This window comes from Thamnophis elegans, chromosome Z (assembly GCF_009769535.1).
Source record: "Thamnophis elegans isolate rThaEle1 chromosome Z, rThaEle1.pri, whole genome shotgun sequence".
NCBI lineage: Eukaryota > Metazoa > Chordata > Lepidosauria > Squamata > Colubridae > Thamnophis > Thamnophis elegans.
The window spans coordinates 46,583,168-46,655,256 of record NC_045558.1 but is presented as its reverse complement, the minus strand read 5'-3'; positions in this window follow the sequence as shown (position 1 = coordinate 46,655,256).

The window sequence follows — 72,089 nt, the reverse complement described above, 5'->3', positions numbered from 1 at the left end:
AAGAACTCTCAAGAGTTTGATGGTTCTGCAATGCATCTTAGCTGTTCCTAGCACTCTGCTCTTCTGGACAGAGAGCTCTGATGTTGTTCCTGGGATCTATTGGAGCCACTTTCTCAGCTTAGAATTACAACCCTGATAGTCCTACCACTACTGGGACCACTTTAATCTTTCACATCCTCTCCAGTTTGTCCTTCAGGGCCTAATGCTTCTCCAGTTTTCTTTTTCTTCCAGATATTTCTATCACTTTGGCACCACTACATCTATCAACATGCTTCTGTCTTTATTTACAACTGCAATGTCTGGTTGATTGCCCAGTATTTGCCTGTCTTCTGGATCTAGAAATCTCACAGGATTTCCCACAGCTCTCTTATTTCCCTCCAACTTTCTGTGGCATGTTCCATCTAGACATAGGAGGATCTAGCCCATATTTTGTAACAGATGTTCCTGTACACAATGCCAGCTAATTGGTTGTACTATTCAGTGTATGTCATTCCTCCCTACCACTATGTGATGGAATGTCTCTGAAGTCTCTCTGCATACTCTGAATCTTGGATCCTGTCTAGCGTGATAGAACCCTCTTTCTATGGAGCTGGTGCACAGTGCCTTTTTTGTGTTGCTATAGTCAGAGCTTTGGCATTATCTTTTAGTCTAGTTTTTTTCCAGCTTCTAGTAGGATTTCTGCCACTTCACCTATCTGTAATCGGTGCATGCAGGATCTTTTCTTCGCATGGTGCTTCCTCTGCTTGATATTTTTTCCACATCTGCTACTGCTTCAGGTATTCTGTCAATAGTTGATCTTTGGATGCCATTTACTGGTGCACTCCTGGATGCCCTGAGTTTTATCCATGACAGTCACTGGACTTCAACCATGGTCTATCTGTCTGGGTGGAAACCTCCATACATTGTGAAGAACTTCCAGGTTTTCACAAGGCAGCTTCTAAGTTTGTCTTTGGCCAGTTTACCATATCAGGATATCTGATAGTTAGCAGAGCATACATGTGGATGATATGGATCTTGTTCTTTCCATTGAGTTGGTACCTCAAGAATTGATTTCTGATGGAAGTTGGATGTTGCTGTCTTCCTTGCCTCCTCCTCATGGTTCTCATTTGATTGTGGGATGCCAAGTTATTTGTAACTAGTCTGTATGTCTGCTTTGTGGTCTGCTCATAGTCCCAGCCCTTCAGTTTTTTCTTTCTCTCTCTTGAGAGAAAGTGCATCCAGCTGCACTTCTCTAGTCTGAATAACATCTCAGAGACCTCACTGTAGATCCATGTCACTTGGATCAACAAGTTGATATCTCATTTATTCTTTGCTGTCATCCATATAGAGGAAGTGATTGATGGGAATTCCATTCTTAAATTTGTATCCATATCCAGTCTTTGTGATTATTTGGCTGAGGGGGTTCAAGCTTATGCAAAACAACAGCAAAGACAGTGCATCATCTTGGTACATGCTATACCTGATGACCACTTGTGTGATCTGTCTTGAGTTGACTTCTAGTGCTGCCTTCCACATTCTTATTGAGTTCTTGAGGAAGGTTCTCAATGTGTGTGGCATTGTGTCATAAACTTTCCTGTAGGCAATCCAGGCTGTGTTTATATTGGTCTGTCTATAACTCAAGTTTTGAGTGACTGCTATATCTATGAGCAACTGATGTTTTGAGTCTCTAGAATATATTTTCTTTTTTAGTTAAGTTAACATATATTGGGTGAATGCGATATCAAATCATAAGTGTCAGTCCAAGATGATCCCAAAATAAATGGCAAGAGTAAAGAAACTTGTGATTTTTATCATCTTTTCAGTGCCCACTTGACCATTTCAGTCATTTAAAGCCTTGAAGTGACATTTCTGTAGCCCATTAAATGTTTTATTGACTATCATAAATATCAACCCTTTAGCAATACCAACTCATATGGAATTTGTCAAAATCAAATTTTAGATAAAATTATTCATTTTAAGCTTCCACTTCTTAATACATCTATTAGTCTGGGTTTTATAGCTTTCCCCCCATGTACATTTTATCACATTTTTATTTGTTTCTGGAAAGTCTGCATGACCTTTCTAAAGACCAGATGTCACACAGATGTTAAAAAGTTATATACAATCTTGGCAATGCATGCCATCAATTTACAAACAGTAATAATATTCAAATTGATAGCTTTCACATTGATAACCCACTAACATAAGAAAAAAATTTTTGATCCGTCTTCAAAAGAAAACTGTTATGGAACCAGGATGCCCACATATATATGTCTTCAAGGAAAGATTTCATAAGGGTTCTGAAATGAAGTGGAATTCCCAGCAAAGTTCCATAGGGAAGATTCATGGAAGCTCTAAATTGCCCAGGTCAAAATCCAGTATGTCAAAATAAATTAATAATAATAACAACAGTTTTTAGTTCTATTATTTTAATCCACTGGACAGAAGGCTCATTAATTTCTTCTATCTTTCTAGGATGACTATATATCAGTAATGGTGAACCTTTTTCTTATAGCGTGCCAAAATTTCATGTGCGCATACTATTGTGCATGCATGCATGCCAACTTAATTCTCCCTTCCCACATGTACATGCACATGCGACCTCTGCATTTGCGAGGATGATCCCTCCCCAGGCTCCAAAGGCTTTCTGAAGACTGGGGAAGGCAAAAACGGCCTCCCCTGTCCCCCTCCAGAGGCCCTCCGGAAGCCGGGGATGGATCATTTCCAAACTTCTGGTTGGGCCGTTGGGGGCATTTTTTGCCCTCCCCAGCCTCTGGAGGCTTTCCTGAAGCCTGTGGATGATGAAAACAGCCTACACTGGCCTTCCAAAAGGGCAAAAAGTGAGCTGCCTGACATGCACATGCGCCCCAGAGCTGATGGCTGGTGTGCCACCAAATATGGTTCCCTGTGTGGTTCCAACCATCATTATCTAACTATAGATGATGGTTGTAATCAAACTCTGAGAAAAATTTTCATGCACAGAACAATATTTGTTCTGGAAAAGCTTACAAAATAATGCTTAGAGTGACTGGAAGATGTTAAAGAGGAAGAGTGGCAGGAGGTTGGGAAAAACAGAATCTCCTTCTCAGGCATTTAGATGAAAGCAATGCATGTAAGCAATAACCCTCTTTTATTCTTATTTCCCAACTGGAAGCCAGAAGGTTGTTATTTCTCTTACAATGTGCCTAATTACTAATAGCTCATCTTCTCTAATTATTTTTTCTAATTCCTTCTTAATCTTAAATTTGAAGGACAGTCATTAATGCAAATTGAGAGCATGGGAATATTATTTCTATTGTAATCACAGAGAAAATGGCCTCAACCACTTGAAAACTTTCTTCCTTGAATATATTGATAAATTGCCTTGTTGATTATGGATAGTCTAGACATAAATCAACTTCCATCTTTCAAATCCTGATCATCCATTAAGCACTGCATCTTCTTGAGATGCACATTCTGGATACAATACAGCTATGAATTTTCATTAACCTACTTCATGTGCAACTAGGTGATGTAATTCCTTAATAAAATTGGATTGGTATACCTAGGCCTATGGGCAATAGCCGAGGTGGCGCAGTGGTTAGAGTGCAGTACTGCAGCCACTTCAGCTGACTGTTAGCTGCAGTTCAGTGGTTCAAATCTCACCGGCTCAGGGTTGACTCAGCCTTCCATCCTTCCGAGGTGGGTAAAATGAGGACCCGGATTGTTGTTGGGGGCAATATGCTGACTCTGTAAACCATTTAGAGAGGACTGAAAGCCCTATGAAACGGTATATAAGTCTAACTGCTATTGCTAACTGCTAATAGTTTTGAATGGTATCAATTGAGTGTGCTATGCTGGAAATTTAATCTGCTGTCTTCTTGATCTTTGTGATCTGTAGTACCCATTGCTCTTTCCTAAGCCAGTGCAAATATCAGTTTCAGATCAGATAAAAATGGTTTTTTTAATGCTTCTTCATAAACTCACCTAAACAAAACAATCACTCGATGTCTTTTCTAAAACAAATTCCCAAAATGGAATGCTGAGACAAACTATTTTGTCTATTGGGCTGTTTATCATGTTTGCTTCAAGATAAAAAGAAAGCCTTTCTGTCAGGAAGCTGGCTGACAAACTCTTCAGCTTGTCCAAGAGCAGATCTTTTTTTAATGTGTACTAGCCAGAATCTGCTTAGGATTTCAATTAGAGATTGCTTACCAAAATATTAAAATGCCAAAATGCCTGTATGCTGGTTTCCAACTCCAGCATGCCATTATTATCAACAAATGCTGTGTTTTAGTAAAAACTTTTAAAGAATCCCGCTTATGCCATAGATTGCTAACATTGCATCATCACAAATCAATTGAAAAAGAATATTGACAAAACTCCACCTAATAATGCAGTTCTTTCAAACTCCATGTGATAGACTGGTGCAAAATATCAATAACATAAACAATTCCCTAGCATACATAATAAATCCCCTAGTATAACTGTAGTCTGAATGCAAAAGAATGTTGTTTTCTTGTCAAAAATCTCCCTATAGTCAGCTTTATTAATTGCATTGGAATGTAGTATTATGAAAGGTCAATGTTTTTAAAAATAGGTTTTTATTATGTCTTTCTCTCAGCCAGTTTTTGTCCAAACTATGTCAAAACATTTCTTAAATTAATTATCTTGATCTCTCAATCTTTGCTATTCTTTTTCCAGGGATACAGTAGCCAATGTGGAGTGTAGAAACCAAAATATTATTTTGCAATCCTGCCATGAATTTGCACAGCATCATGAAATTTCAAATTGTTATATTGTCATTATTTTGTAGTGATTCTGATTATATGTATAATACAATGTATTAATAATACATTCTATCTCCAGAGCATCTGGAAACTCCTATAGAAGAAGTAGTGGCACAAACAGGAAGAGTTAAAAGAGGAATCAACCTAGAGTCTCTACAAAACCATAAATGGACTGTCCAACCCTTCTTGAATTCCATTGACCCTTACCTAACACCAAGATAGTGCTAACCATTAGTTGAGTAGATTCCTATGCATAGGCATGTTCAGTAACAAATCAGTTACATTGGAACTTCACATGTCGTCCTGATCTTTCATATTGAACAACTTCAGAACATTTTTAAAAAATCCATGTTAAACCAATTGGTCTGGAGATGACTCAAGAGTTTTCCAAAGTAAATGTACAAAACAAGAATTGTTCATTGTGTTTTGGTTGTGGTCCAGGTTCAAAATAGACAGGAAAATGGAACATTCTGAAATTCCAATAAAAGTTCCATTCCAAAGACAATATTTTGCATAGACCCAATGCCTAATATTGCCAGTTTTGTGCAAAATATGGCAGTTTAAAGGCTTTACTTTGCTAAAATTATCCAGTTAGCTTTGTATTTAAACAGAGATCCAAATGCTAGTTATTCATATCCAAACTCAACATTTTATTTGAATTGAAGTGTGTAGTGCTGTTACTGCAATTATACTGACACATGTTATCAACTGTTGAAGGAAGAAGGAACAACCTTGGAGGAACTCAAGAGAGTCTGAGTCTAGGCCAAGAAAGTAATTTGAGAAAAAAAGTCTCAGACAAGACCCCTCCTACCTCACATAGAGATAAAGAGCAGAGATAAAGATAAATCTTATTGCATTCTTTGACAAAGTGACAAAATTAGTAGACTAGAGGAATGTTGTTGATATAGTTTACTTGGACTTCAGTAAGGCATTTGATAAGGTAGACCATAATCTACTATTAGATAAAGTAGAAGAATGTGGATTAGACAGCATCACCACGAAAGATGGATTCGTAACTGGCTGACCAATCGCACTCAACATGTAGTCCTCAATGGAACTGCATCTACATGGAGGGAAGTATGCAGTGGAGTACCCTCAGGCTCTATTTTAGGCCCAGTACTCTTTAACATCTTCATCAATGTTTTGGATGAGGGAATAAATGGGGAACTCATCAAATTTGCAGATGACACCAAGCTGGCAGAAATAGCCAACACTCCATTAGATAGACTTAAGATACAGAAGGATCTTGAACATTGGGCACTATCTAATAAAATGAAATTCAGTGGTGAAAAGAGTAAGGTTCCACATTTAGGCAACAAAAACAAAATGCACAGGTACAGTATAGGTGGTACCTTGCTCAATAGTAGTAACTATTAGAGGGATCTTGGAGTCCTAATTCACAACCATTTAAATATGAGCCAGCAGTTATGCAGCAGCTGCCAAAAAAAGTCAACACAGTTCTAGGCTATATAAACAGACATAAACACTGGAAGTCTTTAAAAAGATGTTGGATAGCCATTTGTCAGAAATGGTATAGGGTTTCCTGCCTAGGCAGGGGGTTGGACTAGAAGACCTCCAAGGTCCCTTCCAACTCTGCTATTGTATTGTATTGTATTATTGTAAGTGCACATTCTGACTTGTGACATTTTGTTATAATAAAGATAGCATTGATCTAAGGGCATTGGTTTCTAAGTGTGGTCTTCTTTGTATGGCTGATATCAGCAGATAAATTAAATGAAAACTCCCGCAGTATCCCCCAATACAGCTTTGCAAAATATTCCCCATTCAATGGCCATAAGATTATTTGATAGAATCATATTCTATTTATTTTTTATTATTTTCTTGCTTTTCTTGTTCTCGTATTATTATATTTTCAAACTCTTTTCCATCTCATTTGGTGAATGACCATAAAAGAAAGATATTATATAATAACATATAATGGTTTATAATACTATTAATAAAATTGCCAAGGAAAACTAACAGCTGATAATTGTGATGTTTTGTTATTTCTGGGGAATGTATTTTTGGAATTGTGCAATTCTAGACAAATGGAAGCTAAGCTTGGACTAAACCTTTGAAAATAATATTAAAATATAATATAATATTATCAAGCACAAAGTTATATGGGACAAATGCTTCCAGATGACTGACAAAGAACAAATTTCAAATTCACTATGGCAGTGGTGGGTTCTGGATCCCGTTGCAACCAGAATGGTGCAATGGAGTCAGGCATCCACCACATGCACACACGCAGCACGCGTGCAGCACGTGCATGTGTACTTACCGCCTGTGATGATCCAGCTGCTTCCTTCATGTAAGACCTGATCGGCTCAAATACAGGTAAGGAGGGCAGGCGAGCAGGTGGGCTCGCCAGAGCACCATACCGGAACGGTACCTGGTGCTCTCAGCAGGCACCGGTACGCCTGTATCGGGGCATACTGGTCGTATCCCACCACTGCACTACAGTCACCATTTTAGAGAGCTGCCAACTGTTTTTGTATCTATATTTCTGATTTCACAATCAGTCTTGAGGCACAATTAGCATCTCATAACTGGGGCCTGACTGAATGCAAGTAGGAGCCTTTATTAGGATTTACATTATGGCTATAAGCAAATGTTGTTTTATTGTAATTGCAATAGGCACATAGCAGACTGGTTTAGGTTGGCCAGTGCCCTACCAAGGAAGCCTTTACTGCAATGTTTCTTCAAGTTTCTCAGCAACTTTAACATGTGAGCTTCCAGCATTCCCCAGCCAGGTTCTTTGGAAGCAACTGCAGCATATTTAAGCTACGTTATCTGGGAAGTGTTTGATCCTGTTACTCCTGAGGAAGTGAACTTTCAGGTTGGTGAGCTGGGCTCCTACTGATTGGTTAAAGCCTCTCAGGAGATGACAAATTGTTGGATCCAACAGTGCTTAATGCCTGTAAGAATTTGGATGGAAAGGAACTGACTCTGACTCAATCTTGATAAGGTTAACATGCTCCAGGTCCCTTCTATTAAATATGGACATCTAGTATGGCCTGGGGGCTGCTCTATGGAATGCCTTTCTACAGAGATCTGCCTGGCCTTCACTTATCTCTCTTTCCAGAGACTTTGTAAGGCTGGCTCTTTCTACAAGCATTGGGGCAGGTTGAGTCTAGTAGAAGGCATAATATAAAAGTGTTATACTTTGTAAATTAATGGACAAGATTTGAACATATTTCAAGTCGTGATATACAAATATTTCTGTTCTATTTACTACTTCCCTTTTATTTGGCATTGTGATTTAATAGAAATTCCAAAGTCAGTGTATTTCAAAATAAACAAACTGAATAAGTGCATATATCTATCATATACATTGTTTTGGGAATGTCGCATTTTTAATTTTTTTCAGTACAACTTAGATAAACAATGGTAAGAAATCAAATAAATTGACATACCCCATAGGAAATTTATAGCAAAGCTGGACTTTAATGTTTCTATTTTTCTGTATTAACTACAGAATTATTGTTTCATATTAAAGTAGCTGCAAAGACAAACTATCTCAGATGTCTTTTAATAGTACTTAGTTTCATTCATTTCATGGATGCTCATGGTTACTTGAATGGCTCCAATTTAATGATGATTAAATGATATGTTTGACTAAGCATGTCCTTTTTTGAAATTATACAGCCCATAGTGATTAACCAAGAAAGTCTTTAAAAATTAAACTTGTGAGTCATTTATGAATTATGTCTTATATCAACCCCCCCCCAAATAATAACTTTTTTAAAATGAGCAGGATTGTGATTCTTATTTTGAAATATATATTTGAGAACATCTCCAGATGTTCACTAGCTTGCAGCTGTTTAGTCTTTTGTAGAATATTCCATTTCTCTATTTGGGGCGAAGAGGTCAACCTAAATTAAAAATCCTGCTTTGAGGTTCAGATTCAGTATATAAAGAAGACTATAAAACCAGTAGATTTTCCGTAAACATTTTGGAGGGGCATATGTGCATACTGACTCTTTGATAAATGCACTAGTACAGAATATATCAATAACTAACATATGCATCCATTCTATATATATTGCATAAAATTTTCAATTAACATTTCATTAAAACAAAAATCTTAATATTTATGAAACTAGATTATATAGCATGTGTACTTGAGTCTCAACCATTAAATCTCTTCAGCATCTAATGCCAAGTTGGACATTAACAAAGATGAAGTTTTCTTAAAATGTGTCCTCTGAATTATAAAACTGTTACAATACCGCTTACATTCTTATTGTTCTCCCATTCATATTTATATTATGGTTTATTGTATTTTTCTTACTTCACCATCTGCATATGTTTAGACTTTCCAATGACTTCTAGCCTCAAATATAAAGGGCTTGGTAAGTTCTAACCAGAGAAAAATGAATATTTTAAAATCTATTTTAGGGAGGAAGGAAGATAAATTATTAGTTTATCTTCTTGTATTTATTCTCCCATAGATCTGCTGGGAGTGAAATATCTAAATTAGCAGACCTCAAAGAATCCATAATAATATCCTTTACATTTCTACCAAGAAGACATGTTTAGGTTCATCATATGTGACAATATATTTGAAATATATATTAGATATTTTCAATATTTATGTATTTATTTTTAATGAACGTTAATCTTTAAAAAAAAATGTGTAGGAGGAAAATTATCCTTATATCATCTTAAAAAGTAAAAAAAATCAATATTAGTTTTTGTGGTCTAAAAAATAGATTATAACATTTATTATTACTTGCATTATCTAGGCCATGTTGGATAGCCAGACCTGGTATCTTTAAAGAATTTTAATGCACTTTAATGCATTTTAATTTTAATTTGGTAGACAAATGGAACCCATTGTTTTTATTGTGTTCATTGCTTTTATTGTCCTTTTTGTAATGGTTTAAGATAAAGATTTGTGATAACATTTTAAGTCATCAAGTTCAAATCAAATCATTAAGTCTTCCTTTTTAAATATTTTTACAAAGGCCTGTTGCATTGTATAATTTGTTGGAACTCTATAACTTGCAAAATTTGTACAAAATACTGCATCCTCTGAATAATGCATCTTATCAATAGTCTCTAGGCTAAATTGGAGGGCTTGCGATCAAATGTATTTCCATCTCAGCTGTCAATTCTTAATTAATTAACCCATTTTGATTGGAATGTTTTGGGGAAATCAGAAGCGTTATACAAAAACGTTTCAGAATTATTTCTGTCTAGTTCTATCATTCAACTTTTCAGGGAATCGATAATGCAGCATCAATTCTTGTTAGCTATCAGATGTACTTATTGCAAAATACTAAGACACATCTTTCTATGAACTAATAATATTAAAAAGTGTGATTTTCATCACATTTGATCTCCATTATTTAGATTTTTTAGGCAACAAAGGAATTTATAACACATTATCCTCAATGTGTGTGTGTGTGTGTGTGTGTGTGTATACCAGAACTATTGCCACGGCTGAACATTTTAACAACAGAATAATCAGAGAAGCCATCGAGATAGTAAAACGCCCACACAGCATGAACTGGCGGGACGATACCTCCCACCTGCCAGCCATTTGGAAGCCTGTCCTTATTGATAAACGAGTCCCTAACATGAGGAATGACTATCCTTACATGAAACACAAACCTCCAACCAATCAGAACACACCTCCACCCAATCAGAACACAGCCAAGCTCCCACCCAATCAGCTCAAACCCCCACTGGCAGTTAAAAGGAAGAAACAGCCGAGATCTCACATTGCTCCTGGAAGCACAAAGCCTGAAGATGACGAATGAGACTTCATCGAAACGTCACCAAGACACTTTCAATTTTAATGGGAGAAAACCCGAATAACCAAAGACCTACATACTAAGACCCGCGAAAACCTCAGAAAACAAATACACACACACACACACACACACACACACACACACACCTTTCTGAATAAAGATAAAGGTTCCCCCCACATGTGTGCTAGTTGTTTCCAGCTCTAGAGGAGGTGCTCATCTCCATTTCTAAGCTGAAGAGCCAGCGCTGTCAGAAGATGTCTCAGTGATCATGTGGCCAGCATGACTCAACATTGAAGGGGCAGGGAGTACTGTTACCTTCCCACCAAAGTGATCCCTATTTTTCTATTTGCATTTTTACATGCTTTTGAACTGCTAGGTTGGCAGAAGCTGGGGCAAATAATAGGAGCTCACCATAACGCAGCGCTAGGGATTTGAACCTCTGAACTGCCAACCTTCTGATTGACAAACTCAGTGTCTTAGCCACTGAAATACCATGTTCCGTCACCTTTCTGAATAGATATATTTGAACAGGGAAAAGCTTACAATGAGATTTCTAAACACAAAAACAACAAAGTGTACTTTGTGAGGAAGAAACAAATACAAAGAAATCTTGATTAACAGAAAACAAAATAACTCGGCTCCAGAATTGCTTTTCTCTATTCTAGGGAAATCCAGTTCTCAGACTGCTGTGTCATATTCTGAGATATGAGGTGACTGACAAATTGGCCATAAGAAAAAAGGTATTCCATTTTTAGTCAGTTTAAAAACAAGATAACTGATCAGCAATTTGAGGGGATGAAAAAAGACCCAGTTAATCCTACATTCCCATTCTATTTTTGCCAACATATCCACTGCCAAGATATTAGACTGGCACTTAATTCAAGCAATAAAACCAAGCTTTTCCGCACCCAAGGAGGAATATTTAGATTGTGCTACAGACGTCTGTAGCAGAAGAACAGACGTCTGCAGCTTATTTTCCATTATTGGATTTTAATAGAATTTGCATGAGATCTTATTTACATTTAACAGATCAAATTGGAGACTTCAGACTCAGAAGAGTTGTCTATCTGGATACATGTTGGAGTGTGGGGGGAATATAAAAAGTCCAGAAAAAAATATGTTCTTCAGCTGTACTATCAGTGGAATAGTATTAACAATAAGAAAATAGACTGTCATTTCCTACTAACAAAATATTATTTCCAGTTTGATTTACTGCTTTGAAGAAAATGTCTTCTGTATCATTTACTATTAGCCTTTATTTCATTCAGTGACACAATTCAGTTCCAAAGAAGAATATAATGTTGGAGAAATTTTCATGGATGGAGAAACTGGCACTATAATTTATTTATTTAACATATGGTGCACAATGTCAGGCAAATCTACAAATGCTAGAGACAATGCAGTCATGACAGCCTAGATTGCTAGTTCATTCCTATCCTTAATGTACCGAGGGAAGTGAAGCAGTGGTGGGATTCAATTTTTTTTTTACTATTGCTTCTGTGGGCAAGGCTTTGTGGGCATGACTTTGTGGGCATGGTAGGGGAAAGGATACAACACAATCCCCATTTCCTCCCCACTCCTGGGGGAAGGTTACTGCAAAATCCCTATTCTCTCCCCACCCCACTAACCTGCATTCCAGCTCCGTTCTCCTGTTCAGGGCAACAAAAGAAGATCAGCTGGGAGGCTGGGAGGGCAGCAGGGGGTGGAGCCAGCCTTTTTGCCGGTTCTCCAAACTACTCAAAAGTTCTGCTACCCATTCTCCAGAACCTGTCAGAACTGGCTGAATACCACTTCTGAAATGAGGTAGCTTTACCACCAGTTACCGTATATACTCGAGTATAGGCCGACCCGAATATAAGCCGAGGCACCTAATTTTACCACAAAAAACTGGAAAAGTTATTGACTCGAGTATAAGCCTAGGGTGGGAAATGCAGCAGCTACCGGTAAATTTCAAAAATAAAAATAGATACCAATAATGTTTTTGAATATTTATTTCAAAGAAAAACAGTAAACTAGCGGTGTATTCAATGAAATACTTCACTCACCTCATGATGCTGATGTCCCGCTGTGATGATGATGTCCTGTGCAGCCGCGGGAGCGATGTCCCGCCTCCTATGACACACGGCACAGTGATTCCTATCATTGGATCACTGTACCAGAGGAGGTGGGACATCGCTATGTGGCTGCTTGCCATAACAAGGAGGAGGTGGGACATTGTTGCAGAGCGGCAGGAGGGGGAGGAAGGGGAATCGTAAGACAGCCCTGCATTACATTAGAACGTGAGGAGGGGGGATGGTGCGGTGCGCGCTGCGCGGCAAACTGACACAGAGGGAGGGGAAACTCACAGGGGCACTGGGCCATTCACGAGTGTCACCCAGCGGCATGGCCCCGCCCCTTTTTCTCCTCCATTTCGGGCAAATTTTTCACTGACTCGAGTATAAGCCGAGGCGGCTTTTTTCAGCCCAAAAAGTGGGCTGAAAAACTAGGCTTATACTCGAGTATATACAGTAAGTAACAGTTGCCTTTGCTTGCTCTTCCAGGGTCCTTCACTGATCTCACCTTACCTTTTTCATCTAGGGGGAGAAATCAATAGCTCATTTTTAACAGTTTTAGATGTGTGCCGCTTATTTCTTTAATTATTGTGTTACCTTCTATGTGTGACATGCCTGTATTTATCTTCCTCCAAGAGTTATTAGATCATTATTTCCTTTGATTTGGGTATAGCTTTCCTGCTTAGGTTGGAGTTTAGCTAGAGTTGTCTCTAGAGTCTAGATCCTTTACTTTTTCTTCTAGTAATTCATATAGTTTGTATTTAATACATATATAATTAGGGTGTTCTTTGGACATTAGCATATACATGGAACATATATTGCACAATAATATCAGTAACTTGTTCCATGAGTTTTTTTCTTTTTACTGGTTCTTTTAAGGATAACAAAAGTTATGTAAAAGTAGGAGATTTTATCTCAATATATGTTATTTTATCTCAATATATATTCTATCACTTATGCTATCCAAGGTGGTCTTTATAATTGTCCCACAAGCAAGATATTGGCTGTAATTGAAAAGATTTCTGTTTTGCCAAGAGCTCAGTCATCCTGAATATTCTTAATTTTGCTTATACTCAATACTAGTTTGATTATAAGAATTTTAGTGTGTTTGCAGGAACTGCTATTATTAGTCAGCAATTAAATTAGGCCTTTTTTTACATGGATAAACACATTTAGAAGCATCTTTATATGGTACTTCCAGGATACCCTGAAAAGAATTCCAGGGGAAATACAATGTACTGTTTCGGTCTATGAATACACCTACAGTCGTCTCCCCAAAGTGTCTATGATCACAGCAGCACATTTTCAGGAAATAAAGCACAATCAAGGCATGCCTGGCAACCGTTATGCTGTATCATGCTGATAAATGAATGCTTTGTTCTCCCCTTCAGTGTACATGCATTTAATCTAAAAAGATAATGTTTAAGCATGAAGGTTACCTGATACCACAGTTTCATTAACTTTATTATTTAGATGTATTATTTATGTATCTAGTCTAGGAAAATCACGGCATGTTATTCCAAAAGGAAGAGAAATTACAACTAAAGTCTTTTTCATGCAGACTTTTTCTATTGCTGAAGATGAAGAACATAATTAAATAGCACTATAATTCGATGTCTAGGAACTGAAATATAGAATGCATGGATAATGTAAGCTGAGTTGATAAATAAAATCCAGGAAAAATTATGAAAAATAAAACAAAAATGAACTGTAACAATATATATGTACCAGGGATATGCAAGGCATTAATTAGGTTTTGGAATATACAATTATTTCAGTAGAATAGCTATGTTATATATTATATAGTCCTCTCTGTACCATTAAGTAAAGGCATCTGAATCAAATAACACTTAGTCACAGGAATGTCTGTTTAAAAATGTAGTTTTTTCATATCAAAATTTATTAATATTGCTCTTACCTTTCAATCCAGCCTTAATTTGTACTTCATGAATAGCTTTTGACAATATTTGAAAATAATTATATAATTATATAAAAAAATTAGAGAGAAGCATATCAAATAATAAAGTATAAAGAATTAAATTATTCTTTTTCATATTTCTTGTTCACTCATATTTTGGACCAAAATTTCCAAAATCTGAAACTAAATAATTCAAAATTTATTTAATAAAAGAATATTCTCCATACACAACTCTTAGATCCAACAGGTTTTTATATTTTTTCATGTATTCTTACAATAGAAATAATATGATTAAGGAAGAAGGCGGGGCTTAGCAGTGAGAAGACAGATTTTCAGGCTATTCCTGAAATTCCTCTATTCCGAAGGAAATTGGACGGTCCTTTTCGGACCCAAGCTGTCCCGGAGAGACAGTGAAAGGTTGGAGGAGATCCAGTGACCCCAGAGACGTTCGCAAAGTCTCTGGGGGGGCTTGGAATTTAACCTCCTTTGCCAGTGACTTCTGGATTAGCTGTAAGCTAACCAAAACTGCAGGTTGCTCCTAAGAATGGCGTGTTTCCAACTGGTAAGGTGATTTTATTACTCAGAGAGACACGGTCCGCATAAAAATTTAAGCTAATTGAAACCAAAGAACAGAAGAATCTAGCGGCGAATTGGATTTTTTTTATGGGTTTATGGCCGGTGATTACCCTATTTCTTAAATGTTTAAATGCTATTTACATGGACAAAGGAAAGATTACTTCAACATCTCCTCTGACTCCCTGTAAGTGGGCTGTAAACCAATTTACTATAATTTGGCTCCCTACAATTTGACACTTTTATTGCTTGGCTGTGTTGGTCTAAGATCAGATAAGATTGCACAGTTCCCAGCTTGCTTTTACTTGCAAATACCTTAAAGCCTCTAAAGGGAAAAATACCAACTGCATCACAAATATGGCATCTATGCAAGTTTCAAATGATTCATTTCAAATGATTTTTTCCGCGTTACAAAAGTTTTCTGACACGTATGATAGATTTGAAAACAAACTGGACTATTTGCTGTTTTTAACATCAAAATATGAAGAAAAAAGTGAGAATGTTGAATGTTTGAATGTTCCTGAAATACAAATGAAGGATGTCAGAAATGAAGATTCTCAATTTGCTGACATTCCAGGCATCTGGTTTAAAGATTCTCAACTTGCTGACACTCCGGGCATCTGGTTTACTTCGGAGGGAGAAAGAGATGCAACGTTTGAAGGGGAGGCAGTCATACAGAAGATTTATTTCAAAAGACAGAGCACAGGAGGAATGAGAAACATTAAAGAATTTATACTTTATGAAACATCATTTGCAAAATTTTCGATACCACCACTGAGAATTAAAGACAAGCTGAAAAGTGCAACAAGCATAGGACAACGCGTAGGACATTATATGAGAGGCATCTTAAGCAAAAAGGTGCGAAGATATTCCTGTTTGGACTTGTTTATAAAGACGTTTGTAGAACTTGATCCACGAATGGTAATAGGATTAAGGAGGTTTTGTTATTGGAGAGACACAGGCTGATAGATGGAAAAATACAATTCAAAATTAGCTAAACCTAATTATCCTTATTTGTAATAGACATAGTTGAATAATAATTGATAATGATAGTAATGTATATAATGTGGAGTTGATATTATAAATAATAATTGGATATGAGAAGGGAAGGTTGGAAATATTTTTGGACCATATATAAAGGTTATTAATCACAATAATTGTCACTATTAAAAAATAAAATAAAACTATATACAGTTAAATGTTAACTAATATGGGGAAATGTTACGATATACGATATAATTACATAAAGAAAGGAGAATGATAATAAACTATATACATGGAAGATGGAATTTTTGGTATTAAATATTATGGATGTTTAGCTAAAACAGGATATGAGGATTTGATGTTAATAGAGGATTTTACAAACAAGTAAATGAAATGCAAGCATGTGGTTATGGATTAAATCTTTGGCATAGTTAAGGATGAAAGATGTTTAAATAACTGTAGTCAACTAAAAGTGGAGGTATAATGATGTCAATATGGTAAACATTTGAGTTAAGATATTTGAATTAATATGAATTAATGGAAGAGATGCACCAAAACATGTTGTAACCAGCTGATATACTTTTTTATAATATATACCTGTGTTGGTTTTTTTTCTCTTTTGTCTTTCCTTTTTTTTCCCTGCCTTGTTTTTTGTTTTTCTTTTCCCACTGGTGTGGGCATGTGTTGTTTATGTAACAAAAAAAAATTAATAATAAAAAAAGAAATAATATGATTAAATGTTTTCTTTAAACTTACATTTCTTGGTTTATAATAGAACTAATTTTTTTCAAGAAAAATGCTATGAAATAGTTGGTTGAATAAGGGCTAGAGCAGTTCTGTAAGGAGAGTATCAAATAATTATTTCTGCAAGGAAATATACTTGGTACCTCAATTTATAAAATTGAGAAAGGAGGGCTGCAGAGAGGTGGAGACAATAAGGAAGGCTTGTCAGATTCTTTTCTTTCTTTCTTTCCTTCTTTCTTTCTTTTTTTCTCCATCTTGTCCCAATTCTAGGCACCAAGTAGAAAATAATCTGAAATAAATTTAATACTGTTAGCCTCCCAAAACAAGAAAGACATGATGCTAAGGTTCTTCTAACCATTTCCCTTTATTGTTCCTCAAAATAAAGCAAACTACTTATAGCATTAAAGATATATTCTGAGAATCCCTAAGGAGGATTGTTCTTTTTTTTTTTTTTAGTTATAAATTTTTATTTTAAACACAGAAGCATATCAACAAAAACAAACACCTAACTTAAAAACAACATAGGAACAATAAGTTCCATCGTATATCATACCGCAGTTCCGAATCGGTTTCTTTACAGTTAGTGTTTTCCCTACTATACATTTCTATCTTGCATTCATAATCTCCTTATTCGTTATCCATTTTTATGTACATTTTTTTATTTATTTAAACTTAGCTACTTATGACCAAATATTATTTACCTATATTATGTTTCATATTTTTACTGTCATTTATTCTCTTACATACAGTTACAGATATACATTCACATAATATAATTTTGCTGTCATTTATTCTCTTACATACAGTTATAGATATACATTCACATAATTATTATTTTTCTTTGCCATTCTTATATTATTATACAATTGTATCACAGCGGCCAGTTGTTTCGCCGGATTTGGCATTGGTTACTAGTCGGGCCCCACCCAGGGGCCTAGGACGTCGTAACATATTTTTGTAATATGCGTGCAGATCCAAGCAGTGCGGCTTTTTGCATTTGACTGATGGTGATTTTGTCAATTTTTAACTGTTTTAAATGTAATTCCAGTGCTTTTGGAATAGCACCCAGTGTGCCAATTACCACTGGAATTACCACTGCTGGTTTGTGCCATAGTCGTTGAATTTCGATTTTTAAGTCCTGGTATCTTGCGATTTTTTCATGTTCCTTCTCGGCGACCCTGCTATCACCTGGTATTGCGATGTCTATGATTGTGACCTTATTTTTCTCAACCAGTGTGATGTCTGGTGTATTATGCGCCAGTATTTTGTCGGTTTGTATACGGAAATCCCACAAGATCTTGACCATCTGATTTTCGGTGACTTTTTCAGGCTGATGTTCCCACCAGTTTGTTGCTGTTTTAATATTATAATTTTTGCACAAATTCCAATGGATCATTTGTGCTACTGAATTGTGCCACAATTTATAATCAGTCTGCGTGATTTTTTTACAGCAGCTGAGAATGTGATCAACAGTTTCGTCAGCTTCTTTGCAAAGTCTGCATTTGGCATCATCAGAGGATTTTTCGATTTTGGCCTTAATGGCATTTGTGCGGATAGCTTGTTCTTGCGCAGCCAGGATTAGTGACTCTGTTTCTTTCTTTAATGTACCTGTTTTTAACCATAACCAAGTTTGTTCCATGTCCACTTTATCTTTTATTTTTTCCAGAAATTGACCATGCAGTGCTTTGTTCTGCCAACTCTCCATTCTTGATTTTATCACATCTTTTCTGTATTCTTGTTTTGTCTGTTGGGCCTTCAGTAGATTTTTGTTCTTTACTTCGATTAATAGATGTTCTCGACTTTCTTTTAAATAATCAGCCAGTGCATGTTTTTCTTCTTCAACTGTTTGCTTCACTTGTAATAATCCTCTGCCACCTGATTTTCGGGGCAGATATAGTCTATCAGTATCACCACGTGGATGTAAACTGTAGTGCATTGTCATTAGTTTCCTGGTTTTTCGGTCCAAAAGGTCCAAATCAGTTTGTGTCCAGTTAACTATGCCAGCTGTGTATCTTATAACTGGTATTGCCCAGGTATTTATGGCCTTGATTGTATTTCCACCATTCAATTTAGATTTCAAAATTTTCCTAACTCTGTTGGTGTACTCTCGTCTGACAATAGTTTTTACTTCTCCATGCTTGATGTTATCCAACTGCAGAATGCCTAAGTATTTGTAGGCTTCATTTTCTTTGCATTTAATTAGTTGGCCATTGGGCATTTCAATTCCCTCAGATGCAGTGATTTTGCCCCTTTTTATGGATACAGTGGCGCATTTTTCCATGCCAAACTGCATTGAAATATCGGTGCTGAATACTCAGACTGTATTTGTCAATGATTGGATTTCTATTTCTGACTTTCCATAGAGTTTCAAATCATCTATATATAGTAAATGCGAAATTTTTTCAGCTTTTTTTTGGCTGTTTGGTAGCCTAATTTCATTTTTTTTAAGATTACTGATAGTGGGATCATTGCGATGATGAAGAGAAGAGGTGAAAGTGAATCACCCTGGAAAATTCCTTGCTTGATATTAACCATTCCATAGCTCTCATTCCCTACTGCCAACTCAGTTCTCCATTGTTTCATTGCCTTTTCAGTAAAGGATGTAATATTTTTGCTAATGCCAGTTGTTTCTAAGCATTTTATGATCCAACTATGTGGCAGTGAGTCAAATGCCTTTTTGTAATCAATCCAGACTATATTCAAGTTCGTTTTTCTGTTCTTACAATTTTCTAATATCATTTTATCAATTAGAAGCTGATCTTTTGTGCCCCTGCTCCTTCTTTTGTTGCCTTTTTGCTCTACTGGCAAGATGTTGTTTGTTTCCAAATAATCCATCATGTTATCTGCAATAATGCCTGTGAGTAATTTGAAGGTTGTTGGCAAGCATGTTATTGGTCTATAGTTTTCTGGTGTTGTTCCTTTAGTTGGATCTTTCTGAATCAAGTATGTTTTTCCAGTTGTCAACCATTCATCAATTTGGCCCTTTTGTAAAATTTCATTCAGTTGCCTGGCCAATATTGCATGTAAACTGGTCAGATATTTGAGCCAGAAACCATGTAATTGGTCTTTTCCAGGTGATGTCCAATTTTTTACCTTTTTTACTCGATGTTTGACCATCTCAGTTGTTATTTCTAATACTTGCATTTGTTTGTTGCCAATGCTTTTCTCAAAGTCATGTATCCACTTTGCTTCCTTGTTGTAGTCCTTTGCATTTTCATATTATTATTATTATTATTATTATTATTATTATTATTATTATTATTATTATTCCATTTGAAAGGTTATAAGGTATAGTTTAAAATGCTTTGTTTACCATCCTTCACACCTGCTAAGACACCACCTTGTTTTCTCTTTCTTTTCTTTTCTCCCTCCCTTCCTTCTCTACTTCCTTCCTTCCTCTTCTCCATCCCCTTCTTCCTTCCCTTACCTCTTCCCTACTCCTACCCTTTTTCTTCTCCTTCCTACCTTCTCTCCTACTCTTTCTTTCTCTTCCTCCCTCCTCTTCTTTTTCTTTACCTTCCACCCACCTTCCCTTACTTCTTTCTTCTTCCCTTACCTCTCCTCCATACTTCTTCTTCCTCTCCTACTATCTCTCTTTCTCTTCCTCTCTCTTCTACCCTCCACTCCTTTCCTTTCCTTCGTCCCTCCATTCTCTACTTCCTTCCTCCCCTCCTTTCCTTCCTTCTTCCCTTCCTTTCTTTTTCTATTGTTATAGGTGTCTCTTTCAGATCCCAGTTCATGTTTTCTTGGGGGTGGTATTTCCACACACCCATTTTTGTTTCATATCCTTTCCTTTTTTCTTTAGGATTCTACAGTCTATCTTACAGCTATCATCCTGATTTGAATTCATCAATCTTGACCCCCTTGTTTTACTCATAATTATTATTTTTGGGTGTTATTCTATTTTTTCATTGCTTTTTTTTATTCCTTTGCTCCATCCAACTATACCAATTATCCCATATCCGATAGAATTCTGATTCTTCCTTTCCCTGTATTTCTTTCATTAATTTATCCATTTTGGCATAGTCCATAATTTTTCTTATTATTTCATCTTCATTTGGGGTTAGTTTGTTTTTCCACTTCTGGGCGAAAGCGATCCTTGCTGCTGTAAGTATATGTAGTATTAGATATTGTATTTCTTTTTTGTATTTCATTGGTATAATTCCTAATAGAAAGAATTCAGGTTTCCAATCTAAAGGAGGATTGTTCTAATTCTCTTCATCCCACTCAAACTATCAAAGGTTCACCATCTTTTGCTCCTTCAGAATGGACCCCTTTCTCCTGAGAATCCAGACTACATTCCACACAAAAACAGCATAAGCCCCCAACAATTCAATAAAACACCCAAGGCAAAAACCAATATGAAATAAATTGGGAACTACAATCACATTGGTTCCATCTAATTGCCTGCTTCCAGGACTAGGAACACAGCTAAGACAACCTTGTTAACCAATTCTAGATAATAAGCAATTACAGATCAAGAGTATTGATTTTATTTGAAATTCACTGTATATGAGAGGTTATTGCATTTTTTAGCTCTTCTCTGGAACCTTTTTAAAAATAAATCCGTGTTACAGCTCTACATCTTGCTCTTTTACTTTATTAATCCCTCACTTAAAAATTCTCATAGTTACTATTTGTTTTATGGCCTTGTTAAGGATTGGGCTGAAGGCAGAAGACAACCTTGATCGAAAGACTAAGGATTCCTTAGTTGGATAGGATATGTCAGGACATTCAGCCTAACTGATGGCAGATTACAATGACTATATTTATTAGTGAACCTTACAAGGTAAAGGTTCCCCCGCACATGCACGCTACTCATTTCCGGCTCTATGGGCAGTGGTCATCTCCATTTATAAGACAAAGAGCCAGCACTGTCTGAAGACATCTCCGTGGTCATGTGGCCTGCATGACTCAAGCTAAAGGCATATGGAATGCTGTTACCTTCCCACCAAAGTGGTCCCTATTTTTCTACTTGTATTTTTATGTGCTTTCAGACTGCTAGGTTGGCAGAAGCTGAGACAAGTAACAGGAGATCACCCCGTTATACAGCACTAGGAATGCAAACTGCTGAACTGCCGACCGATTGACAAGCTCAGCATTTTAGCCACTGAGCCACTGCATACCTTGGTGAACCTTGGAAGGCTTTAAATTATCCTCCTTCCTAGTTTGTAACATATGAGGCAGCAATTGCAGGATGGGGGATTGAAATATGAAAGCTATAAACTATCTATTTGATTTCATCTTCTGAACAATAATTCCTGAGTCTTTTTGCAACCTACACTAATATATTTTTATTGGTTCCAACCATTTGTGTGATTACAATCTTTAGATGGATCATTTCAGAGCAGTTGTTAAACAGCAGCTCAGTGAAAAGTTGCAGATTTTTCAAGCTGGTCTTGTCAAGTACTGCAAGACCAATGCTTCTCATAAGTATTTCTCACAATTATTTGATCAACCAACAGCTCATTTTCAGAAAGTAATGCAGAAGGAAGACAATAAAAACTACAACAGTCTGATCTCTGCAGTGAAATTACAAGGGTTTTTAGGTGCTGGGTGCCCCTGGGTGCATTCCCCTGAAATCCAATAGGTTTCGTGAGTTCAGATGTAAAAATAATAACTAATCTTCAAGATTTCAGCATTCATTACAATATAAGTATGGGGTGATCATCTAGAGCAGGGATGTCAAACTCAATTTCATTGAGGGCAAATCTGACCTTTGGGGAGCAGGGGGCAGGACTGGGGGGTGGGGGGGTCTCTCAGGCCATGTGGAGGATTCCTGAACAGTGGCTCAGGCTGTCCAGAGCCCTAGGTAGTGGAGGGCAAGCACCCATCCCAGATTTCAAGGCACTGGGATCCCACAATCTAGCCCAGTCCCGCTTTCCCTAGGGGTTGCCCAGCTACACTTACCTGCTCGAGGCTGCTGTTGTTCTCACTCTCCTTGGCCAGATTGCTTATGGTATGGGAGGGCAAAGTGTGTGGGTCAGAGGAAGGTTTTCTCCATGCAAGAAGACCCGGGATTGAAACCAAGGCATCCTCAGCACTAGGATGGGAGACCACCAGGAGAAATCAGGAGAAGATCAGATGATAGCAAAAGGGCAACAGGACTACTGGTAGCCAAGTGTTAAGGCAGGACTTCCCTCAGACCCTCCCTCCCTCTCAAATCTTCCTTCCTTCTTTCCTTCCTTCTTTCCTTCCTTCCTTCCTTTCCTCCCAATCTTTGTTTTCGCTAGCAGAGAGCTGCACAAGACCATAGCAGCCTGACCTTTTTCATTGATGAAGGTACTGCAGGCTGGTCCTTCACTGTTTCCAGGGCAGTCCTGTGATTCAAATTTAAGCACCCCATGGGCCAGATCCAGCTTGCAGGCCTTGAGTTTGACATGCCTGATGTACAGACATCATTCTAATACGAGATGCCTTGCCAAATCCCAGCAGAAAGAGCTGATAACACATCGTTTTTAATTACAATTGTTCAGGCCTGGACTATGATGACAAAGAAGTGAGTGCTTTTGAGAGTTTAGGGGTATGAACAGAGCACATAATCACAACTTGTTGCAACAACTATTTCTCCCTGATCCCACTATATCTTCCTTGCATTGGACAGCTACTGCCTCTTTTATTATTTAGCATTCTTCTGTTTTGTGCATAATTTCATAGTGGCCACCTTGCAGAGAATATATGACATAGTACCACCACCACCACCTCAAGTATTCAAAAGCATCATTTACTGTGCATGGCATCATGTGCATAAGTACAGACAAGCAAGATTTTCTTAAAGTTAATAGCACAGAAAGAAAAGGTTAACCATCCTCTTCCATCCAGATGTGGCTACAGGTATTCACTGCAGGAAAGGGGGATGGAACAAGTCATTAAACATGCATTGTCACATGATGATTCAAAAAACTCAACTTACATACTTTTCTTACAATATTAAGATACAGATTGCAAAGATAGATTTCAAGTCATTTTGCTACTGTGCACACATCATCGTTTTGATTTAAACTTAGCTTGCTGCACACATCTCTGGCCTGCAACCGCAATCTGGATTTTTGCACCATAACTGCTTTATGTTCATCACCATTTTATTTCTTTAGGTGCTTATATGGTAACCTTCCTCAAAACAACTTACAGAAAATGTATGGGGAAACTGTGTATCTTAATTATATGAATATAAATAAATATGCATTGTCTTAATCTGAGAGAGAGAGAGAGAGATCCATTGCATAGTCAACCAGCTATTCAGACTAGAGATCGAGCTCTTGCTCTCTCTCCCTCTCTCTCCAATGAGCCATTACTGTATATTCACATCTAAACAGCCACTGGACGTCTCTAAATTAAGATTATTCCTAAAAATAATGCCTATAATACAAGGAATCCCTATGCACTTTCATTAGTAAGAAGAACTTATAATGTACTGATATCTCAGCCAGATGAGAAAGATGAGACAGATGGAGGAAACAAGCCTTATCATAGGCAATTCATAGGATTTCAAAGTATTTTCAGCATTTCATGTGCAGTGTAGTTTGTCTCTTAATAAAAATATATTTTTATGGTCATGAACTGTTGTAAGTTGAGAACTGCATGTTCAGCATATAAAAAAGACAGTAAAACCAAATAGTTATACATTTTGAGTGGTCATGTGTAACATATTTTGCAAACAGTACAACAAAATTTAGAAAATTAAGACAAAAAAGTCACATGGGATCATAAAGAGTTGGGCACAGCATAGCAACTGAACAACAACAACAACCACAGCATCAGCAACAACAACTATAAATAAAATAGATCTGGGTGGCTGGGGGATCCAAATAGATGGGATATTAATTAACTACATCTGGACATCCTTTAAAAAGGAACAATGTAAAATAATGTGGGGAAGAAATTGCACATAAAAAGGGCTTCACAAAAAAGAAGAACTGACAACCTTTGTAGAATAAAGAACCAGTAGATGGACCAGGAATTGTGCAGTGTTCCAAACAGTTGTTCCTCATAGAGATACTCTTAGAGAGTGCTCTCTGGCAGGTTCAGAATGCTGGGATATGAAAAACATCATTTTGCCCAAACTGCAGTCAATACCTTTATGGATATAGTATTTACAATATAAACTTTAATACTGGACATATTGAAAGATATTTGTAATTAATAGACTAAGAAGTTAATTTAAGAATGTCTGCTATTGTCTTTTGTGTTTAAAAGATGCTATGGAAGAGAAATATGTTTTTACTGGACAACACTGAGAATGATCTGAAAGTGGATTTAAAAATGGCAAGTTACAAGAATGATATGGAAAAAGATATTACACTAGACATACAAATGAACATGGCTGATGTTTTAATAATTAAAAGGTATAGACAAATAATAAACTAAATACATTTGGATAACTTGATTTATACTGGATTTACAAAAGAGACTTGTTAATAAAGTTTTGATGAATTTTGTTAGAAGTGATTAAAACATGAAGAGAAAACAAAATGTACATCATTATTGGAATGGGTTAAATATCAAGATTGTAAAAAGTAAAATAAAGGAATATAAAATTAGTTTATCTGATCAAAATTTAAAATAGATATGTTGTTTTCTCTAGTAACCATCGATTGACTTTTTGCTGATGAGTGAACGATGAGTTTTATGGAGTTGTTTACTGATACAAGATGAAATGTGGGAAACAGAAATCATTTGTGGTATTTTAAGAGAAGGGACACAACCCCCTGCTCAAGCAGAAGACCCTATATTATTCTGGACAAAAGGCTGTCCAGTCTCTTCTTAAAAACCTCCAGTGATGGAACACCTATAAGTTCTTGAAGGAAGCTGTCCTACTGGTCAATTGCTCCCATTGCCAGGAAACCTCTCCCCAGCTCTAGGCAGGATCTTCTCCTGATTAGGTTCTTGTTCTTTCTTCAGGTACTTTCGACAATATAGTCATGTGAAAAAGTAAGTACATCTCCCTGAGCTCCACAACTTTACGTATTGAATACAATTGCAGGTGAACAGCAACACATGACGTTACACCAAATCATTTATTTTACAAAAAGATTGTTTTTACCATGTTCTGATACATAAAACCACACCCAACATATGTAAAACCATATGTCCTGTTATGTAAAACCATGAAACCACATCAAAGAAGGTGTAGGGTTTTTTTCACATGATTGTAGGTTGACTTCCTCTTCTCTCTGGCAGTTTCTCAAGTCTTGGAAGATTGCTATCATGTCATCCTTATCTTCTTTTCACTAGACCAGACATATCCAGTTCCTGCAACTGTTCTGTTTTAGCTTCCAGTAGGAAGTCATTTATTGATATATTTATTTGCCTTTTCTATTCTTATTTTCCTTTCTTTTCTATTTTTCTGCAATTTCTATTTTTCTTTTTATTCTTTTTATTTTATTGTTTAGCTTATAGTCTTTTAATTTTTTAATTATAATATTTAATAGAATTTTATATAAAGAAATAAAAGATAAATTGGTTTCTAAGAAACCTTTTAAGCATGTTCAAATATAGTGCCCCAAAAGTGACCCTTGAAAACAGCTGTTAGGAGGGCATTAAAATTTGCCAGGTATTTGAACCATTATTTGGCTTAGATTTCAGACCTTCTTGGGGGGGGGGGGGAATGATTGTCAAGCACTCAATATTTGGAGCATTATTTAAGAATTGATTCTGACCTTAAATTACTTTATAATAAACATAAACATAAATAGGGAGCTCTTTATGAAAGTTTTTGCCTCACCATTTTAGTGATAAACACCCTTTATTTCTGAATTTCTATCTGGATTCCCGTATCCAAAGATAGCCCTTTTATTAGTTGAAATGAGGCAACAGATGTTTGGTGGCAGCACAGGTGGGGGATAAATAAATGTTGAACTCACTCTCATGCACTATAATCAGCCTGTTTTCTTCAGGTAGAATTGAAGAAAAATATTATTTAATACATGGAATGAAAAGGAGCAGCATCTTGTTTTTGAAGCACCAAATTGTTTTGGGAAGGGTTTCTTAAGAAGGCATAAACATCCTTATCTGTATGCCATTAAGTCACAGATGAATAATCTGCAAATTCCCTTTCTTCCATTTCCATTTTGTAACTCCTGTAATTGACTGTGGCAGTAACCCATGTCCTGAAATAGATGATAAAATTTAAAACAAACAAGTCAAAACTACAAAGCCCAAACCTACTATTACATATGTCATAGCTCCTCCATTTTTCATTCTTCTTTCACTCACTAAGGTCATCAGTCCCAATCCCAAAATAATAAATGTTGACTTCATCATGAATGTTAATCCTGTTTACATGCTTTACAATGGAACTAGATTGTGAGATCATATAACTGAGGTGTTTAAAAAAAAACAGATTTTGAACATGCCTCAGATAATTGGGACTTGCTACTTGGTTATTAAACAAAGTGGTTGCTAAGTGACACTGCATATGTGCTTATTATCTACTTCAGCTTTCCTATTCTTTATCGAACTGTGAAGGTTATAAATGCAAGGATTGATCATAAAGTTAGTTTTTCATCACTGTTGTAGTTGCATACAGTCATTAAATAAGGCAGTCATTAAATGAGGACTATTTGTACTGTATAACATATATGGCTGTCATTTCCTTACTTAAATATTTTAAAGCATTTCTATAATATCCATTCTATTGATAAAATGACTTTTTATAGGAGAATGTGTTATATGCAGTTTGCAATGAAGAATGCAATTTGCTGACAGATTATTCACAGTCCAGGTGCTGCAAAACTGATCAATATGCTTGTTTGGTTGATTACCCATGCAGATTGCACAAAATTGCACTTGAGACTCAGCAGGCACAATGTTAAACCTCACAGGCAATTGCAGATATTCATTTGAAGGCATAATGCCTAAATATTAGGCACCAAAACTCAAATCTTCTCATTGAAGAAATTGACTGATCAAATAATCAAAACCTGTAAAAGGGCCAAGGAAGCTCATCCTCACTTTAAATGGACTCATTTGCTTTTATCTCTATTTTTAGCAATTTGTTTAATCCTGACTTGATGATGTTTTTCCCCCCAGAATTTTGGTGGCTTGACATAGACTACATTAAAAATGTAGAAGGCACATATTACCAAATTGGAACAAGCACTCCATTTGCATTCACTTAAGTGAAAGTAAAGCTTCCTAGGGCCACAAAGAGAATACATGGTTAATGCAAGACCAGAATGTGTGGTCTTGGCCTCTCCCATATTTTTGGAAAGGATGAATTGCGTGTGTTATATCTGATATGTAAGAATGTTGTTATAGTTAAGCCTGGTCATCCAAACTTCAATCATGCCATATTATCACCAATGGTATCTACACTTATTTGTTCACTGATTCCCCCCTCCCCCCCCCAACAGTCCCCCCCCCCCAAATCTGGAAGCAACAAGCATACTTTTTTCTAAGAGATTGCTGGCTTGTGCACTTTCAGTTTCTTTTGATTATTCAATTATACAACTTCCTGTGCTTAAAAGCTAGATTCATCCCCCCAAAAACCCCACCTTGAATGGAGAAGGAAGAACAGTATACCTGAATTAAAACCATGCTATTGTACATATGCAAATATTAACATGGAATAAATAAATAAACAAAAGTTTAGTCATATGTTTCTTGTATTCAGTGTGCTTGATGTTATCTAAGACTAAAAAAGGAAATGTTTCCTTCAATTTTTAAAAATCATAATAGATAGAGCAGAAACGTTAGCAATATATTGTTTAAAAGAAAATATGGAATTGTTACATGAACAATAATACTAGAGAAATGTATATAAATATTGTCTAGGGCTTTAATCCATACAGAACAGTGTATCATTTTTTTATTCTTCTATGTATTGTTCTATATCTGTATCTCCCTATGTAAGCATATTACCTACGAATATTGAAAATAAAAGTATCATCTTTTATAAGAAAGAGTACAATAATATTCTCATGTGGATTTTGCTTTTGTAAATCTTCAGCGACTATCAAATGTGGTAAAAAAATATTTAATATGAAAAGTTCTGGAATATTGTTAGAAAATTACAACCAAAGCAGTTTACAGCAATGAAATCAGCTAATAGAAGGCCAGGATTAACTTAAGGAAATCTTGAGGATGCAGTAAGCCTTCCAGACATTTTAATAGTGAACACATTATCAACAAAATGGAAATGCAACACACTCCAAGAAAGGAAGTGTAAAACATAACAGTAAAGGAGTCAGAGATGAAGCAGCCAATAGTCGGTCACATGGTGGCTTTGAATTAGGCATTCTCTCTTAACCAATGTTCTGTTTACGACTGTAATGGAAATTAATAGCAAGAGCAATGGCACTGAGACTTATATATCAGTGCTTTACAGACATCTCTAAGTTTACAGAGTCAGCAATATGCCCCCAACAATCTGGATTCTCATTTTATTGATCTCAGAAAAATAGAAAGCTGTGTCATCCTTGAGCCAGGCAGAACTGAAGGAATCAAACTTCTGACAATGTGAGACCTAGCCTGCTATACTGCATTCTAACCACTGCCCCACCATGGTTCTTAAATTTCTTTCTTAAATTAGAAAAAGTATGGATTTTTGTGGTTTAATCAGAAATTCCTGATGGAAGATGAATGGCACAAGTTCAGTTGATAGTTTTAATTTTAAATATTATAGGATTCATTTTATCATGATGAGGAAAATGTGTCCATCTGGCTGTGTGCATGCTTTGTTCACATCCAGATTCTTTCATGAGGAAATTCCCATAATACTAAATGTTAGAAAAATTAACAAGGCAACTTGAATCTAATAGCCAGAGACAAATGCCAAGACAGTTTTGAGAGCACATACTTGTCTAAATATCGATGTTTTTATTGCCATCATATTGATCTTGATTTCTAAAGACTAAATGGACAAATCTATGCAGTTTTCTTGGTGACATTTCAGAAGTGGTTTCCTATGACAGAAATTGGCTTTCCATAATCCTGGTCCAGCATTTAACCACTAAATCAAATTGGTTCTCCTGAATATGATATCCTGCTAATAAAGTGATGGTAAAGCTTTTTCAGTACCTATCTGAGTAATGTATTAGACAGCTTGAACATATTATTAGCCTGCTTTTCTAGGGGAATTCCAAGGCAATGAAGTATATGCCACTATTTTAAGAAACCTGTTTCAGATCATTCAATATATTTAATACTAATAGCAAGCAAACTATACGTCCTGCTTTTAAATTTCATGACAGTACATGGTAGGAAGATATTGGCAGATATTTGGTAACAACTTTCTCAACTTGGTATATTGCAAAGTGTCAAGAGTTCAACTCCCACAATTCTCCATCTGATTACCTGTTTGGAGAAGGTAGAATCCCAACCCTCAGGTTCTCTGATGTTACTACTGGGGAACAGGAATAACCCTAGAAGAATGAAATAATGTCTCACATCTATAAGAACTTTATCTTGGGATATAAGAACCATATATCATTTAATTGAATGATGTTTGGTGTTATATTCCCAGTTTTAAAATGGCCATGACACAAGTTTTGCTGGCTCTCTTCTGAAGCAGCTTCACTTCATTACAGTCTTTTATGATGTCTTTTAGTTATGAATTATTGATTTGCTTTAGTGCTGCAGATGTCTCTTTTATAAGATCTTCATATATACCAGCCCATTGAAACATAGTATATCATTCTGTACAGTAGTTTACAGAATGACAGTAACAGCCAATAAAATAGGACTGTGAAAGCCCTCAGAGTGAAAAAGCTAATTTGGTGTTGGCAGTAAAGCTCTAGTGATTCATCATGCAAGTTATTTATGTACATCACCTTACTCAGCATTTATGCATGATCATGTGCATTATTTTTCTTATTCTTTTCCTACTGTGCAAAACAGCTGTGAAAAATATTGTTATTGTTTTATGGATGATAATGAATAAATGAACCTGCAGGAACTTCCTCATAGTAATGGACTAAAGAAGTAAAATAAATATTTTAAAATGTTTAACCAGGAATCTGTGGCAAGTTGATAATAACTGAGCAAGCCAAAATGCAATTCTCCTATAAGAAACCAGAGTTAATAGAAAAATCTATCAGAAGTAAATTCATAGTTACGATTGATGCTTATGAAATCTTCTTCAGTTCTATACAAAATTTTATTTATCTTACATAGTTTTCAGTATAGAACTTTCCATAGCCAAATTTTTGAGTTAGAATGCAGATAAATATTTCTGGAGTTTGCCTCAGGAGAACTTTATATATATATATATATATATATATATATATATATATATATATATATATATATATATATATATATATATATATATATATATATATGTAATAGGGCATTTTAATGTATCCATATCCTTATTATAATATCTCAGAGTGGCTTTTTCAAACTCCATTATAGAATGTTTTAGATTTATTTTTAAAGGTTGAACGTCTTCAATCATTTTAGGCTACTTTGAAGTAGCAAAAAAATAAATATGGAATTAAGATCTGTGAAGATTGCTTTCCAATCTGAATTTTTTTAGAATGAAACTTGATTGCAAAATACACAGTTCTGTACTGTATACAATATACCACTGACCATTTCTTTTGAACTTCCCCCCTTTTTTCATTAGAAAGCCTCATAAATTGCAATCTGCCTTTTTAAAGAATATACTGTATTTCAGCACTCCAATCAATTTGAACCTCAGTAAGGGAGTGTGTGTACAAGTGGTTGTATACATATATAGCTTCTCTATCTATGCAATATTCATTTCAAATTTGATGACAGAATCATATCTAATATTTAATGACTTTCTCCAATAGATGAACATAAATAAATAGATAAATATTAAATAGGTAAACATTTAAAATGAACAGCAGGGACAGATAATTAATTGACACAGAACATTTCTGTCCCCAGCAATCTAAAACTCATAGGGTTATCAGTGCATGTAACATAGATGTTTGTGCAGGTAAGATTATCACTCCTGCTGTCAAGCAAAACCAAGCATTTAATAGTGAGTGCCATACCATGTGCATGAATCATACAAGTGGCAAGAAAATAGGGGTCAATCAAAATGGGCTCATTTACTTGAATTTCTATACACCAAGGCATAGAGTATGAGAAATAAACAGGGTGAATTAGAAATTCAAGTAAATGAGGGCACGATACTGTTGCCATTACAGAAACTTGGTGGAATGAAACCCACAAATAGAACATACAGCTAGAAGGATTTAAAAGAAATAGATCAAATAAAAGAGGAGGTGGAGTTGCACTATATATAAGAAATAACTACATCTCTACTGAAATAGAGCACAACAATGATGAAAACGATCTTGAATGTATTTAGGTCAATATTAAAGGTTGGGGGGAAATGACATTGCCATAGGTCTATACTACAGGCCACCCAACCAAGCAGAGGAAGTAGATGAACTTTTTGCTAGTCAACTAACTAAGGTATGTAGGAAGCACATCACAATAGTAATGGGGGATTTAAACTACCCTGACATCAACTGGAAAACAAACTCTGCACCAAGTGGAAGATCCAACAGGTTCCTAATGAACCTAGCAGACAACTTTGTTTCCCAAAAAGTAGAGGAAGTAGAGATGAGAACAAGGGGATTGGCCATATTAGACTTAATTCTCACCAACAGAGAGGAAATGATAGAAGTTGTTGAAGCCATAGGAACCCTGGGGGAAATGACTATGCAAAATTGGAATTCAACATTATGCAAACACAAGTAGTAGAACAAAGTCAAACTAGAGTCTTGGATTTTAAGAGAGCTAATTTCAATAAACTTAGAGAGAGCTTGGGAAGAATTCCATGGGTGAGAATCCTCAAGGGGAAAACAACTCAAGAAGCTTGGGAAATTTTGAAAAATGAGATTACAAAAGCTCAGTCTAGCACAATACCAATGAAGAAGAAAAATAATAGCTCCCAAAAGAAACCATCATAGCTGCATGAAGAACTCTCTGACAAATTGAAAGACAAAAAAGTTAAGTATAAAAAGGGGAAAGAGGGGGACATAACTAAGGCAGAATACCAGCAAATAGCCAGAGTCTGAAAAGATGAAGTAAGGAAAGCTAAGGCTCACAATGAAGAAAGGCTTGCCACAAAAGTAAAAAATAACAAAAAAAGCTTCTTGCAACATGTTAAAAACAAGAAAAAGGTTAAGGAAACAATTGGTCCATTGCTGGGAAAAAGTGGCAAGAAGGTGATAAGCAACAGAGAGAAATCAGAACTATTTAACTCATCTTTTGCATCTGTCTTTACACAAAGGGATAAAACAGTCCAACCTTTCAAAAACAGCACCACAAAAATTAGATTAGGAACACAACTTGAAATAGGGAAGAAAATGGTAAATGAGCACTTGTCTACCCTAGACGAGTTCAAATCACCAGGACCAGATGGATTACACCACAGGGTTCTGAAGGAACTGGCAGACGAGATCTCAGAACCACTGAACTATATCTTTCAGAGATCCTGGAGCACCAGAGAACTGCCAGAGGACTGGAAAAGAGCTGATGTGGTTCCCATCTTCAAAAAAGGGAAAAAAATAGATCCAGGAAACTATAGACCTATCAGCCTGACCTCAATACCAGGAAAGATTCTGGAAAAGATAATCAAACAATGAATTAGTGAACACCTAGAAGTAAACAAAGTAATAGCCAAAAGCCAACATGGGTTTGCCAAAAACAGATCATGCCAGACTAATCTTATTGCATTCTTTGACAAAGTGACAAAATTAGTTGACCAGAGGAGTATTGTCAATATAGTTTACTTAGACTTCAGTAAAGCATTTGATAAGATAGACCATAACCTACTACTAGATAAAGTAGAAGAATGTGGGTTAGACAACATCACCACCAGATGGATTCATAACTGGCTGTCCAACCGGACTCAACGCGTAGTCCTCAATGGAATTGCATCTACGTGGAGGGAAGTATGCAGTGGAGTACCCCAAGGCTCTGTTTTGGGCCCAGTACTCTTCAACATCTTCATCAATGATTTGGATAGGGAATACATGGGGAACTCATCAAATTTGCAGATGACACCAAGCTGGCAGGAATAGTCAACACTCCAGAAGACAGGTTTAAGATACGGAAGGATCTTGACAAACTTGAACATTGGGCACTATCTAATAAATTGAAATTTAATTGTGAAAAGGGTAAGGTTCTACATTTAGGCAAGAAAAACAAAATGCACAGGTAAAGTATAGGTGGACATTCCTCAATAGTAGTAACTGTGAGAGGGATCTTGGAGTCCTAGTGGACAACCATTTTAATATGAGCCAACAGTGTGCAGCAGCTGCCAAAAAGCCAACACAGTTCTGGGCTACATAAACAGAGGGATAGAATCAAGATCACGTGAAGTGTTCATACCACTTTATAATGCCTTGATAAGGTTACACTTGGAATACTACATTCAGTTTTGGTTGCCATGATGTAGAAAAGATGTGGAGACTCTAGAAAGAGTGCAAAGAAGACCAACAAAGATGATTAGGGGACTGGAGTTTAAAACATATGAAGAACGGTTGCAGGAACTGGGTATATCTAGTTTAATGAAAAGAAGAACTAGGGGAGACATGATAGCAGTGTTCCAATATCTCAGGGGTTGCCTCAAAGAAGAAGGAGTCAAACTATTCTCCAAGGGATCTGAGAGTAGGACAAGAAGCAATGGGCGAAAACTAATCAAGGAGAGAAGCAACTTAGAACTGAGGAGAAATTTCCTGACAGAACAATTAATCAGTAGAACAGCTTGCCTCCAGAAGTTGTGAATGCCCCAACACTGGAAGTCTTTAAGAAGATGTTGGATAGCCATTTGTCTGGAATGGTGTAGGGTTTCCTGCCTAGTCAGGGGGTTGGACTAGAAGACCTCCAAAGTCCCTTCCAACTCTGTTATTGTATTGTATTATTATGAAGATATTACTTTATGGGAATTATATTTTTACTTTTCATCGAACCAACACTCAACTAGGAATTTCCCCTTTTCATATCTGGATTACTGGCCATAATTTTCACCGATGTATCCATTGCCAAACTTCCTTCTTGGTTCATTAATTCAGATTTTTCATGTATATACTTATGTCACTATGATGAGGTCACTGTCATTTTTGAAATTTCTTAAATGTAAATATAAATCAAATTATAGATAAGATTTTAATATTCAGTGAAATAATGATCAGTTATTGTTAAAAGTAGCATGAAGTGAGAGACGTCTTCAAGGAAACCAAGCTGAAATATAAACTGTAGTTTCATATCAGCACACGATATGATAATAAAATGCTGCAAAAACTACTATTGAAGCAACCTTTTGACTGTGTATTATTTCATTGAATCACATAGTAATTCTTATGAATGTATCCAATTTTATAGTGTTTAGATATCTAGATAAAGTTATATGCCTAGTTTCAGATTTAATTAATGTTCTTGTTGTATTTTCTTTACTTATTATTTTCTTGTTCCTTCCTAATCCATACTGTTTTTGTTTTTGTTTTTTTTTAAAAAAGCATTTTTACAAACTAACCTTCTCTATGCTAAAGGGTTTTCTTGAAATGGGCAATCTGATCTGCTTAACATGTGAGCAGCAACATATGTCTAAATAAACCCAACAACAATTCAAGTACATTAAAGTTATGACCAAGAAATGTGGTTCCAGATTGTACATAAAATATATTCCCTCCAAGTTAAGAATAATACACATTTGAGAATGGAAGCTATCCTTCTGATTTATATTTTATTAACAATTAACACATATCACAATTCATATTATTGTGTTTTTTAAATACAGAAACTATCCTAAAACAATTAAGTTCTACAATACAGGAATGCTTATATCATGGGTTGGGCATTTCTCAATTGCTATATGTTTAATTTTTATTTTTTAGATTCTGCATTTTATATTTCTTTTATTGTATGATGCTTAGAATCACATAAAAGTCATGGGTAACTATATAAATCAAATGAATGAATAATAAATATAAAATGAAATAATTGGTTGGTCTCAAATCTTGATTCAATAATTATGACTTCAGTTTAATTTACACATAGAGATTATCCAGTTGCCTGAAAAATGAAAAAAGAAAATAAAAGTTTCATGTCTTAGTTTGCTTAGTAGGAAAACACAAAACAACCATGGTATGTTATTTAAAAATAATTAAATTATATCTGCAGTCTCAAAAAAACATTGCCAAAAGTCTGAAGCCTGCCAAATTTTACTGACATAGATGCAGGAGCTTTGGAGCCTATTTCTCCATTAATTTATCAAGTTTCTTTAATTCCATATTATTATTGTATCAACCATTTAGACTGATAGGTGTTTTGGTGTTCTAAAAGTTGTTGTCACCCTTAAAAATAGATGAGAATGGTAGGAAAATATTAGATTGCCCATTTTCTTTCCTTATTTAAGAATTCAAAACATATGCAGATCCCAGGATATTTTTGGAAGTAAAGATAATGCTAAAAGCTGGTATTTTGCTTAACAGTACATCAGATTTCCAGTTATTTAACCTGCTAATTTATAAAACCTTAATTTGTAATCATGTGGAGTAACATGCCATGCAAGTGCCTAGAGATGTGTCCATGGAAACACATCTCTGCTAAAGAAGTTCAAGGATTCTGGAAAATTGATATGATAGAGAGGCATTGCAATGTAATAATACAAATTTAACTTAATTATATGAAGAAGTTATATCTAAACAAACATTTCATTCAGTGTTTTCTACAAGCACTTTCTCTTCTTCAGCATATCAAAATCATTTACTGAATCCCTCATAGCACTGACTAAATAATTATATGGTTCCTTTCTAGATATACTGTAGTTGGATTTAATATTATGCTTTGTACCTCACAGATTACAATCCCAGCCAAATGCTCCCAACCAACTGCTGAGTTTAGTTATCTGAATCGTCCATGTGTGAAAAAGGCTGCCCAGATTGCTCTTTGTACAAGAAAGAAAGAAAGGGCGGGGATTAGAAGCCCACAAACTTTTTGAAGGAGAAAATGATTTAATTTTTTGAAACGTGGAAGACTTTTATATTTGGAACATTCTGTTTATTACTTCTTTCACAAAAGGTCTTAGCATATAAACGTGGCAACTGTGAGAGGAAAAAAGTTAGATAGCGAAAAATGAGATTCATTTATAGCCAAAATATAAACAAAGCCATTATTTAAAGATTAGTGACTTGTCTGTGTTCCTTCTTTGGTTGAACTATGTAGGCTCTATCCTATAGAAAGCATCCAATCTATAAATAGAAACCTTTAAAACTCCGTGTTTGCATACATGGTAGATAGATAATAAATAGATTGGAGGGGGGCAGAGTTTCCTTTTTTCTTTCTCAGTTTGATAAAAAGTTCTTTTCGTTGAGTTTTTGATACACAGTAATAGGAAATGATTACTAGAGGTGGATTCAAAGAGCCAAGCTGCTGTAAATTTGGGTCCAATCACTGTCCATTTAAACAGCCACAAAAACAATGAAACATGAACCTAGAAGGGAAGGCAGCATTTCAAGTTGATCAAGACAAAACATCTAAGTCATCCAATCCCCAACTGAAAATCCTCCATGAAAGTTTATGTCCAGTATGCAGTGCAATAAAAGTGAGGAAAAATTAAATTCTCTGAGTTCTTGCTTTTTACTAAAATATCTTGGCAGGGAAGAAATATTCAGTGACATATCAAATCAGAGAGACCTTTACAATCAGGCTACTACCAGTTACAATGCCTTAGGAACAGCACAGAAAGAACTTGAGATCAGTTTCTTAATGTAATCATGGGGTAACTTCATTGTTTTCCTCAGTCCTTTTAAGTTCTAAGGGAAAGTTTATAGCTGAGTAAATTGACAGACTGAATTAAGGAATGTATCTATATATATTTAGGGAAAAGATAGATGAGCTAATCTCTTCTATTTCTCCCTATTCTCCTTGGTGACAGTTTCAAGTGAAGAAAGATGATTATTTCGTACCACCGTTCTTTCATTTTGCACATACGCCCTCAACCTATCTGCCACGGATATTCCTCAGAACTACCTTTAATAAGATCCCTTTCCGCTCCTAAATGCCTTATAACTCTAAAAAGTTATGGATAATTTAAAGACAGATTTAAAATGTATGTCATTCAAAAAGCTCCTGCAAACCTTTGTGAAATTTGATATCTTTTCTTCTTTTCAATGACTTAATGTTATGGCAGAGTTATAAATGCTGACTTTCATTTTGAATCCAATCTTTCTGGATCAGTCTCAAATAATGTCAGCACCAGTGACGTGCGGTGAGGTTCACGGCCGGTGAGGCAAGTGGGCAAAAGCCACCCTATGCCTGCCAGCACCAGCTGCCCCGAGGCCCTGACACGTCCCCCTGTATGGCAGGCGCAGCAGCATGCACTTTAAAGTGCTAGGACACCTGTCCGCCCCCGAAGCCCTGACATGTCCCGCTTTATGGCCAGGTGTGCTGGTACTTTAAAGTGCATGCCACTGCCCTGGCCATACAGCAGGACACATCCCGCTTTATGGCCAAAAGGCGCGCTGGCACTTTAAAGTGCATGCCACTGCCCCGGCCATAGAGCGGAACCCACTGTATGGCTGGAAGGCATGCCAGCACTTTAAAGTGCATGATGCTGTCCCGGCCATACAGCGGGACCTGCTGTTTGGCCAGAAAGTGCATTGGCACTTTAAAGTGCATGCCGCCACCCCGGTCATACAGTGGGACCTGTATGGCTTAAAGCCAGCGTGTCCTGCTCTATGGCAAGGCACAGCAGCATGGCTTTAAAAAATAAAAAATAAAGTGCCAGTTCACATGCCAGCAGAGGTGGGTAAAACACACACACAACAAAAATTACTTATAATAATACAAATTACAATTACTTACAAATTACAATAATTTTGAATTCCTCCCCCTCCCTCCGACCCAGGACCCACATACCTTTTCCAGCTGTGTCACAGAGGATTTCAACTCTCCTCTTGTCTGCCATGATGAAAATGTAAAAAATGTAAAAAGGAAAAGGCAAAATGGATGACTCTGCTTAACTGTTTTAAAAAAGCCTCTAAAAAAGTGCCCATTGCAGGAGGAGGCGAGAGAACCATGTGCCTCCTTTGCATAAGGAATTTTTTGCCTTTTAACCCTTGCTTAACTCTGCTCAAGTGATCAAAAGATAGAGTAAAGGAGGCACATGGTTCTCTCGCCTCCTCCTGCAGTTAAGCACTAAGCAGAGTCATCCACTGTGACTCTGGCAGAAACTACCTCAGCCTTTTTCCTTTTAAATTTCTTTTTCTTTTTCATGATGACAGTGGTGAGGCCCTGTCTCCCCTGTCTCCCCTGACTGCACGTCCCTGGTCAGCACCAACTTTTCATGTTCTGAATCTTGTCCTTCACCTAGTTATGGTGATCCAAGTTTGGATCCAAGCTTTGCGCATGTGCGAGGAAGATGGCTGCCTGAGCTTTTCGCTCAGGGTTTGAGGAGAAAGGAAACCTCGAAAAAAACGACCCTCTTCTGTAGCCAGACTGCTGAAGGGCGAAGCCTAGGTAAGAGGATCCTGAGAGGGTGCTGGAAAATCGAGCACCTGGAGAAATGCTGTTCGGACGGCTTTGGGCGACGCGGTATCGGGCGGTGCTGAGAAGCCTGCGGACGGCCTCCCCCCCTTTCAGACGGCGTGGGCAGCGGTTTCCAGCTGATGGACCACCGCGGCTTGCCTTCCTGTGAGACGCCGTGGGGCTGCTGGAACGTGAAGCCTCCCCTCCCTCCTCTTTTGGACGGTGGTTCTTAGCGGATGGCAGTTCCAGCGCTGTGTTAGATTGCCGCGGTTCTGCCTTTATTCTGTGTGGCGCCGTTGGGCTTTTGAACTGGATGCCCCCCCCTTTTCCACCCTCTATCGTGGATGCAGCGCTCAGCTTTGGACCCAGATTGTCATGGTCCTATTTTGTTCATGCTGCTGAGACGCTGGGCGTGCTGTCCTCAGGGGGGTTGGTGAGTTTGTTCCTGGGACGCCGTGGGCCGAAGGGTTAGGCTCGCTACTGTTATTGCTGCCGACCCAAAAGCACCCCCCCTTCTATCACATCTCTTTTGATCTTTTGACTATCATGGCCTGCCTCTCGGCTCATGTTGCTGTTGCCGCTGCTATCCGTGGTTGCTTTAGGAGCCCCCATTTTAGACGCTTGACTGTCCTTGCCTTTCGACCGGCTTTACCCCCCCCCCCTTTACTCTCAAGACCAACATTCTGGAATAAGCTGGGATATTTGAATCCACCTCCGGCCTCGCTGAGACTCCCAGCCATTTTCCTGTATACCATCCTGCACTTTAATTTTGCAGAAAGAAGAAGGCAGGGGACGAATAGGACATGGGCAGGGGGCCTGCTTGGCACCTTCCCTCAACTGACACTAACCCTCCAACCATTTTAAACTTTTAAACGCTTGGGCCTTGCCCTTTTTGCTGGACTCCACAGAGGAGAGGATCAAAAACATTAAGTTTTCTCCTCTCTTGCACAGTACGCAAAAAAAAAAAACTTTTAGGAATGTAGTGTGACTGGTATGTTTGATTGATGATTGTACCCACCTTTTTAATTTCATTAATGTTGTATTTTCTGTGTTTTTTAACTGACCTATGTGGGGAATGCATGGATGAGTGACTGTGTTTATGTGAGGGGATGACTGATTCGAAGGGCTTGTCGGGAAACGTGGGGGCTATAGGGGTGGTTGGTGGGACTATGGACACGGGAGTGGGACGGAGCATTACGGTCTTAACAGGGAGGGGCAGATATGGCGGGGATTTTAGGGCAGGCCATTACTGGGGAAGGAGGGTTCGCTACGTCACAGAGATCCCTCCTTCCAGCCCTATGAGTCCCACTCCAAGGCCAGGTGGTGTGAGCAATCAGGACCCTGGCCTCAGGCTGCTGGCGCTAAATGCCAGGTCTGTAATTCATAAAGCTCCTCTCGTTCAGGACTTGATTTTAGACGAGAGGGCAGACCTGGCATGTATTACTGAGACCTGGCTGGGCCCGGAGGGAGGAGTCCCCCTCGTAGAGATGTGCCCAGAGGGTTTTCAGGTGCACCATCAGCCGAGAGCTCAGGGAAGGGGTGGGGGTGTGGCTATTGTTATCCGAGAGTCTCTAGCACCTCGTAGGATCCCTGCTCCGGAGCTTGTCGGGTGTGAGTCCCTGCTGGTGAAGTTGGACCTCAAGGGTCAAGTGGGTCTGCTGCTAACGTACCTGCCTCCTAACTGCGTTGCAACAGCCCTCCCCTCGCTCCTCGAGTCGATAGCCGAGCTGGCAGTTGAGTTCCCCAGACTTATGGTTCTGGGGGATTTCAATCTGCCTTCGCTCGGTGAACACTCTGATGGAGCGCAGGAGTTCATGGCTTCCATGACAACCATGGGCTTGACCCAAGTAATCTGAGGACCAACCCATTCAGCGGGTCACACGCTTGACCTCGTATTCCTCTTGGAGCAGTGGAATTGTGATCTTGGTCTGAGGGGTAGCGAGATCTTGCCCCTGTCATGGTCAGACCACTACCTATTGAGGCTTGACTTTCGGAGACCAAACCCCCACTGTAGGGAGGAGGAACCAACCAGGTGGTTCCGCCCCAGGCGACTTATGGACCCTTCGGGGTTCCAGACGGAGCTTGGGGTTATTCCTGATACTCTCGCCCGCAGTTCGGCGGAGACTCTGGTTGCTGCCTGGGATCTGGCAGCAGTGGAGTCTCTTAACCGGATTACGACTCTACGGCCGCTCCGAGGCAGTGGATCCCGGAAGGCTCCTTGGTTCACTGAGGAACTCCGGGAGATGAAGCGCCGAAGGAGACGCCTAGAGCACCTTTGGAGGTCCAGCAAATCTGAATCGAGCCGAGCATTTTTGACAACCTGCACCAGAGATTACGTTCGGGCAATCAGGACGGCTAAGAAAACACACATTGCCTCTCTGGTTGCGTCTGCTGAGTCGCGCCCAGCCGCCCTGTTTAGGATAACCCGTTCCCTCCTAAATAGGAGGGATACGGGCGATCCGCTGCAGGGCAGGGCTGAGGACTACGTCCAATTTCTCGCAGACAAGGTTGCTCGGCTCCGGGCGGACCTGGACTCCAATCCCGCAGTACCAGCCGAGGCACTAAGGGATGATCTGGTAAGTCATCGCTGGATTGAGTTTCAGGCGGTTGCCCCTGAGGATGTGGACAAGGCCATGAGAGCTGTAGGTGCCTCCACATGTGTGCTGGACCCGTGCCCTTCCTGGCTGGTTGTAAACAGCAGGGAGGTGACACGAGGCTGGATCCAGGCGGTTGTTACCGCCTCACTTTGGGAGGGGATCTTTCCCCCCGCTTTAAAGACGGCGGTGGTGAGACCCCTCCTGAAGAAACCATCCTTGGATCCAGCTGTTTTAAATAACTATCGTCCAGTCTCCAACCTCCCCTTTGTGGGGAAGGTTGTTGAGAAGGTGGTGGCCTTTCAGCTCCAGCGGTCCTTGGAGGAAGCCAGCTATCTCGATCCGTTCCAGTCTGGCTTCAGACCTGGCTGCAGCACAGAAACCGCTTTGGTCGCGTTGACCGATGATCTCTGGAGAGCCAGGGATGGAGGCCACGCCTCCATCTTAGTGCTCCTTGACCTCTCGGCGGCTTTCGATACCATCGACCATGGTATCCTTCTGCGACGACTGCGGGAGGTGGGGGTGGGAGGCGCTGTTTTACAGTGGTTCTCCTCTTACCTCTCGGACAGGTCGCAGTCGGTGTTAGTTGGGGAGCAGAGATCGACCCCTAGGCCCCTAACGTGTGGGGTGCCTCAGGGTTCGGTCCTGTCCCCCCTTCTTTTCAACATCTACATGAAACCGCTGGGTGAGATCATTCGACGGCACGGGATAAAGTACCATCAATATGCGGACGATACTCAATTGTATCTGTCCGCCCCGTGCCAACTCAACGAAGCGATGGATGTGATGAGCCAGGGGCTGGATGCTGTTAAAGACTGGATGGGGGTCAACAAGCTTGTGCTCAATCCAGAAAAGACCGAGTGGCTGTTGTGTTTCCCTCCCAAGAATTGGCCAAGTACTCCATCTCTCAGGCTGGGGGGTCAAATTATACGCCCCTCAGACAGGGTTCGCAACTTGGGAGTCCTCCTGGACCCACAGCTGACCTTCGAACATCATTTGTCAGCTGTGACCAGGGGGGCATTTGCCCAGGTTCGCCTGGTACACCAGTTGCGTCCCTACCTGAACCGGGAGGCCCTCACAACAGTCACTCGTGCCCTTGTGACCTCTAGGCTGGAATATTGCAATGTGCTCTACATGGGGCTGCCCTTGAAGAGCATTCGGCAACTCCAGCTAGTCCAGAACGCGGCCGCACGAGCGATAGTGGGTGCACCTCGGTTCACCCACGTAACACCTATCCTCCGCGAGCTGCGCTGGCTACCTGTTGATCTCCGGGTGCGCTTCAAGGTGCTACTTATCACCTATAAAGCCCTTCATGGTAGTGGGCCTGGGTACTTGAGAAACCACCTACTGCCAATTACCTCCACCAGACCGATTCGATCGCATCGATTAGGCCTCCTCCGAATTCCATCTTCTAGCCAGTGCAAACTGGCAACTACCCGGAGGAGGGCCTTCTCGGTGGCTGCTCCGTCCCTTTGGAACGAACCCCCATGGAGATTCGGACCCTCACCACCCTCCAATCCTTCCGTGCTGCTGTAAAGATCTGGCTGTCCCGGCTGGCCTGGGGTTAAGATTATAGCCCCACTCGAATGGTGTGATTGTTGCGGTTTTTTTTCTCTTTTAATATGCTGTATTGTTTACTATTTGTTGTTTCCCCCCTCCCTTTTGAATTGTGAGCCGCCCTGAGTCCCCTTAGGGAAAAGGGCGGCATACAAATAAAGGCAAAATTTAAAAAAAAGTAAAAAAAGGATTGCCTGAAAGTTCTTTATCATAGGTGGATTTTAAGATAGTCATATTGTAATAATTGGCATACCATTATAGATTCAGGTAATTCTGAATCTATAATTTTCCTTGGATTATTGAAAAATTCCACATGATGCCACAAGGCGGCAGCCATCTAGAATATGATCTTACTTAATTAACCAATGTAGCTTATCACAGCAACTCAAGGACTGATTTATCCCAACAAGGCTGTGGGAGTTAGAACTGAATCGTCCACAGTGAACTATGAAAGCTTTTTGGATTTTTGGTAGATAAAATTGCTATATTCATTGCCAGTTCATTTAGGTTAGAAAAATAGTAGCAATCATTTTTGAGCTTTAAGAAAAATAATTAAAACTTAGTTTGAGAAAGTCACTCTGAATTCCTTTCCAGAACTAAATCTGCACAGATTAAGCATGCAAAGCCGCACTCAGCAGCCATAGCATGCTCAGTGAACAGTATAGCAGCTTTTGGGGAGGAGATAATGCTGAATTCTGCCTTACCAATATTATGCATGTCACTTCAAATCTCTTGTGACAATATCATTCCAGATTCTTCTTCATATATTTTTAACAAGGAATGTGACTCAAGCGAGGTCCAATATGAATATATACAGAAATTTAAGTACCTGCTAGTGGGTTTGCTGTTAGAAAATATGGAAATATAATAATCAGATGATGGACATTTTATTTAAAAATACTCATAAAAATGCAGAGACTTTGAAGTTCTGATTAATCATGCTAGAACTCAGGATTTATTTAAAGAGATTTCGATAAGTTTGAGAGTTTATAAATGGCAGTTCAATTCCCTTTGGATGGTATTTTTAAAAACACTGTTTACATTTATTCCTTTGCCTTTTCTATAAGCTTCATTGATTTTAATAAAGACAGGTGCTTGTAAAAGATTTTAGAAAAACTCTTCTGCATATCAATGTGGTTCAAGTATCTAAAATTTCCTTTCCCACGAGGAAAAAATGGAATAAAATGCAATTTTATTCATATTAAATAATTAATACTCTTACCAATATGTTGATGTAGCTTCTGCCAAATTGTTGATATAGTCTAGTCTGTACCATCTGCATTTTGGGGGACTGTATTGTTCATCATTTGTATAAAGAATTAAAAAATCTAGCCATGTGATCTGGGAACTTGGAGTTAAGAGTACTTGGAATTGGCTGGTTCAGAAAACTGAAATAATTCCTAATTTATTTATTCATTCCTTTCTACTGCAGTTTTATAGACAATCTGCTTTTCCTTTAAAGAGTTATTGGATATTCCATACATTCTCCACAGCTTGAAGAGAAACTTCTTCAAGAGGGAAGCCATTATTATTTGGAAAGATCTGTAAGGAGAAGCAGAAACCATGCTGAGACTGAATTCTAACTAACTTCTTTTGCTAGACATGCTCTTAAAAGGATGGCAGCCACATAGTGATTCCCTTCCTCACTAATATTTAAAGGAAGAGGAAATTTAATGGAACAGGAATTGTGAAATAAGAAGCACTCATCTCCATCTTCAGATCCTGGCTGATGCACACTACAAGAAGTGATGACTTCTATTGATGATGCTAATAGAATGCTTGAGTCTTTATCTGATACAGAACAGGAAGATAAAGATCAAGCCAGAAGATAAAAAGCTGAACCACACAGCAATCCTTTCTTCATAAATTAATCTAAGAATTAGATATCATGCATCAAATTAAAATATATAAAGTAATATTAATGGAATTAAATTAAAAGAAGAAATATGTTCAAAAAGGAAAAAAAGGACAGAGTATTTGCTATTACATTAAGGATAATAATATAAATCTCTTGGAAAGTAAACAACTTGGTCAAAAACCTGTGACCTCAGACAAACTGGGGGGGAGGGGGAAGAACAATATTCATAATACCATACTAGGTTTTTGGTTGAGTATGGAAAAAGAATTGTCTCAATTTATGTTCCACACAATAATAAAATAGTTTGATGAAGGATTTTTTTTCAATGTCTTCTTAAAATTTAAGAAGTAGATATCTTACTCCTCAAAAATATAGATGGTATTTTCCCTCATTTATGAATGAAACTATTTAACCCAAAGCAAATGGCAGGAAACTCCCTAAAATTATATGTCAATGTTAGTTTTCTTGGAGGGATGCAGCTATGAACACCCTGCAGATATAATAAAGTATATTTATTATTCTGTAATTCATAAAACTTATGCAAAGTGTGCGCTGAATCTCTAGCTCATTGTTAACCCATATTATATATGTGAGTGTGACAGATGTTGCTTAGGCAGTCCAGCATCCAATAATTGTTAAGGCTAAATAGAGGAAATTTCAGTCTGAATTATGGAGGCTCCATGAACATTATTACAAAAGAATATTAAACTGATATGGTACCAGGATCTAAGGAGCTCCTACAAATCAATTTAACCTCTGATTTCTCTGTATTGTGTATGGTGAAAGCAAAGCATTTTATAAGAGCTTTATTTACAGTATCTTTCTTATATCAAATAGAATGCAGAAACAGAAGAATATATTACTGGATAATCTGAAACAATTAGAATCAAGGCATAAGATCAACCCATCAAAATCAAGATTTTGATTTAGAAACAATTCAGAACCAATTAATTTTAATGGAAATAAAGGAGAGTTACAAGAAGTTGAATTTTATCAAACAGAAACACACTGAAAAGAGGATGATCTAATTATTAGTTGATTAGTTATGTAAGGAAAAGAATAAAATAATTATTACTTCCATGTGGAATGGAACTAAAAGAGATAACATAGCATATTGTTAAATATTATTCCAAATTATATAGTAAATAGATATCTGATCTGGAACAGATTGAATAATATTTCAACAACAAATTAAATATAAATTTTATAGATCAACAAATATATAAGAAGATATTAAGCTGTTGAATCATGTTTTTCATATTTGTAATAATGTTGTAAAGCCCAATGATTTTGGAAATTAATTCATGTTTAAATGTTACAAATATTAAAAATTGAATTCAATTATTTTTCTGAACCATATCTTCCTTTAAATTTTACTAGGTATTATATTCATTTTACTGGAAAGATAGTTAGATTCCCTTATGGAAGACTAATGAAGTTGGGGGAATGATTACAAAATCTTAAATAAATGATTAAAAATTGATTAGAAAATTCAGTTCAATCAATTTTATTTGTCAACTACAATCTAATATATAAATCTGTACAAAATCCAAAATTTCAGTTTCTTTATGCGTAGAGCGTTTGCAATTTTACAAGATATTTAATTTAGAGCAGACTTTTAATAATGCTTATTGAATTTTCTGCAGCATAAACAAACAAACTTAAACCTACAAACATGGAGTGGTTGTTGCTTCAGAAATTGTCTGATCTCAGGATTGTTCCATCTTTAGCTATAAGGCACGGTTGCACCCTGAAGCTAATAGACCTCCTGTTGTCTAGGGAGGCGATGGTGTCTGCTGGGATTCATAGTACAACTAGAAGCAGGTAGAAGCCATGGCCAGGAAAGACTTATTCAAGTTTAACTAGGATGCCAATTGAGGCCCTTCTTAAAGCACTATCTGTAGTTAGTTGTAATCTCTGTTGGATCTCATAGTTGGACTGTTCCAATTCAATCTTCATGGGACTGCCCCTGAATAGAATTTGGAAACAGCTGGCGAAAAGTCCTCTTAGTAATAAATTATTATTGGTTTTATTTTTAATACCTTTGAATCAGTATTGATTCTTGCAATTGGCAAGAATTCTGGAAGTAGGTTGCCATTACCTTTTTCCTAGAGAGAGTGAAAAATACAAGGTCACCAAACTGTCTTTGTCTCCAAGGTGGTACTAGAATCACAGTGGGCCAGTATCTAGCTTGTAGAACTTCCATTCAATTTTAGACAGCATGTTATTGATAAATTAAGTATGAAATGGGATGTGCGTTTTCCCTTAATCAAAATCTTTTAATGAAGTGTAAAAAATTCATTCACTCTTATTAAATTAGCTCAACAAATGGTGAAAATGGAATCATATGATGCAGCCAGTGAATCAGACAATGTTTTACAATACTCAAGCAGACTTTTGATTTTTAAAAAAGAATAAAGGTAAAGGTTCCCCTCACACTTATGTGATAGTAGTTCCTGACTCCTAAGGGGGCAGTGCTCATCTCCATTTCAAAGCCAAAGAGCCAACATTGTCCGAAAATGTCTCCATGGTCATGTGACCTACATGACTAAATGCCAAAGGCGCATGGAACAATGTTACCTTCCCATCAGAGGTGGTTCCTATTTTTTTCTACTTGTATTTTTACATGCTTTCAAACTGCTAGGTTGACAGAATCTGGGGCAGCACTAGGGATTCGAACCACTGAACTGCCAACCTTTCTGATTAACAAGCTCAGCATCTTAGCCACTGAGCCACCGCTCAGTGAATACTCAAATCCAAATAACACAAAGAAATTACTTTAAACATTTAACACAAAATAAGGACAGTAGAAAAGGGAAAGGGGGTAGGAAAGGGAAAAAGCTAAAACTATGCAAGAAAGAAACTAAATTAGTTGGGAGGCTACCATTTCACAGCTTAACAAAAAAAAATCCTGAAGGGTTACCATACCTTTTAGTAGATGGGTGAGATGGAGACATAGAAACAAACTCCCTCCATGAAGCTCTCCATCCTCTGGAAGACTCTGACATTATTTAAATTGCTTTTTATGCTTTTATGATGTGTTATTCACAGATTTTTATGAGAAGGTTTGGACTGTTACCTCCTTTAATATTTACAACTGAGTAGTTAATAAGCATTACTTGTTTGCCCTGCTATCGTTCATTGTACTGGCTGTAAGCTGCCTAGAGTCTGAAGGTACTGCACTTAAAAATCTTGCAAATGAAAAAAAACACACTCAATATATTTTGAGCATTTAAAAAAATCATAGAACATTAGAAACATTCTAATCAATCATTCTAAATTAGGTTCTTCCCTGTCATCCATATCCCTACAGAAAGAAAATAAAATGTCTTTTCCAGATAATATTTCAGTTAAAATAACTTTTATATATTGATGTTTAAATAGCAACAAAAATGAAAAATCAAATAAAATCCTATGAAATATTATTTTAAATACATGGCAGGTGGGGGGAAAAGATTGCTTTTTAAAAAAAATAAGAAATGGGAGAATGAAATAGATTTTCACTGCATGGGGATGGGGAAAATGTGTTCTGAAATTTAATGAGGAAAGTGTGCAAGATTTGTTTAAATAAAAAGATTGTTTTAACAGTAGTGGCCACTTGGAAAGGTTAAGAAATAGATAATAGCTTAAGCACATGCTTGTCTAGCAGTTAATATAAAGCAATTCAATGATTTGCCCTATGATTTTATCCCCTGAGGCCAAAGAGAGGTCAAATCAGCAGACATGCCTGCCAACAAAAATATAAAGAAAAGGTCAATAGTGTCAGTAAAAATTGCATTTGGTAACGTGTATTGGGAGGGAGGACATGTATGTTTCAGTTTCAGTAAAGTGCAGGGCAGGGCATGGCAGCTATGAATCGTTCTTTTATATATTTACTAAAAATTGTTTTTCTCCCTCTTTAGTATTTTACAAATATCTTCAGTCCTTGATTTAATCCACATTTTTTCAATATGTAAGAATCTGTTTGAAGCCCCTCATACACATGTATAATTTTTCACTAAGTAAACAGCTCAATGCAAAGTTTATGGAGAAGGTTTGCATTCAATTAGCAATAGCAGATTTTTAGCAATAGCAGATTTTTTTTATATATACCGCTTCATAGGGCTTTCAGCCCTCTCTAAGCGGTTTACAGAGTCAGCATATTGCCCCCAACAACAATCCGGGTCCTCATTTTACCCACCTCGGAAGGATGGAAGGCTGAGTCAACCCTGAGCCGGTGAGATTTGAACCGCTGAACTGCTGATCTAGCAGTCAGCTGAAGTGGCCTGCAGTACTGCACTCTACCCACTGCGCCACCTTGGCTCTACTCCAGTTCAATGGTCAATATGATCATTTAGTCATGGAAATTATTTTTCCCATTAAAGAAAAATCCACAACAAAGAAACCAAGAAATGATAGAGAGGGATAGATTTTTCTCCCTTTCCTATATGTTCTACCATCCTGCTCTTCTGTTTAGGAAAAATTATCTTTAAAAAAGTATTATAAAAAATGAAAAAAAAACAGTATTTCAAGTAGTTCTGCAAGGTCACAGTATCCTTGAACATGAAGTAGAATTATGGTTCACTCTTACCAATATGAGCACCTGATTAAAATGAAATTATTGGATTTTCAGGATGTTATGCATCAGAGTGACATTTATATTAATTTCTCTTCATCTCTTTCATTTTAGTATTGAAATTTAATTGAGAAGAAATCTTCTGATCTCAAAACTGACATTCCCATTTAGTCTGAAGAGAAACAGTCTTTATAATTTAAGTCTAGCAAATAGGCAACAATACTTGCCTGAAAACATTAATTTATACATTATGAAACAACATCAGAAATGTGTACTCCTTATCTTACTCTGTCTCCTCTACATAATTTCCCTTCCTATCCTAAACATTATTTATACTTTCCTTTTTTACATTCTTAATATCAATCATCTTTTTGCATAATATTTTTTACATAATATTTTTACATAATCCCACTTGTTAGCAGCCACTAAGAAATTTATCAGGAAAGAAAAATTAAGAACCCAGGTTTACATATCTAATTTAGGTCACACAATGGGGAAAATGCTAAAGGTACTTTTACTGTGAATAGTAGAGAAGAACTATTTATTAGGACAACAGAATACAATGGATGCCTCATGCAGCTTTTCAGCTTCCTATATTTTTAAATTATTATTTCTTAAAAATATATATAAAATTTAAACTATAAATTCTGACAAAGAACATATAAAATCACATTTTGGAAAATTTTAGCCATCCCTCATTGGCTGTGATTTGACTGGGTAACTAAATGCCTTTGTTGGGCAAGAATGAACTCAAAATGACTTGGGAGAATGGTACAATTGTGAAATGTTAATGACATATGGCAATTTTCTTATGGTTTCAGATGGCTGAGTTATCGAAGGACTATCTTAGTGTTGTCTAGATATATGGACTTCAATTGCCACAATTCTCCAGCCAAAATAGCTATTGATAAAAATTCTAGGAATCACTTAATATCTGGAATCTGCCCAGGTTGTGGAAGGCAGCACTGAGCGCTAAGAGTTTGGGGACAATCCAAGATTTCAGCCTTCATATCTTATTTTTTCTTAGTGCTTCAGCCTAAAAAGCTTTCAGACAAAGAAGAAAATGGAAAAAGTTCTACTTCTGGAGGAAGTGGAGGCACATTTTGCAGCACTTTCTCATTGTGGAGATAAAGAAATCAGATAAAACAGGTATGTTAAATTTAGCACATGCTTAATGTTTTTCTTGTTATTTTGAGAAAAAAGAAAGGAACAAAACATTAAAATATTATTCACAATTTGTTGCTAAATTTTTAAGAAATGTAAACTTTGATAAGAATATGCCTTCATATCTGAATGCCATCAATCTGAGAAATGATTTATTTAAAGGAAGAGGGATGACTACTACTTTGTTTACATAAATAAAAATCATATTTAAAAAAATCAAGAGCCAAGGTGGCGCAGTGGTTAAATGCAGCACTGCAGGCTACTGCTAGATCAGCAGGTCAGCGGTTCAAATCTCACCGGCTCAGGGTTGACTCAGCCTTCCATCCTTCCGAGGTGGGTAAATGAGGACCCAGATTGTTGGGGGCAATATGCTGACTCTCTGTAAACCGCTTAGAGAGGCCTGAAAGGCCTATGAAGCGGTATATAAGTCTACTGCTATTGCTATTGCTATTGCTATTTTGTTTGATTAGGTTTAATATCATTTTCTATTTTGTAAATATTATTAATATTAAAATGGCTGTCAGATATTATAATGCCTGTATATTAATATACAACCATTATACAGAACCACATGCTTTTCAATGTAACACATCATACTCATATTTTTGTTTACAGTTATTTGCATTTCCTAAAAAGTTTCATTTCATATTTTATTGTTTTGTTTTATGACAGCATATTGTTCATTGTTCACAAAAAACTAATAGAAACCACTGGCAAAAATAATAATATAGGTATATATATTGTATATAATATGATATATGATACTTATTAATATAACTATTAATATTAATAATTTCAAAGTCAACATTCAAAACTCAATATTTCCATGCACTGAGCTCTTAAAATCTATTTAAATTTTTGCCTTACTTTTTTCTATTTACCTTAAAGACTTAAAATTTAAAAATATTTATTTTCTTTATTAAATTAGATTTTAAAAAATCTTCAAGGATTGAAGGCATTTATTGATATTTCTACCCTTGACACTTAAAGCTGCCTAATTTCTTCAAAATAGTTAATGATAAATTTCAAAAGAATGTCTTTTGAAAAGGCTCTATTTGTGGCTAGAATACTTATAGTAAATTCACCATTTTCTAATTCAGAAAACAGTATTTATAGTTTCTTTATGAGGGACAAACTTAAGAAGAAACAGCTTGGATGATCTCATATTGCTCTTTTTTTGTTCAGAGAGGGCTGTAGGAATGGGTATTCTAATCGACTCCTTATAAATGTCTTTTAAATATCAGCTCCATTTTTTTTGCAGAGATGTCTTCAGTCCTCACAAGGGAGTTTTCTTGGGAAAATATTTGAAAATCGTTTGTCACTGCTTTCTTCTTCCAAGGGATGAGAGTGACTAGACCAAAATCACCCTTGGATATGTGTACTTAAGGTGAGATTAGAATTCATGATCTCCCACTTCATTATACCTTAATCAGGGGTGTCAAACTGGTGGTGGCCCATGGGCTTGCTGAGTCATATGCAGGCCATGCCCACTCCAGCTCTGTGAAGTGGAAAAATGTTGCAAAACATCACATGACGACAATGTAACACAACAAGTTTGACACCGTGCCTTAACCAGTACACCAATCAGGCTGTCTCTGCTTTTTATTTGAACTCCTGATATCCATTCAAGATATTTATTGCTATAGTAATATGTCATGAGGTTAAAAAAAAAAAAAAACTACAGCAGGAATAATGCTGGTATCAATGCCCAGACTACGATGCTACTATTATCAATATTAATGCTACTTTCATTATAAGATTACAGTAATAGATCTTGTAAGTCTGAATGTATTTTTCTCCTTTATCCCTTTACCTTTGTAAGTAAAGTTTTGACTAAGACACTAACTTGGATTATAGTTCTGCCCCAGATTCCCTTTACCTGTCCATTTTCTTGCTTGTGGCTTTCCCTCCCTGTTCCTGAAAGTTATTCCTGCTTCCCATCACAGCTGGTTGAGAAAGGACATTTACTTCTGAAATTTTAGATTATTATATTGCACTTTGAGATTTCCTTAAATGCTGTACTTGGGCCATATTTGTGAACCTTCTGTGAGATTATTCTGCAGCCTAATATGATGCAAAAACAAGTCATTTCTGTAGCATAGGAGCCCACCCTTAAAGCTTATCCTACCTGTGCTTTTCTACTCCACAAACTGTTTTGCTTGATGTTTTAAGCAAACTGCATAGTGACTGGAATACTCTACCATCCGAATCAATGTTTGTTACCTTATGGACCCATTATGAAAAATGCTTCTTATATTTTTCAAAGTTTGGCTTCCTAGTTTCTACTGAAGCTATTCTTATAGGAGTCCCTCAGTAGCATAATACTTGTAACATTTGTTTGATATGCAGCGGGTCACTGATTTGAAACCTGAAAGAAATATCTGTGGTATTTTTTAGTTGCTATGTTTCCTTACTTGAACTACACATTTTCTATTATATTTTAAAGGAAATGTTGAAATGCATTTATGTGTTTATTACTTCACAATATGATGCACATAATTTTGCCAAGATTGTCTGTCTGTAACTGATTCTTTAGATTATTGTAAGCTTGTGCTTGTAATATTAGTGATAGTGTGCAGCCATCTTGCCTTCGGTTGAACTGTTTCAATTGATTTTTATTTACCCTTCCAGTTAAAAAGGCAATCACAAAAAACAAAGCAATGACCCCCACCAAACTCTACCTTCCTCCCAAATTCTTCCCCAAACTAATTTTGCTTACCTATATGATATGGCCCAACTGACCTTAAAATTTTCCTTTCCCAAAAGCATCAACATGGTCACCCAAAATATTGTCCATAATATTTCAGACTACAGTAGCTGTATCCCAAATACTCACATATCTGAGACTTGAGTGGATGAGTGGACCTTCTCTGGACCCAGCCATTTTAAGTAACTGTTGAATATGTGTGAGGGAAAGACGCAGGAGCCATGGAATCAGAGAGTAAGATGTTTATTGTGAGATGACTGCGATTCAAAACGTCCCTGCAACTGTCAGGGTATTTATACTCGAGCCCAAAGCAACTGTCAAATGACCAGCCAATCAGAGAGCTGGTAACAGGGAACATTTGCATATATAACACTCCTTCCCCCCCCAGTTATTTGCTTTGTGTGCAAAGAAAGTCCAAGCCTGTCGGTAACTTTGGTTTTTGGAGGCAGGTTGGTGTCCTCGTGCTTCAGCTTCCCGTCCAGCGCCAGGCCTCGCTTCTCCCGGTTGTTGGTCAGCAGTGGAGTCAGCGTGTAAACCTTGCAGAAGGTGGAGCTGGGAGGCAGGCAGCTTTGTAAGGCAGGTGGCCTTGGGAGGTAGGCAGCTTTGTAAGGCAGGTGGCCTTGGGAGGTAGGCAGCTTTGTAAGGCAAGCCTTCCATCTACGCCAACTTGAAGGACGAGCCACGCCAACTCCAAGGACGAGCCATCTACGCCAACTTGAAGGACGAGCCACGCCAACTCCAAGGACGAGCCAAAGACCGCGAAGGCCAACCTCGGCTGGAACTGCCTGCCTGTCTGCAGCCGCTGCTGCCATCCGTCTCCTCACGGCTTTCTATCTGCATAATACAAACTGTCTGCAGCTGCTGCTGCCTGGAGCCTCCGCTGCTCCACCTGCATTACAAAGCTGCCATCCGTCTCCTCACGGCTTTCTATCTGCATAATACAAACTGTCTGCAGCTGCAGCTGCCTGGAGCCTCCGCTGCTCCACCTGCATTACAAAGCTGCCTACCTCCCAAGGCCACCTGCCTTACAAAGCTGCCTACCTCCCAAGGCCACCTGCCTTACAAAGCTGCCTACCTCCCAAGGCCACCTGCCTTACAAAGCTGCCTGCCTCCCAGCTCCACCTTCTGCAAGGTTTACACGCTGACTCCACTGCTGACCAACAACCGGGAGAAGCGAGGCCTGGCGCTGGACGGGAAGCTGAAGCACGAGGACACCAACCTGCCTCCAAAAACCAAAGTTACCGACAGGCTTGGACTTTCTTTGCACACAAAGCAAATAACTGGGGGGGAAGGAGTGTTATATATGCAAATGTTCCCTGTTACCAGCTCTCTGATTGGCTGGTCATTTGACAGTTGCTTTGGGCTCGAGTATAAATACCCTGACAGTTGCAGGGACGTTTTGAATCGCAGTCATCTCACAATAAACATCTTACTCTCTGATTCCATGGCTCCTGCGTCTTTCCCTCACACATATTCAACAGTTACTTAAAATGGCTGGGTCCAGAGAAGGTCCACTCATCCACTCAAGTCTCAGATATGTGAGTATTTGGGATACAGCTACTGTAGTCTGAAATATTATGGACAATATTTTGGGTGACCATGTTGATGCTTATACTTGATGTTTTTGGGAAAGGAAAATTTTAAGGTCAGCCACGTGAGCGATTGTGGGTGTACCTAGGTACACCCACATTACACCTATCCTCCGCGAGCTGCACTGGCTGCCCATTGGTCTCCGAACACGCTTCAAGGTGCTAGTTGTTACTTTTAACGCCCTACATGGCATCGGACCTGGTTACCTGAGAGACCGCCTCCTGCCAATTACCTCCCAAAGACCGACTAGATCGCACAGACTAGGCCTTCTCCAGATTCCATCTGCCGGTCAATGTCGGCTGGCGATCCCCCAGGGGAGGGCCTTCTCTGTTGCAGCTCCGACCCTCTGGAACGACCTCCCTGTTGAGATCCGGACCCTTACTACGCTCCCGGCCTTCTGTAAAGCTGTTAAGACCTGGCTGTTCTGGCAGGCCTGGGGCTGTTGAAGTATCCAGCCCCACTTTAATTATGAATGTTGTTGTAATTTTAAATTGTTGTATTGTCTTATATATCCCCCCTCCCTTTTTTATTGTAAGCCGCCCAGAGTCCTCCGGGAGTGGGCGGTATACAAAACTAATAAATACAATACAAATACAAATACAATTGTGGATCTCATAGACCTAACTGAATGTAAATCCATCACAGTGTAGAAGCCTTAAATGGTAAATATATTGCCTAAAAGAAAATTAGATTCGAATGAAGCAAATGAGGAAATGATGGCTGAAATAACAAGATTTAATCAACTTAAAACAGGATTAAACTTAAAAATTACTTTACTGTTGATTAAATCTACTAGTTAATTTTCTCTCTGACCTTTTAGAGAAAGGTCTATTCAATTTAAATATGTTCCCATCTGAATAATTTATATTAGGAATACATTAGGAAATTTCTTTACATCCCTGCAAATATTGCTTTTTTTCTGTCAGTAGAAACAAATGGGTAAAACTAATGAAGAAATGCCTTGTAAAGGAAGTGAATAAAATGTTTGTATGAACTATAATTGCCTTCAGAAGACAAATTCTCATTCTTGAAATAATTCTTAGCAAGGATGAAAAAGTGAAAGATAAGTATTACCCTCTCTCCAGCTTAGTGTCCATTGTTGCTATTAGCAATAGCAGTAGACTTATATACCGCTTCATAGGCCTTTCAGGCCTCTCTAAGCGGTTTACAGAGAGTCAGCATATTGCCCCCAACAATCTGGGTCCTCATTTTACCCACCTCGGAAGGATGGAAGGCTGAGTCAACCCTGAGCCGGTGAGATTTGAACCGCTGACCTGCTGATCTAGCAGTAGCCTGCAGTGCTGCATTTAACCACTGCGCCACCTTGGCTCTTTAACCAGCTATTGTGGTTAAAGATCCTAATGTGATATCTTGCCCTACCTCATTTTATTTTGTACTGAAAAATTGTTTACTTTAAAAAAAAGAAGGAATGGAAAATTTCAAGTTTATTGCTAGTAATGCTTTGGGGTCCTTCACATACCTCCTAAAAGCACAACTGGTAAAAGGGCTTCAGGCCAGGGACTATCTGGAAAATAGGCATTCTCTCACTCAATCATTCTAGACATAATCACTCTTTTGGTTATTTTTTGGGTCAGGTTCAAATTCCATATATACTCGCTGGACTAAAAAATTAGGAATGTGCTTTAGAAAGTATCATTATTACTGAATAAACATAAATTATGCTATGTCTCTTTCTTTAGAAAGGAATACGTATACTCACTTCCACATTTGAAAAGGTAAAAAAGGATAGAATTAGTCAAAATAATATATATTGAGTGTGATCTTTATGGTCAAAGCTTGCCACTGTACAACAGACATTCTAAAAAAGAAAGATTTGCACGAAATCAAACTTTTAATGTTTTCATTCTGAGCAGGTAACATCTTCACTGTTGGAATGAGTACCATTAAGCTTCTCTTCTAATAAATGGACTGAATTAAACACCAAATCCTTTTACATTACATTGAAAATTTTCCAGAAATGAATAACAAAATAGCAGTGGTGCAATTCAGCCAGTTGTATCCAGTTTGGTGAATCAGTAGTGATGGTAGCGGGCAGGCGGAGCATCATCGTGTCCCCTTTTTTGACCCTCTATGCATGCACGGAAGGTCCTGCGTGTGCTCACATTTGCAAACCGGTAGCAAAAGTAAATCGACTTCATCCCTGCAAAATAGTATAGACATCTTTGCGTCTGTATGCATGAAAGAAAGGGGGAAAGACAAGAAAGACAAACGGAAGTATTGTGTGAATGAAAAGTAATATAGCTTTCCTTTACTTGATGCACATCAGAAACATTGAAATACTACATCAACAACATCACTGGCTATGTTAATATTCATAATAATAATGCTTTCCAACATATCTGCAGAAAATCAAGTTAAAGAAGGTACAGGTAATCTGCAAACATTATTGAAGTGGTGATGAGACATATTTCCTTGTGGATCCATACAAAAATGTCTTCTCCACTTTTAACCTTCAATCTTAAACAAATCTGAAATGGTATATTGCACTTATGGTATATATGTGGAGCAGTGGTGGGTTTCAAATTTTTTTGGAACCTCTTCTGTGGGTGTGGCCTGCTTTGTGGGAGTGGCTTGCTGGCCATGTGACCACATGGGAGTGGCTTCCTGGCCATTTGACTGGGTGGGAGTGGCTTGACAGTCATGTGACCGGATGGCAGACAAGTTTGTTCAGCAGATCAGGACTTTCTCTATGGCGCAGAAAGGGAAATCAGCAGCAGCCGCATTTGATCGCCACCCAAATATGTGTTCACGACCAGAATAAAAAAAATTGCAGAATCTGATTTGGTCATGGTCTGAGCTGTTCATGATGGCTTTCTTCTAGCAACAAAAATGTTAATTGTACCTGTGGTCACGATTAGTAAATGTAAGTCTAATTAATGTTTCCTAACAGTGGCTATTTGCATTTTTTCCTGTCTGAATCATTTCATTATGAAGATTTGATCTGTCAAAAAGGCTGTTTGGTATTGGTACGGGGAAAATTGAATTACATCTGTATGAAACAGTTTACTATGTGATCATATCTGCCATGAGTTTTGCTTTGTTCCAAACATTCCTAGTAATCAAATGTACAAATCTAACTTCATTCCTACAATGCTAACAAAAATCACATATGAGTTAAGGCAAAACAAGGTCATGTTCAAACTTATAAATGTTTTAATCTGACAAATATAGACTTTCTTACACACTTTATGTACTATAACTGTAATCTTTGGAAACCAATGAAACTGAGTTTGTAATGTTTTCAAACCGTTGTCTTCTAATCAAGGAAAGTGAGGAAAGGAAATGAACATTTATGTTGTCACATCGAGCTCAAAAATTGATTTATTTTAACAATTCTTCCCCAGGGCTTATTGCCACATGCTCCTTGTTTGATTAATGCTATTGCTGAGTTTACATCAGTTTCTGAAATAAGTCTACAACTAAAAAAAACATACTTCCTTGAAGTTTGCTTATTCCGCATTCAAGTTTGTCTTTTACAAGCATCAGAAATATATAGAAAAAGTGAACAAAAAAGAGAAAGGCAGGCAGGCAGGAAGGTTCAATTGATCCATGTTCCATTAATATCAACTGTTATTAATGATACCAGTAAAGTAGGACGTAAAGTGAGATTTGGACATAAGAGTGAGCATGATTTATGGCAAGCCAGCCAGGAGGTTAAGGAGCGATATATCACTGAAGACAGCACGGACCAACCAGTGCCCAATTGAGGCTGTCTAGTCCTACCTTCAGGCGCCAACAGAGAGTTTCTCTGGGAGGAGACTTACGACCCCCCTGGGCACTTGGTGGACACCGACCAATCCAAGAACTACCACGAAATAAAAGAGAAGCTCATAAATACTGCTGGCTGAGATAAGAAGACTCCTGCAGGCAAGTATTGTGGGAATTGTAGACCCACTCAGTTGAGAATGGAAGAGGAGGCCCGATCACCCCCCTGAGCCTGGAACCTGGGCATCCTAATGATGTTCGAGAATTGTGTGGGTGGTTAAGTCACCACAGTTCCTGAAGGCGACTGTGATACTCTGGCACCCCAAGTCGGTAACAGTTTCTTAGAAATAGAACATGGGTGGTGAAGGAAATGTTCCTCAAACACCTCTTCAATACATGTACTCTATACATCTTGATCTTTAAAAATAGGCCAGCGCTTGTTGGGAGGTCTAAAGATATATATAGAAAACTTTGGATCTTTAAAAATATGCCAGCACTTGCTGGGAGATCCAAAAAGTAGAAAAGAGAAGACATTGAACACCCCAGAACAAAGAAGAAGAAAAAAGAGTTGTAAGGTGTGTAGTCCTAGGTGCACAGGATACAACACTCTTAGAAAAAAATCCTAGGATGGGTAACAAGCCTCAAGGAGGAAAGAAAAAAAGAAAAAGAAAGAAAAGGAGAGTTTCAATGCAACATTTAATTCCTGTGTTGTTTTAACTTGCGTGTTTGTATTTGTTGATGTGTTTAAGTGTATTTTTTGTTTTTTAAAAGACAGAGAGAAAGAGTCTCGGACATCAGTGCCCTCCACCTGTGTATCTTTGACATGAAATGGTTGAAGAAGTAGGAGACCCAGCGAGACAAAAGATTGAATCAGATATTGGTTAGAAAGAATAAATGGTCCTATAAGGTGGCGCCTTGAGGAAGAAAAGCAAAAAGGTTCCCGAAGGGACAGATCAAGTGGACCACAAACCCAGTCCAAGGGAGCAGTTGAGACAAAAACTCAAATTGCCCCTAAGAGAATTTTTATCGCCAGGAGTTGAGGTGGGGGCTATGTAAGGTGTGGATATATGCTCCATTATCAATGGCTAATTTATATAATTAGAAAAATCAAATTCCTAATTATAGAGAAAATCCAGATGAGATGCATGTCCTTTTTGCATCCATTTGTCTGAACTCACCAGTTTACTTGGCAGACATACAAAGTCTGATGGAAATTTTATTAACCCCAGAGAAAAGAAGCCTGGTGAAGGGAACCATGAATAAGCCTTTGCAGAAGGATCATGCAAAAGATCCAGACTGGACGTGGTTACTGAAGGAACCAGATTAGGACTCAAATAAAAGTTAAGAACTTAGGGAAGGTCTATCAAATTCAACAGAAACAGGATGAAAATCCAGGGGAATTCCTAGAATGCATTTATCAAACCTTTAGGCAATATACCAAATTAGATCCTGAAGCTAAAGAAAATAAGGGAATGGTCAATATAATCTTCATTGGTCAGTCTGCAGATGACATTAGAGCCAAATTATAGAAGACAGAGAGGGCCCCAGGAAAGGCATCTCTGAACTTGTGGAATTAGCATACAAAGCATATAGTAATTGGGCTCAAATTTCAGAGAAGAAGGAACTTCAAAGGGCAAGAGGAAACACATTTTTTTCCTTGCAGGCTCTTAGACAAAAAGAGTGAGATGCCAGGGGACCTTTCGGAAGAATCAGTAGTTAGAATCCCATGCCTGATTAGAGGACGAGCTCTCCAGTTGGCAAAAGGGAAGATGGTTAATGTCTACACAGACAGAAAATATGTATTTAGAGTTTTACATGCTCATGGGGCTATTTGAAAAGAAAGTGGCTGTCTCTGTTGTGCACAAAACAACCTAAAGACAGGATGGAATGGATGACAATTTTGCCGTACTAGCCAAACTACTCTATGAATTTACAAAGTGGGTGGGAAAAAAAGAACCCTTTGTTTGGGAGCGGGAACAGAAACAAGCATTTGAAACCTTGAAGTAAAAATTGTCTCAAGCTCCTGTTATGGGACTTCCCAACCTCGAAAAACCTTTTAATTTGTATGTGGACTCAAAGAATAATACAATGCCACTGCTCTTCTGATAGAGGAAACTAATAAACTGACTTTTGGACAACAAACTAATTTATAAGTATCAAACTCATCACTCATAATCCTCAAGTGACATTGAAACAGACAAATGCCCTAAATCTGGCCACCCTCTTGCCTAACTAAGGGTCTCATGAGTGAGTCAAATGGTGGGAAAATTAAACAAGCAAAAGGAATCCAACAATATTGTGTGTCCCTTAACCCATCATTTCTGAGCACCTCTAGTCATAATATTCAGGTGGAAGAAAAGTATAGGTAAAACACTGGAAAGGAGAAGAACTTGAAACCCAAGTGGAAGGGCCTGTATACTGTCGTCAGGTGTTCTCCACTTGCAGCAAGAGTATTGGAATCCATGTTTTGGATTCACTGGACTCAAGTTAAGCCAGCTGCTGATGAGTCTTGGGAGGCAGACCAGGACGCAGCGCGTCCTTTAGTGGTATGCTTGATGAAGTGCACCCTATAACTGTCCTACCAGCAACGAGTGCACTACATACAAGGCAGAAGAGGCCTTACTGGGTCACACTGGAAGCTGACTCTCCACATATGGCCGAAGATTTGGAGGAGGAGGACAACGTTCCATTTATTAGATATAAGATGTATTAGAAAGTCTGGACACCTGTCAGAGGATGGAAAGTTGAGCATACATAGCCATAATTGCATTTTGCATTGCTTTAGTGAGTGTGCTTGCCCTTATTGTGATTTCATGTATTGGATATTCATTCTTCTGGAATCGCCCCCTCCCCAGAAAGGCAGGCACTGAGCCTAAAATCATTGACTGTGGCAGAGAGCAGTATGAAACCTCTGTAACATTATATTTTACAAACAAGGGGTGGTTTTGTGGAACACCTAAGACTGATATTGCCCTTTCCCAAGTCACATATAACCCTAACCTTCTTCCTGAGGTGGTGATTTTGTAGATTAAGGGAAATGTGATTGGATAGATTCTGTGTAAAGGACAATTATGAGCTACTTGTGGCTTTGGTTGTTATTGGCAAAGGGCCTGCTGAGTGATAACATCCTCCCAGTGTTGTGAGAATGCCCTAGTGACCCCCGCTGTCCTTGAGGGAGGATCCAGGGATGTTGAGAACTGCAAGGAACAGAGCAGGATCAGGTCACAAAGTGTGGACACTTTGGGACAAATCCGTTCCCACCAAAGGCACATTGTCTATGCATGGGGATGGAACCGTAGGCCAACCCCAAGACAAGGACAAGCCTCTGACAATCCCATTAGAAGAAAGGGAGAACGAGTCCCTGCAACAATTGAGAAAAGGGAACTATATGTTAAGAATACTGGAACTGAGTCAAAGCCTAATTAATCAGTCTGAGCCCTGCCCTAGGTCAAAAATGCTGGTTGTGCTTGTCTGCTGGTCCTTCATCTTACAATGCTGTTCCAGTTGAGCCAGATCTTTGGGAAAAGACCAGGGCCACAGTAGTCCTTGAGAAAGGTGGTAGATGGAGAACCAAAGCAGCAGAAGCCAAGTTGCAGGGTGACTTTTATAATGCATCCAAAAGGTTGGGGATGAGCCCCCCCCCCTCACTAGTAACCATTGGGAGGGAAATTTGACTACTGGAAGATGCCCAAGGCCATTTCAGCCACCCGATTCCTAATTTGGCTCTCGATTCAATCCACCATAGGTGGATTATGTTTTCACTTTTCCCCTGGAAATACCAGTTCCCAGTATCTGTTTGAAGGTCCAGTTCTCAGGGATAAGCGAAAGGACCCTAAAGAAGAAGCTCCATTACAACCACTAACTGGCATGTTTTTGGCAGGGACCTTGGGGGTTTGGACTAATGAGAAGAACCAATGAGCCCATGCCTTTTCCATGGTGTGTGTAGGAGAAAATAGAATCTTATTCTTATGAGGGAAAAAGGCGTATTTATGCTTACCTAGCAATTGGACTGGAACATGCACCCTGGGGACTGAAGAAGGTGCTTTGAGAGAATGAGGTCTGAGAAATACCCTATATATGCATTACTTGTCTCTTTCTTCTCTCTGCTATGTATCATTATCCTGAACTGATTGTATTATATGTTTGCTTTGCTAATATGTATTGCTGAAATATTAATCTTGCCATTTGCTATGCCAAATGTTATAATAAGGCACTACAAGAGGCAAGACACAATTGTAGCTAAAATAGAGTCTTAAAGGGGGGGGGAGTAAAGTAGGACATAAAGTGAGATTTGGACATAAGAGTAAACATGCTATGGGGTCAGACTAAAGGATCTTCTGGGGCCCCCATTTATCCCTTCTAGCTCGTTATACATTTTCTAGTTTTGAAGAAAAACAGTAAGTTTGAACACAGGAAGTTTGAAATGTCAAACCGCAAAAGCTAACACCTGTTGTAAGTAGGTCAAGTCACTTAGAGGTCTTGCTCACAAGTCAGGCATAGAGTTTAACCACAAAAGCCAGTATGAAACTAGTGCTTCCTGCATGCTTTTCTGCCTAGCAATAAGGAGCCCAGCCAATAGAAATAATTTAGCACATTTCCCTGTTAGCTGTTTTGAGGAAGTTATAAGAACATGCTTCTCCCTAAGAACCTTGTTCATGCAAAGATGTGGGTTTACACTGTCTGAACCTTTTGGCCAAAATAAAGCTTTTCTTGATCTTGCATTCCGGATCTCCTGATTTTCTGCAACACCAAGAGGGAGGTCTATTGCTGAAATAAGATGAGTATAGAGAAAATTAAAAGTTAAAAAAATATTTTTCATTATCATAGTTTCATGTCTTTTGTTGGCATAAACAACCCAAAAGTAAAATTGTTTCACCATCCTGCCTTTCCTAATAGTGTTAAAGATATAATTCTAAACTGGTGATGAACAATTTTTAGGAGGAATTAAGCTGATAAGTGACATAAAGCTGCAGACATCTGGTCTTAATATTCTTTTAGGGAACTGGAAGAAATTCTCTTATCAATTCTCTTAAAAGAACTGAGTTTTCTAATTCATGATATTGGAGATAATTCTCCAACTCATTGAACAATATTGATTCATAAAACAAATTATAGTTTATTAGCAATGCTTAATCAGATAAAAATGCTAATTTAAGTTAAGACCAACTTTAATATTATTTAGAAATTCTATAATTAGGGTGACCAGACGTCCCGCATCTGGAGGGACAGGCACGACTTTTCATCATTTTTCCCACGTCCCGCCCGGTTCTCAAAAACCCCTGCTTTATTTTGGCGCTCGCTGGCTCCCCCGCCCATCATCAGCTGCTGCTAGATCGCTTGTTCTGTTCCCCCATCTATTCTATCTACACTAAAAATCTAAGCCAGCCCAGCCTGCCGCTCACTGATTGGCCTGGACTCCAGCCAATCAGTGAGCTGGCTGGGATGGAAAACGCGGCATGCTTAAAGTTTTCCATCCCAGCCAGCTCACTGATTGGCTGGAGTCCACTTAGCATGCCGCATGAGTCGCAGGAGTCTCCATTTCAGTTCGCCTTCGCGGCCGTTTGCTTTGTTTTGCTGCTTCACTGGTGAGTAAACCGGGAATTAGTAACCTGCGCGGGGTTAATGAAACAGCCACCGCCGCCCTCCTCCCCTTCCCTGTGTGCGAGAAAGGTGCCCACTCGCCAAGTGCTGCCGCGCTGGTTCCTTTGCGCCTCTCCCACTCCTCTGCCTCCTCAGACCTCCACGCAAGAGCGGCAGAGCAAACGAGCGGCCACGGCCATCATTTTAAATGAGGCTCCGATCGCTGCTCATCCCGCTCCGAGCTGGGAAAGGGGCACTTTGGCAGGGCTTCCGCTGTGCCACCAAGGACCGTCACGCGAGGTCGGCGGCGGCGGCGGCGGCTGCTGCTGCTGAGGGCCTTTATTAACCTGCGCGGGGTTAGTGAAACAGCCCTCACCGCCCTCCTCCCCTTCCCTGTCTGCGAGAAAGGCACCCACTTGCCAGCCCACGCCAGCCCGTTCACCCTTGGGCTCCGGGGGCAGCACCTTCCCAGCTCCGCTGCTGCCGCGCTGCTTCCTTCGCGCCCTGTGGATTTTTCCCTGTGTCTCCCAGGTCACGCCCGTCCTGTGTGCGAGAAACTCCGCAGGGCACGAAGGAAGGCGCTGGGGAGGTGCTGCCTCCGGAGCCCAATGGTGGGCAGGTGGACTGGCGAGCGGGCGCCTTTCCCTGTGTCTCCCAGGTTGCGCCCGTCCTGTGTGCGAGAAAGGCGCTCGCTCGCCAGCCCGCGCCAGCCCGCTCACCCTTGGGCTCCGGGTGCAGCACCATCCCAGCTCCCCCGCTGCCGCGCTGCTTTCTTCGCACCCTGCGGAGTTTTCCCTGTGTCTCCCAGGTCGCGCCCGTCCTGTGTGCGCAGGAAGGCGCTGGGGAGGTGCTGCCCACGGACCCCAAGGGTGGGCGGGCGGACTGGCGAGCGGGTGCCTTTCCCTGTGCCTCCAAGGTTGCGCCCATCCTGTGTGCGAGAAAGCCATCCGGGGCGGCTTTCCCAGCCTCCTTTCTGTGCCCCCGCCCCGGTTCCACCTCTTCCGGCTGGCGGCCAACGGGAGGGAAAGGCGGGAGAAAGAGTGAAGGCGACGATGGCGCTGCTCTTCTCTGCCCTCCGTGTGGTGTTGGGCCTTTTCGCCATCAGCGGGGGATCGCCGGAGACGCCCACCGGCAGATGGTGAGCAGGGCACCTCCGAGGCAGGAGGGGAAACTAGTCCGGGCGCAGAAGTAGGGAAGGGAGGGAGCGCAGCGCTAATGGAGGATGCTCTTTCTCCATCACAATCTCCTCTTTTTATCTGTGACCATGAGCCGTTTCGTGTATGCTGCAAGGAGAGGCAGAAGCCAAGAAGAGCCGGGCCTGCCTTCTCGCTACCCCCGCTCCGCCCCGGTCACGGGGGATGGGGACAGCTCTCCGCTAGACTCGCTGCCAAACTGGACGGGGAAAGGAGAAAGCTGTTCCCACCAGCCGAAGTCAGAACCATACTGTGACCAAAGTTTGGAGAAAAATGGTTTTGTGTGTGGGTGGGTGGGTGGGTGGGTGGGTGTGTTTGATTGAGCGAGGGAACTGCGCCTATTTAGAAAAGGTAAATTATTGCAAACATGATCAGTCGAAGATAAGTATGGGGACAGGTTGGGTGGTAGAGAGAAAGTGATAAAAGAGTGGGAGAGAGGAAGAAAAAAGAGGGGAAAGAGACAGTAAGAGACAGAGAAGGAGAGAGAAAGTGACAGAAGAGTGGGAAAGAAGGAGAGAGAAAGAAAGAAAAAGAGAAAGAGGGTAAGAGAGAGAGAGAGAAAGAGACAAAGAGGAGAGAGAAGGGAGAAGGAGAGAGAAAGTGAAAGAAGAATGGAAAAGGAGGAGAAAGAGAACAGAGACAAAGAGAAAGAGGGTGAGAGAGAGAAAGAGACAAAGGAGAGAGAAGGGAGAAGGAGAGAGAAGGGAGAAGGAGAGAGAAACTGACAGAAGAATGGAAAAGAAGGAGAGAGAAAGAGAAGAGAGACAAAGAGAAAGAGGATGAGAGACAGAAAGAGACAAAGAGGAAAGAGAAGGGAGAAAGAAAGAATAAGTGAGGGAAGAATGGGAAAGAAGGAGAAAGAGAAGAGAGACCTCAGACTTTTTTTTATCGCTGACCTATTTTATACTTATTTTAGTGATTTACATTATATGTCCATAATTTGAAGGTGCTTCTAACATGAAAACCTCATGTTGAAATGAGATTGATTGGATTCATCTTCAATCTTTGTTTACTAGCAAGATCTGAATTTACCACTACAACTTTCGATCTAACTAGCCTCTTTTTTCTATGATATTGTACAATTAGCATTGAATATACTTGGCCTGTGTTCTAATAATCTCACTTGATGTGGAAGCTATTACTAGCATTTGTTTTCTTCAATATTTATGCCAAACCCAGCTAAAAGGTTTGCTAAAATGAAACCAAATGGAGAATGCCATGCATCCCACTGATTCAATTTAAAAATATTTTTATTGTGCTTATAAAACTAATGTCACACACAAACATTTCAACTGCTTAATCTCTGACTAACCAACTTCATTAAAACTTAGTATTTTCAGCTGTATTTTATTATTCCTGCCCACTAATACTGTATAAAACTAAAAATCAAGTCCAAATGACAAAACCTAGACTTGTAATGAAGTCCATATGTGCAGTTGGAGAATCAGAATGTCTTCAACATTTAGCCAACTATCTCATAACACCAATAGAACATTTCAAATCCTGTCCATCAACAAGGTTTAATGCCAAAGAATCTGATGATCCTGACTTATTTTAAACAAAAAAAATGAAATTCTGAATAACGTAATACTATTTAATATGTATGACTCATTCTAGAGCAATGCTGTATTTACAGACTCCTTATTATTGTCTTGTTTAATAATAAAAGCACCATCAAAAAGTCCTAGATGCAAGCAAAGCACAAGACAAATAAAATGAAGTCTCCTATTATTTCAAAACAAGCAGGGAGGCGTCAAAATGCAAGATAGTGGTATTCTATGGTATGCATGGGGGAAGGAAATCTGGCAAAAGAAGATCTCATCATATATTGGCAAGTAGAGACAGATATGGCACATGTCTGTCTCTCAATATGGAGTTTCTCAATATCATACTGATATCAAATTACAATATTGCTATTTGATTTCTAAAAAAGAGTGGGAAATAATCATTATAAAATACAACAAGCATTGATTGCTACCACAGCTGAGCTTGCAAGCGCTTATCATTTTCTCTCTCTCTCTCCCTCTCTCTCTCTCTCCCTCTCTCTCTCCCTCCTTCCCTCCATATATATATATATATATATATATATATATATATATATATATATATATATATATATATAGATGATAGATAGATAGATATATCTTAAGGTGACCAGACGTCCCGCTTTTGGCGGGACACCCCCGCTTTCCAATGCATTTTCCCGCGTCCCGCACGCTTTTTTAAAAAGCACGCTTTTTTTGGCGCTCGCAGCTCCCGCCCATCAGCTGCTAGCTTGCTGGGCTGGCTCATCGTTCTGTTCTCTATCCTACCAGATGAGCCAGCCCAGCAAGCTAGCAGCTGATGGGCGGGAGCGGCGAGCGCCAAAAAAGCGTGCTTTTAGCCTTTTACCTACTACAAATTTAAGCCAGCCCAGCCTGCCGCTCACTGATTGGATTGGCCTGGACTCCAGCGAATCAGTGAGCTGGCTGGGATGGAAAATTTTCAGCACGCCACGTGCTGAAAATTTTCCATCCCAACCAGCTCACTGATTGGCTGGACTCCTTAGCTGAGCATGCCTGCGCGAGTCTCCCATTTCATTTCATCTTTGTTTTGGGGTTGCAGCTGCGCTTACTCACTGGTGAGTAAATCATGTTCATGTTATGATTTGGTACCGGTGGGAATCGGGAGGCGCTGGGGGGAGGAGACAGCCCTCGTCTCCTCCTTCTCCCCCTTTGCGGAGTTCACAGCCAGCCCCTGTGCTGCGCTGGCATGGGCAGCAAAGCTCTGGAACTGAGTGGAAGTTCTCGGGCGGCTGCTCCCTCGCTCTCCTGCCGTGGAGTCCGTTTGGAGTCCGTTTCAGTCGTCAAGATAACTTCTACTCGCTTCCCGGGCTTGTGCCGCCCGGCAGAAGCCCCGGGACCCAGTGCAAATTCGCTGCGCGAGGTGAAACGGCCGGCAGCAGCCTCGCTCTCCTGCCGCGGCTTCTGTTTCAGTCGCGCAGAAAACTTCCATTCGCTTCCTGGGCTTGTGCCACCCGGCAGAAGACCCGGGACCCAGTGGAAATTCTCTGCGCGAGGTGAAACGGCCGGCAGCAGCCTCGCTCTCCTGCTGCGGCTTCTGTTTCAGTCGCGCAGAAAACTTCCATTCGCTTCCCGGGCTTGTGCCGCCCGGCAGAAGCCCCAGGACCCAGTGGAAATTCGCTGCGCGAGGTGAAACGGCCGGCAGCAGCCTCGCTCTCCTGCTGCGGCTTCTGTTTCAGTCGCGCAGAAAACTTCCATTCGCTTCCCGGGCTTGTGCCGCCCAGCAGAAGCCCCGGGACCCAGTGGAAATTCGCTGCGCGAGGTGAAACGGCCGGCAGCAGTCTCGGTCTCCTGCTGCGGCTTCTGTTTCAGTCGCGCAGAAAACTTCCATTCGCTTCCCGGGCTTGTGCCGCCCGGCAGAAGCCCCGGGACCCAGTGGAAATTCTCTGCGCGAGGTGAAACGGCCGGCAGCAGCCTCACTCTCCTGCTGCGGCTTCTGTTTCAGTCGCGCAGAAAACTTCCATTCGCTTCCCGGGCTTGTGCTGCCCGGCAGAAGCCCCGGGACCCAGTGGAAATTCTCTGCGCGAGGTGAAACGGCCGGCAGCAGCCTCGCTCTCCTGCCGCGGCTTCTGTTTCAGTCGCGCAGAAAACTTCTACTCGCTTCCCGGGCTTGTGCCGCCCGGCAGAAGCCCCGGGACCCAGTGCAAATTCGCTGCGCGAGGTGAAACGGCCGGCAGCAGCCTCGCTCTCCTGCCGCGGCTTCTGTTTCAGTCGCGCAGAAAACTTCCATTCGCTTCCCGGGCTTGTGCCGCCCGGCAGAAGACCCGGGACCCAGTGGAAATTCTCTGCGCGAGGTGAAACGGCCGGCAGCAGCCTCGCTCTCCTGCTGCGGCTTCTGTTTCAGTCGCGCAGAAAACTTCCATTCGCTTCCCGGGCTTGTGCCGCCCGGCAGAAGCCCCAGGACCCAGTGGAAATTCGCTGCGCGAGGTGAAACGGCCGGCAGCAGCCTCGCTCTCCTGCCGCAGCTTCTGTTTCAGTCGCGCAGAAAACTTCCATTCGCTTCCCGGGCTTGTGCCGCCCAGCAGAAGCCCCGGGACCCAGTGGAAATTCGCTGCGCGAGGTGAAATGGCCGGCAGCAGTCTCGCTCTCCTGCTGCGGCTTCTGTTTCAGTCGCGCAGAAAACTTCCATTCGCTTCCCGGGCTTGTGCTGCCCGGCAGAAGCCCTGGGACCCAGTGGAAATTCTCTGCGCGAGGTGAAACGGCCGGCAGCAGCCACGCTCTCCTGCCGCGGCTTCTGTTTCAGTCGCGCAGAAAACTTCCATTCACTTCCCGGGCTTGTGCCGCCCGGCAGAAGCCCCGGGACCTAGTGGAAATTCTCTGCGCGAGGTGAAACGGCCGGCAGCAGCCTCGCTCTCCTGCCGCGGCTTCTGTTTCAGTAGGGAAGAAAACTTCCATTTGCTTCCCGGGCTTGTGCCGCCCGGCAGAAGCCCCGGGACCCAGTGGAAATTCTCTGCGCGAGGTGAAACGGCCGGCAGCAGCCTCACTCTCCTGCTGCGGCTTCTGTTTCAGTCGCGCAGAAAACTTCCATTCGCTTCCCGGGCTTGTGCTGCCCGGCAGAAGCCCCGGGACCCAGTGGAAATTCTCTGCGCGAGGTGAAACAGCCGGCAGCAGTCTCGCTCTCCTGCTGCGGCTTCTGTTTCAGTCGCGCAGAAAACTTCCATTCGCTTCCCGGGCTTGTGCTGCCCGGCAGAAGCCCCGGGACCCAGTGGAAATTCTCTGCGCGAGGTGAAACGGCCGGCAGCAGCCTCACTCTCCTGCTGCGGCTTCTGTTTCAGTCGCGCAGAAAACTTCCATTCGCTTCCCGGGCTTGTGCTGCCCGGCAGAAGCCCCGGGACCCAGTGGAAATTCTCTGCGCGAGGTGAAACGGCCGGCAGCAGCCTCGCTCTCCTGCCGCGGCTTCTGTTTCAGTCGCGCAGAAAACTTCCATTCGCTTCCCGGGCTTGTGCCGCCCGGCAGAAGCCCCGGGACCCAGTGGAAATTCGCTGCGCGAGGTGAAACGGCCGGCAGCAGCCTCGCTCTCCTGCCGCGGCTTCTGTTTCAGTCGCGCAGAAAACTTCCAGCTTTGAGGACCTGAGGCATCTTGGGAAATGTAGTTCCCTATCAGAAAGAATGGAGTAGCTGCGAATTTGTAACAACATAATATAACTTGGTGCTTCGCAGGTTACGAAAATCTCGTTTGATTTGCACACTGTTTTTTAAAAGTTAGATAAAGAAATTATGCTGTGAAAGTGACTAGATAGCCCCTCCTCCCCTTCCTGTGTGCGAGAAAGGGAAGGAGAGGAAGGAAGGAGGGAGGGGGGAGGAAAAGAAGAAGGGAGGGGGGGAGAAGATGGAAGGAGAAAAGATGGATGGAAGGAGAAAGAATGGAAGGAGAAGGAGGAAGATGGAAGAAGAAAGGAAGAAAAAGAAGAAGGGAGGGAGAAGGAAGGAGGTAGGAAGAAAAGGGGAAGAGAGGGAAAGAGCAGAAAGACAAAGAGGATGAAGTTGATAGGCAAGAGGATGGGGGAAGGAAGGGAAAAAAAGAGGGAGAGAGGAAAGAAGAAAGGATGGAACTAGAAAGGAAAGAAGGGAAGGAGGGAGGAAAGGGGAAGACAGGGAAAGAGCAGAAAGACAGAGAAGGTGAAGGTAGATAGGCAGAAGGAAGGAAGAAGCAAGAAATAGGAAAGGAGGGAAGGAGAAAGGAACAAAAGCGAAGAGGAAGGGAGAAATGGAAAGAGCAGAAAGACAGAGAAGGTAGATAGGCAAAAGAAATGAAGCTGAAAGAATGGAAGGAGGAAGGAAGAGAAAAAAGGAGGAAGGGAGTGAGTGAGGAAAGGAGATGATGGAAGGAGAAAGGAAGGAAGAGAGGGAAAGAGCAGAAGATGGATATGTTGGCATGAAAGGGATCCGGGCACAATCTCACCTGTTCCAAGTAAAGTTGCCTTTTGCAATTGGCTACTGGTAATCCTCGACTTACGACCAGGATTGATCCCCCAATTTCTGTTGCTAAGGGAGACGTTTGTTAAATGATTTTTGCCTCATTTTGCGACCTTTTATTGCCACGTTAAGTGAATCATGGTGGTTGTTAAGTCAGGAACATGGCTGTTTAGTGACCAAAATTACAATGGCATTGAAAAAAGTGACTGATGACCATTTTTCACACTTAGCGACCATTTTCACACTTAGCGACCGTTGTGGCATCCTCATGGTTACGTGATCAAAATGTTGATGTTTGGCAACAGATTCGTATTTCTGATGATAGTTTGAAATGGTGACAGTATAA